This window comes from Lotus japonicus, chromosome 2 (genome assembly GCF_012489685.1).
Source record: "Lotus japonicus ecotype B-129 chromosome 2, LjGifu_v1.2".
NCBI lineage: Eukaryota > Viridiplantae > Streptophyta > Magnoliopsida > Fabales > Fabaceae > Lotus > Lotus japonicus.
In genome coordinates this window covers 40,412,521-40,484,609 of record NC_080042.1, presented here as the reverse complement: position 1 = coordinate 40,484,609, position 72,089 = coordinate 40,412,521, and the positions used below count along the sequence as shown (strand labels likewise).

Genomic DNA, 72,089 nt, shown 5'->3' with positions numbered 1-72,089 from the left:
GCATATATCAGACAATCAATTCAATCAACACATAATCCAACCAAACACATAACCAAAGTATGCACTAAAGCCACACTCAAGCCCTTATAATGATGGTAAACTCAGTCCTCTGCTGACCTGGATATCCAATGCATTTTAAACATAAGTTAGGAAATTCCTCGTCCTTGCGTCATTTCCTTCATGATACCTAGTGACGATCTCTTTGATTAAGTTCTCAGACAATCATTCATTCTGCAACGATTTATGATGTTATAGCGCTACTCCTAGAGTGTCATATAGGTTACTTGATTTATGTCTTGCTCCTACTTGTTCTATATGCATATGCACTTATTAAGTGATTTCTCATTAATCATCTACTTTAGTTGATTATTCTAAGGTTCCTTTAACTACTTCACATAGATACCTTATTAAGTCCACTTATTATTCTTAGTCATCTAAGTTGAATTATGTTCTTAATGACTTTAGCAAACTTCTAATTAGCATAGTTAACTACACTTAAGTTACCGTTTCCCTAATTACTTTCTTACTTACTTCATTATTTAACCACAACTTCACTAATACTTAGCTTAACCAATTAATCCCACAATAACATTAGTCATTCACCTTATTTAATCACCTTAACTAATTCATTACTTAATTCATTTTCTACTATCATCTAATCTGATTTAGTCCTTACATTATTAGGTTTTACCAGCAATTATCATCTGTTAACTTAATTAAGTCTAATCAACCACAATTAGCTATATTAGTCCTAATTAATCAAGATTAGCTACACTTAACATTAGTCATTTTCCTTAATTAATCCTCTAATGATCCTAATTAAGCATGTTACTAATCTCAACTTAATTATTTTCTACCAAAACCTCATATTAATCTAGTTTAGCCTCACCTAATCATGTTCTATTATACTAATTACTACCATTAACTTAATTAAGTCTAATTAGTCACTAATTAACCATATTAACCCTAACAAGTTATGAACAGCAACAATTAACACTTTTCTTTTTCATTATAAATCTGGTTATGGTCTTAGTAACATTAAAACTATTCTAATCTATTAACTAACAATTTTCTCAATTAATAAACCTTTACTAGTGTTTCTTATGACTTAAGAATGCAATTTCATGACAAAAGCTTAGGCCTAATTTATTCTTTCCTACTTTCAGACTTATATTACTATCATTCAACAAGTCTATAGTGAGGTTGATGCCAGAACCGTGTAGATCATCATCCTTGTGATGAACACCATGAACATCAAGGAAGTGAAAATCAATTTTTCCTTCCCCTGACTCCTAACTCCATTTCTGTACCCAGAAGGCTTATAAAGCTACCCAAGAATGATTCTAATAGTTCAGAACCGAGCTTATGCTGTACTCGTGCTTAGAATTGTCAAAATGCGCAGGTTTGAACTTTACTTTATCCAATTCGAAATTAGCTTACCCAGTGCCTAAAACTATGCTTTTCATGTCCTAAATGGTAAAATAGAGCTTAAAAATACGTCGGGGAAGGTCAGAACGAATCAGAATGGAGTTTCACGATTTTCCGGCGAGAAGGCTCGCCGGAGAAGGTGACCGGAGCAGCATGTTTCTCCGATTTTGAGGAATAAAATGGCAGGGGCAGATGCGTCTCGTTTCCAGGAAGATAATGGTGGTGATTTCGTGGCGTAGGTCGATCGGAGGAGGAAGAAAAGAGCATTTACAGGTCGCTAACCCTCGCCGGAATCTGGGCAGGTTCGCCGGAGGAATCGCAGCTTCTTGTTCTTCGCGATTTCTTGACCAAAACTTCTCGAATTTTGCCCAGAATCAATCTATGATCTTCCAGAAACAGAATGGGAAAGGTTTGGAGTGATTTGGATGAGAGGAAAGGGAGATTCGAAGATTTGAAGTTTGGAGCTTGAATCTTGAGCTAGAGAGGGGCTGAGAGCTTCTCATTGATTCTCTCTTGCTTCTGAGCTTAAGTTTAATGTCATAGGACCCCTGGAGCTTCAGAATTCACGAATATATAGGGCTGGAGTGATTAGGGAAGAAATCATGGTTATTTCCTTAAGCATGTTGCTTCACCAATGGAGTTACATGCAAGATCATTAGCATTAAGTTCTTGGGAATGGTGAATTCAGGTGGTGGAGAGGTGATATGCGTGACACAAGCTTCAGAAGAGAATTTTAAATGATTTTCATGATGTATGGTCATGCACTTTGCATCATGATGCATGGATGTGGTGATGTCATCTTTTGTTGGTTTGTGAAACTAATGATGAGGAGAATTAAATGCATGTTCAGAATTTTATGGTGAGAAAGAGGGGCTGGGCGTGTGGCATAAGGCTTGGAGAAGGCTTGAATGAGTATTTTGGGGTATTAGACTACACACATGTGATACCAAGTCCCAAGAGTGTACAAATGAGGTTGGATGGTGATGTCATGGTCTTTTGGCTTTATTTGCATGTCAAAATGGTAATTAAATAGATGGTCACATGCATTGAGGAAGTTTGAATAAATATGCTATTGAAAAGTGGTGGAAGTGATGATGGGATATCACTTAAGTAGTAACATTTTTGGCCATATGTGTTCTCCATTAGGTTATAAGGTAGAATTTGGAAGGGAAAGATTCGTGCATGGGCTGCACTTAGTGAGAAGTCAAGGTAAAAGTCTATATAGGGGCTAGTTTCGACGATATAGAATTCCGCTCGCTCGATCGACACCAAAATTTCCATGAGGATACCATATCGTAGTAGGGATTATTTTAAGGTCGATGAGGTAGTTGGAGAGGACATTGGATCACTTAAAATCAATTTAAGCGATCAAAGAACAAGGTACTTCATTGATATCGAGTCCTATAACTATCGGTTTGGCTTGTCCGCTCGTCTATTACCTAAGTACGCACTTGTCGTGCATATTTTCTAAGTAGGTTAAAGTGAGGGATGCTACACTCTATCCCCCTGAAATAAAATCTTGTCCTCGAGATTCCATTCTGAGGTTGAGAGCATCGGAGAGGGCATGACTAGCTCACATTGTCCTCGGATCTTACACTTAGACTAAGTTCAAGATCTCTAACCTAATTGTTAGAAGTTCTATACTCTTCCTTGCAATACCTTCCTTCTTACTTACGCTTCCGCTGCGAACTCTAGTACTTTAGTCCTACAATTTCCTCCCCACGACTTTCCCAAAGTTGGGTGGTTCTTCTACGCCTTATTCTCTACTCCAAGTGGCATGAGGCTGCCCTCAATCCTTCCTACATTCTATCCTTCTATTCCAAGGTTCCAGTTCTGGTCGGTACATATCTCTAATCTAAGTCTAAAGGCTTTCCAATCTGTTCCAGGTCTCTATGGTCCTCTCTAGGGTAGGTTAATCATCCGGGTTGTCGTCTGTGACTTTGTCGAAGAGTCACTAGAAGCGCTTAACGAATCGTTTTCTCGGGATTTTAGAGACAAGAACATCATAAGGATGAGATAATGGTTAAATTGAGTTAGATCATGAGACTTAGATTCAAAATAGCACGATTAAGATTAAGGACATCGTCATTCATCCTTAACGGGGAATTCTTGAGATATCAAGCTTACATAACCACGAGTAGACAAAAGAGTAAGAGGTACACCTAAAACATACTATGGTTCAAACACTACTTTTGAAGATCTTTGGGGTCATAAGCTAGATGGCTTAAACCTCTTGGATTTCCCTCATCATCTATAAAGCCTAACATCCAATTTATGAACCTTCTTAATCGATAAGTAAGATATATGACCGTAGGCATGCCGAGAAAAATGCCAAGGCGTTCCAACTTATACTCCATGTCGACATCATAGAGCATCTTGAGGAAAACCATTACAAGTATGAGAATTATATAGGTGCGCCGGCGATTTATCCACATGGGAAGACGCCTATTTCCCCTTCGCTCTTCTTCTCTTTGAACTTCTTCAATCTCCCGTTGGGGTTCAGCAATTCGCTCAAAAGGTGAACTCATGATGACTCTCTCTACTTCAAAATTTTATGCTCGAACTATCTAAATCACTCTGGCTTCCTACTTGCCTCACTTGTGATATTCCTACTAAGACTCTACGCCCATTTATACTCAAAATCCACTAAGAATGCTTGATGGTGATTGGTCGAGACATTGGAGCACGGATCAAGACAAGGAATGGTTGGGATTTCTCACAAAAAGTGATTTGAAAGGCTAGGATTTGGCCGAATACTACACAATGATCAAGAAAAATTTTGAATTTTCCCTCCTACTTTTCCTCTTTTCCTTTCGCGGCATTCCCTTTTCCACTTTTGGTGTATTGCGTGTATGATAAGCTTCCTATGACGCCAGCTTCTGAGTTTCCTTGAACTTTACGTTTACTGCGTAAGTCCATATCTTGTTTCAGAAGTGTCGGGATTAATAAAGAAAGAGTTTTTTTTGGGATTTTGGGCTCCTAGAATAGATCTAAAACGTGAATGAGGGTCGTCTATCTACGCATCCTATTCAGATTTTCTATTCTACCTAACTATATAACGTGCAAAAGATTGTTGCCATAGGGTTGGAAACTCAGAGTCCTAGTTCTACAAAAGATTAGGGTAGATTAAAGCTAACTAAATGGCAGTCTAACACCGCACATTACTCATTATCCTATCATAAGTCGTCTGCCTAGGGTGATATAAAGCATCAACAATCCAGAAATGCACACAAAAATTCACATCAAATTCATATAACACATAATCATATTGCAATTCAACACTCATAATCACTTCAAGTGTTAGTATTGATACCTAAAGGTATCTTCAACAGATTGGGGAAAAATCTGTTGAGTGTTAGAGTGTTAGTTGTTAGTCATTGTTCCTGTTGGGTTTTGCTACTCCCGTGGTATAACTATCTTAAAACTCAATTCCCTTTAGACCAATTCCCTTAATTGTGAACTCGAATGACCACTTAACTAGTAGTAAGTTAAGTAGGTGAAAATGTTTCCTACCAATCCGCCCACTACTTACTGAGACTACTACAAGTTCCTTTGGAAGTGATAAGAAACCTTAAGGATCATAACTTATCCTCAGAGACTCATGATTCATTATCCTATAAACTTTCAGCACCAAGTATAGATCTTTCTTGTCCTAGCAACCTTTTATCCACCAAATAACTGAAAGTTTAACTATCCTCAGAGTATTCAAAAGAAACACACTAAACCCATTTCCCTTGACCCAAAACTTACCTATACTATCCGCAACCTAGGATATTTGGGACTTCATTTTGTCGAATGAGTTACCAGGTTGGCCAGGCCTGCAACCCATACCAGAACAATCAGAAGTTACAAATTCCTACTAGTGGTCACAAAATCCTAAGCCATGTACACTAGACTCAACTCTCTCTATATACGGGTCACTGTCCGATTTGAACCGACCGCTCTGATACCACCAATTGTGACACCCCCTTCCCCCTTCCTGAGTAACGTCAACTCAGAGAGTGGAAAGAAGACGTCACGATTTTTTTTTTTGACTATTAACACTCTTGACTAACTTCCTTAAGTACATCAATCTTTCAAATCTCAACTCAACTTGTTCTCGGGATTAAGGCGGAATATCATAATCCCTTTTTAAACTTCAAATCAAAGTAGACAACGTCTATGCCTAAACAACCTGAAACCTAATTCTACATCCTTACACTTAACTTTGCTTCTTCACTAGGTCCTATCCTCCTAACCACCGACAGCTACCATGGCTTAATAGCTTCGGCAAACAGCAACCAACTCGATCTAAGCCCATCTCAATCCTTTACCTGAAAATGTTAACCACTGGTGGGAGTGAGCTACCAACAATATAAGAACATGAATGTGTCAGTAGCACCGACTCGAGTCACATGCCGTTCGACCAAACACAATTCATATTCTAGATATATCAATATTTTTATATCATAATATCATCACAAACCAATCATCAAACACATACAATATGATGTAGCGTGAGAGTTTACCACCTTATTACCCTTTCCTTCAGTCAGACTTCTCCCTCGTTGATGATGGGAGAAGAGGGTTCCTCGCCTGACCTTTTTAAATTATTTAGGTTGCATATGTGTGTTTTAAGGCCCGAAGCTTTTAGCTTCAAAATCTTCGGAAGGTCGTCCCGGGAACATGGACACTCCTTACAGTCCACTCTTTACCGGACAATGATCGCTCAGTAGCTTTTCCGACAGAAATACACGACTCAACTCTTTGCCTTAAACTTCTTGCTAGCCCGACCTCAGGGATCCACGTCGTAACCGACAACAGAGGTGTACTGCCGTGTAAGTCCCGGGCGTATTCATCTCTGCACAAGGCCACCTTTGGCGTCTCTGTATTCCCACTCTCTCTAGTGGTAGTGACAATACCTTCCTACTCCTTATTGCTTCTTGTGTTTTCATATGCCATACATACGCCCCCTTATTTCTTCTATATCATTCAAGGATATTCATAACTAAGATGAATTCCACAAGGCACACCTTTTGGTGCTAGTCCCCGACTTTATTGTGGCTCATGATGCGTCCCATTCCGCATCATGTCCCACTCACGCCGACAACTAGTCCCTGGTACGTGGTAACTTGAGCACTATCCTTGGGGGTCCATCTATGCATCCACTTTTACCTTTATTGAAACCTTTTTGAACCAAAAACGATAACCAAAAGGAGTAAACCTAATCTTCATGGTTTTATCAAATCTACCTAACATTTCAAATGAGAATCATCTGAAGATGACGACTACTATTTCAAAAGAAACCTTTTTGGATTGCATAGGCGTCCATTCTCGTGAGCTCAAACTATAATAATTCCCTCGGCTCAGGTTATCACTATGCCACACTCTTTCAATGTCCAAGCGAAAGGCTTTATCACCTAAAGTACCACTATATCCCATAGTGTACTTATAATCCCTTTCTAAACAGTGCAACATTACAATCATGCACATCCAGTCCAAACAAGTCCGACATTTGTTCATCACAATCAGCGTTATCATATGGCATATTAGACACACATTCAATAAGCATGTTATTCAAACAATCATTCATTCAAGTTATGCATATATCAGACAATCAATTCAATCAACACATAATCCAACCAAACACATAACCAAAGTATGCACTAAAGCCACACTCAAGCCCTTATAATGAAGGTAAACTCAGTCCTCCGCTGACGTGGATATCCAATGCATTTTAAACATAAGTTAGGAGATTCCTCGTCCTGGCGTCATTTCCTTCATGATACCTAGTGACGATCTCTTTGATTAAGTTCTCGCACAATCATTCATTCTGCAACGATTTATGATGTTATAGCGCTACTCCTAGAGTGTCATATAAGTTACTTGATTTATGTCTTGCTCCTACTTGTTCTATATGCATATGCACTTATTAAGTGATTTCTCATTAATCATCTACTTTAGTTGATTATTCTAAGGTTCCTTTAACTACTTCACATAGATACCTTATTAAGTCCACTTATTATTCTTAGTCATCTAAGTTGAATTATGTTCTTAAAGACTTTAGCAAACTTCTAATTAGCATAGTTAACTACACTTAGGTTAACTAGTTATTATATCCTAGTTCATTTATCTTGTACTAAACTATTTTATCTCTATTATTGATAATGGCCTACTTAAGTTACCGTTTCCCTAATTACTTTCTTACTTACTTCATTATTTAACCACAACTTCACTAATACTTAGCTTAACCAATTAATCCCACAATAACATTAGTCATTCACCTTATTTAATCACCTTAACTAATTCATTACTTAATTCCTTTTCTACTATCATCTAATCTGATTTAGTCCTTACATTATTAGGTTTTACCAGCAATTATCATCCGTTAACTTAATTAAGTCTAATCAACCAGAATTAGCTATATTAGTCCTAATTAATCAAGATTAGCTACACTTAACATTAGTCATTTTCCTTAATTAATCCTCTAATGATCCTAATTAAGCATGTTACTAATCTCAACTTAATTATTTTCCACCAAAACCTCATATTAATCTAGTTTAGCCTCACCTAATCATGTTCTATTATACTAATTACTACCATTAACTTAATTAAGTCTAATTAGTCACTAATTAACCATATTAACCCTAACAAGTTATGAACAGCAACAACTAACACTTTTCTTTTTCATTATAAATCTGGTTATGGTCTTAGTAACATTAAAACTATTCTAATCTATTAACTAACAATTTTCTCAATTAATATACCATTACTAGTGTTTCTTATGACTTAAGAATGCAATTTCATGACAAAACCTTAGGCCTAATTTATTCTTTCCTACTTTCAGACTTATATTACTATCATTCAACAAGTCTATAGTGAGGTTGATGCCAGAACCGGGTAGATCATAATCCTTGTGATGAACACCATGAACATCAAGAAAGTGAAAATCAATTTTTCCTTCCCCTGACTCCTAACTCCATTTCTGTACCCAGAAGGCTTATAAAGCTACCCAAGAATGATTCTAATAGTTCAGAACCGAGCTTATGCTGTACTCGTGCCTTAGAATTGTCAAAATGTGCAGGTTTGAACTTTACTTTATCCAATTCGAAATTAGCTTACCCAGTGCCTAAAACTATGCTTTGCATGTCCTAAATGGTAAAATAGAGCTTAAAAATACGTCGGGGAAGGTCAGAACGAACCAGAATGGAGTTTCACGATTTTCCGGCGAGAAGGCTCGCCGGAGAAGGTGACCGGAGCAGCATGTTTCTCCGATGTTGAGGAATAAAATGGCAGGGGCAGGTGCGTCTCGTTTCCAGGAAGAGAATGGTGGTGGTTTCATGGCGTGGGTCGATCGGAGGAGGAAGAAAAGAGCATTTACAGGTCGCTAACCCTCGCCAGTATCTGGGCAGGTTCGCCGGAGGAATCGCAGCTTCTTGTTCTTCGCGATTTCTTGACCAAAACTTCTCGAATTTTGCCCAGAATCAATCTATGATCTTCCAGAAACAGAATGGGACAGGTTTGGAGTGATTTGGATGAGAGGAAAGGGAGATTCGAAGATTTGAAGTTTGGAGCTTGAATCTTGAGCTAGAGAGGGGCTGAGAGCTTCTCATTGATTCTCTCTTGCTTCTGAGCTTAAGTTTAATGTCCTAGGACCCCTGGAGCTTCAGAATTCACGAATATATAGGGCTGGAGTGATTAGGGAAGAAATCATGGTTATTTCCTTAAGCATGTTGCTTCACCAATGGAGTTACAAGCAAGATCATTAGCATTAAGTTCTTGGGAATGGTGAATTCAAGTGGTGGAGAGGTGATATGCGTGGCACAAGCTTCAGAAGAGAATTTTAAATGATTTTCATGATGTATGGTCATGCACTTTGCATCATGATGCATGGATGTGGTGATGTCATCTTTTGTTGGTTTGTGAAACTAATGATGAGGAGAATTAAATGCATGTTCAGAATTTTATGGTGAGAAAGAGGGGCTGGGCGTGTGGCATAAGGCTTGGAGAAGGCTTGAATGAGTATTTTGGGGTTTTAGACTCACACATGTGATACCAAGTCCCAAGAGTGTACAAATGAGGTTGGATGGTGATGTCATGGTCTTTTGGCCTTATTTGCATGTCAAAATGGTAATTAAATAGATGGTCACATGCATTGAGGAAGTTTGAATAAATATGCTATTGAAAAGTGGTGGAACTGATGATGGGTTATCACTTAAGTAGTAACATTTTTGGCCATATGTGTTCTCCATTGGGTTATAAGGTAGAATGAGTCTATAATAGTGAATTTGGAAGGGAAAGATTCGTGCATGGGCTGCACTTAGTGAGAAGTCAAGGTAAAAGTCTATATTGGCGCTAGTTTCGACGATATAGAATTCCGCTCGCTCGATCGACACCAAAATTTCCATGAGGATACCATATCGTAGTAGGGATTTTTTTAAGGTCGATGAGGTAGTTGGAGAGGATATTGGATCACTTAAAATCAATTTAAGCGATCAAAGAACAAGGTACTTCATTGATATCGAGTCCTATAACTATCGGTTTGGCTTGTCCGCTCGTCGATTACCTAAGTACGCACTTGTCGTGCATATTTTCTAAGTAGGTTAAAGTGAGGGATGTTACATTAAGTATCTTTAAGGGTTCGCAATGTGCATGGTCGCTCTGACCTAAGTGAGCATCCAGACATGGTTGTTGAGGACTGGGATCGTCTGTGTTCTTGGATGGTTGACCAAGTTCCAGTGATGGTTGAGTTTTTAAATGCTGAAAAAGATAAGTGTGTTGAAGCTGCAACTCAACGCCTCAGAAGACGATACACTTTAAATGAATAGCTGATGAGAGAACAACTCTATACTGTTATTGAAGAAACCAGAAGGAAGGAAGAAAGAAAAAGCAGAAGAAGCTGCACGGATTGAGGCAGAACAACGTGAAGCTGCAAGGTTGCAAGCTCTGGAACAAGCAACAATACTACAAGCTGAAGCTGAGGCACTCAGAAATGAAGCACTTAGAATTGTTCCAGTTACTGATGTTGCTTCCACATCTGCTCAAGTTCCTCACTCTGATGAAGCTACAATGTCTGCTCAACTTCAGTCAGATTCAAGGATTGATATCATTGAACAAAGGCTTAACTCTCATGAAGTTCTTCTTCAGAGTTTGAAAGAAATGTGCCCAGAACTGCTTCGGAGGACACCTAAACCCTAGTTTTAGGAACTCTCTTCTCTTCTGTTCTTATCTGTGTTGATTTATTTTCTTCCTGAATTATGTTTTTCTTTTCCACGTTTATTTGTTTTGAACTATGTTTCTTTATCTAATTTCGTGTTATTCTATTATCATTCTCATTATGTGTTGCATATTACTTGTTCATCATTAAATTTATTTCTTGCATACTCATTAATCAACAACCAAACTCTTTTATTCATTAATAAGATATTGAATACAAAGCATTGCTACATTAAAAGGCAGGATTTTTCCTCATTTCTCTACATTGCCTACGCATCTCTGCTTTCTCAAGCTCCAGACGATGCTGCCTGTACTCCAAGAGGACTAAGCTCTGGCGCAGCTCCTGCCTCTGAGGACCCTCCGCCACCGTCTCCAATGCCGCCTATGTTGCTCTGATTTCCTCATACAGCTCCAGCTCCTTCTGGAAGCAGACTTGCATTTCCTCCACGAATCTGAGGAAGCTCCTAAGGATTTTGTCCATTTCTGGACTTAGGCCCATGCCTAATAGCCGGTTTGTAAGGGTATAGACGCTCGGTTCTTCAGGATGGCGTACATTGATGAAGAGATCTTCATCAAAGGCTTTCTTCCTCAACTGCTCGATGCTTGCAATGAAGGATGCCATTGAAATTCTAAGATCAAGAGAAAATGGGATGTGAAGACTGATATGGTTTAACCACTATTTATAAGCTCAGTTTAGTCTACAGAAGTTAATGCTGAAGCAGTTTCTCGAGGATTACTTATTGGTAACAGAAGTTTACTTTAACTCCTTGGCCGGTGGTAAACGTTCAACCTTTTTCATTTAATCTTCTGCATATGCATTAATCAGAAACATTTTTCTTTCAAAATTTTCTTTAATTTCTTCTTCTTTTCTCCATCTTTTTACACTTAGACCTTTTCTAAGGGGGAGTACCCTGTACTTAAAGCTAAGTTTTTTCACACCCCGTGCTTTTTGCTTATGACAAAAAGGGGGAGTATAACCCAGTTTTTGATATAACCCAGTTTTTTATGTGTAAGCTGTGCTAGTGTGATTTCTTTTTCCTTTAGAGAATTTAAGAGTTCCATTCTTATGACCATAGATATGTCACTGGGCAAATACAAGGAATACATTTTCACTTCCTCTGAAGTGATACTAGTTGACTCTGATACCTGTACTCTGCCATGACTCTGAATACTTATGCGCTCTGATTATTTCACTTTGTCTATGTCATATATTCTCACTCTGAACTCTTTTATTATTTAGCTCAGAATCTAGATACTACTAATATTTTCATTAAGTCCTAGATTCAGGGGGAGCTAAGCTCAGAATCAAGCTGTGACTTGGATTCAGAATGAGCAACATAAACCATTCACCTCAGGATAAGTTTATCTCTACTCTCTAAACTCTGAGTGAATTTAGTTTATTGTTTAAGAATTGTTCATCAAAATTCTTGGTTTTGTCATCATCAAAAAGGGGGAGATTGTAAGATCAAGTTTTGATCTAGTAGTACAACTCTATGTTTTGATGATTACAAGTTAACTATTGAGTATGAGCAATTATGGTACTCTAACGTTGTTTTTTGTGCGTTCAAATGACAGGCCAAGACTCTGGACCTATCTCACATGATTCAGAAGCACAATGCTCAAAGAGTAACCTCTGAAAATCATAAAGCTCTGATATGGATTCAGCTCACTAGAAGCTCTGAAGGATCAGAAGCTCTGAAGGTTCAGACGCTCTGAAGGATCAGAAGCTCTGAAGCATCAGAAGCTGAGTAATGAAGACTCTGAAGTCCAAGAGTAAGCTGGCTCTGAAGACCAAGTACTTCTCCTCTGAGTCCAGAAGCAGAAGGTACAAAGGTCAGAGGATCCAAGCTTCCCTCTGACTCTGATCATCAAGCTTCATAAGTTCCAAGATGAAGCATCACTCTGATCAGAAGTCAACAACGTTGAATGTAAGACCCATGTTTTTAAGCTTATGCTAAGTGAATAAACTTCTTATTCACGATTAGGGTTGATGTATCGTGAAGGGAAACCTGAACTAGAGTTTTTCGAATGAAATAAATTTATGAAGGAGAAAGTTCAGGAAAAGTCTCAGGATTGTACTAAAATCGATAAAAGGTATAGCACGACCGATTCGCTTAAACCTAGGACAAGAACCTTAGGAAAAGACTAAGTTCCACCCTTGGAACACTGTAGGAATTTAGTCCAAAAATCTTCAGAGAAATGTTAGAACTTCTCTTATTACATATATAACAATCGTATCGAGGCGAAACCCTAGGATCTACGAACGTCCGATTCCAATCATCGGAAGTTTGCCGAAACCGAAACCCTGGTATTTCAAAACCCTAGAATCAACCGACAATGAAGACTTTTTCTATTCGGAGCTTCAAATGAAGATTCTACACACGTACCCATTTCTCTTGATGATTTCAATCTTTCTTCAGAAGGAAGTTTTCCATTCCGACATTCGATGCAAAAAGTAACTTATCGGGTAAAATAGTTTTACACCGACTTTGCATTAGTCGCCAAAAATACAAGGAGACCTCTTTTTAGTTTTGGAATTCTTTCGCCAAAACATATCTTAGAATTCACGGAGAATGAAGCCGGAAAAATCAGATTCGCGAAACTTTCATTTTACCGCGTTTTGCCAACCTCTATATATAGCCAAGAAATGAGAAAATATCAAAAAAACTCCACCATTTTCTCTCCAAGGCCGCGAGCTCCATTGAAGGAAGAGGAAGAAGAGATTTTCTTCATTTCTTGCTTGATCGTCGATTAAACAGTTGCTACTTCAATGTTTCGAGGTATAGTCGCTAATCCTTACCTCTGATCGTCTTTTCCATAGCTTTTCTTTATGTCTTTCTGTGCTCATAGTTTTGAGGTTTGTGCAAAACTATCCTGAATACTTCATTTTTGATTCTAAACATCTTCCCTACGTTCTCCTGAGTATGTTTAGCTAATAATATCTCGCCGATTCTCGAAAAACTACCGTCGAGTTTCAATTCTGGTGAAAATACCCATTTTGGGGCAAAGCTTCGTCCTTTGGGCTGAAAACTATTGCCTTAGCTTAGTGCTAGTAGGATTAGTTGTCATAAACGTCGTTGGTGACGTCCCCATCCAATTTGTTTTTCGAAATTTCAGTTTTGAATTTCTGAGCTAAAAATATTGACCAAAATACCCCTGCGACAGTTTTCGATTCGATAATTTTTCCGAGTTTAGAATACCCTTAGTTACGGCTAATGATAGCATAGGAACCAAGTTTGATCGAAGAAAAATCGAACCCCACAATTACCAATAGTGGCCGAGCACCTTAAGGGGGAGGGAGGAAAAATTCCTTTTTCAAAAACTTGTCCTTTCGCGCTAGATTATCGTACCTCGGAGTATGTACTACTTCGTGTAACCTTAGTGAGTATTGATTACTGAGTTTCTGATAGATGTTGATGGAATTCTGTGGTTTTTGCTCTAAGGTTTATTTGAGGAGTTTCAAGGAGAAGAAGGCATAGAGTGTGAAGGAACGTTTGAGGAGAACGCTGGAGTAACTATAGGTAAGGGCAACTTACCTTATTAGTTAATGCTTAGGGTCGATGCTTTCGACATTGATTTACTGTTTATGCACTTGTGTGTGGTTGATTGGAAAAATGTTTTCTGAGGCTTCGGCTGACAATGTAGATGATTCATCTACTGAATGTTTTTGGAGATTGACTTACACGCTATGTGCTATGTGGGTAATCTAGGATGTGTGGTGCATGCTTTATATGCTAAGTGCTACGTGTTTATTCTGAGTTGTATTGATATATGACATGTTTGTTGGCTGTGATGATTTAACTATGCTTTCACTCATATCTGTGATTCTGAGTAGTGAGAATAGCGGGCAGGTCATGCCGATTTTATTTTGAGAGTTCGGGGAAAGTTTGATAGGACGAATGAGATTCGGGCCTTGTTATGGTTTTTCATGGATCGAGACATTCTCTGGAGTCATTTGGGATTAGGAGATCCCGAGAACTTATAAGTTTTGCGGTAAGATAAAATGGAAATCTATTTTGTAAGGAAAACTCATAAGACAGTAAACAACCTTTAGACCTTTTAATAATGATAATAATCTCGAAGGAAAGCTTAGGAGTCAAATCTTAGTTTTTGGAAAACGAGAAGTGTCGTCGGATCCAAGTGTTGAGATATTGAGAGGTTTTGAGTATGTTGATACTCTTGTGCTCTGGGAGCAGTTGTGTTGTTGGGCTATCTGAGAGATAAGCCGGGAAACGGGTAGTTTCCGAGTAGGTTGATGCTCTTTGCTCGTTGAGCAGTGTTGACCATCGGATAGAGATGAGTCGGATGATTTGGAGATCATCATGAGATACAGTTTATGCCTTCGGGTACAGTTTATACCTTCGGGTACAGTTTATGCCTTCGGGTACATTTTATGCCTTCGGGTACAGTTTATGCCTTCGGGTAGAGTTTATACCTTCGGGTACAGTTTATGCCTTCGGGTACAGTTTATGCCTTCGGGTACAGTTTATACCTTCGGGTAATTCGGACATCGACGGGGGATATGATCGACCGTGAGGTTAGGATCGACCTGTTGATTGTCGGGCATAGCGGAGGGAAAAGTCGACCCGCAGGGTTAGGACTGATCCGACTATGTCAAGGTTGTAAGTGACACTCGAGGGTTATGGTCGACACAATGCCAGTGTTAGGACCGACTCGATCGTGCCCAGCCTACTTCTTCCGGAGTCGTCGAGATTGACGTTGCATTTAGATATCATGCGCTCTAATTGTATTCGCTGAGATTTGGATGAGTTGATGTTGATAAACATCGTTATGCGTTTTTGATGATTTGATGTTGATAAACATCGTTATGTGCTTTGATGATTGAATTGTACTAGAGATTTGATAACATGCTATGTTTAAACCTTAGGGTAGACAATGCAGAACTTATATGTATATATACAACATATATATATACCCCTTATACCTTACTTGTTTGTCTTGTATTCTCTATACTATATTCCGTAAGTTGACCCTTGCGCGTGCTACCAGTGTTTGGGGGGCTATGTATGCCTTTTTTGTCAGATGCCGTTGATGGATTGTTTCGAGATGCTTCGTCGTTCGGGGAAGGCCCGGAGCGAAATGACTACTACTGAGCCTCCGACGTGGAACCAGACTGAATGCATGACCAGATGAGGGTCGATGATGGAAGTATTGGGTATGGGTGTTTAGAGCCTACTAAGGTTGGGTGTTAGTGTCATAGCTCTGACTTATTCTCATTTTTTGAGGGCTTGTGTTGCTGACACTTGACCTACCCTTTTGGGATTGTACATATTGCCTACGGGCGTTACTCTTATCTACTTTCCGTCACTGGAGGTTACTCGTGACGAGGTTGCTACTTACAGCGGGGGCTGTAATACATATTGTATATTAGTTCTGTTGCCTTTCGCATTTGCGTTATATTTATTTCAGTCTTGTTTATATTATTATCAAAAAAAAAATATTCACGTTTTTCCGCTTAAGTTTCTTTTTGGTTACTAAAGTGACGCCACCGAAATCGGGGTGTTACATTGTGGTATCAGAGCTTGTCGAGTCTTTCGGGAGTCTTTGGGGAATAGGTCTTCTGTGCTAGGTTGTGTGACTCTGCAAAGAGTGAAAATTGATTGTCTGCAAGCGATTTTTCGCTTAGAATTGATTGAAGTTATTGCTTAATCATATTGTATAGTCATGCTAAATGCTATCTTATGATTAGTACTAACTGTTTGTTTAACTATAGAACATGGTGAACTCTAACCAACTTGCTGAGATGGTGGCCACTTTGGTCCAAGCAATGACTGTACAGACGAATGACAATGCACATACGCGTGCTACTGAAGATACACGCGAGCTACACCAGCTTCAGAGAGAAGCAGCCCTGGACCAGAACAGGGGACTGAATGATTTCAGAAGGCAGGATCCACCCAAGTTCACGGGTGGGACTGACCCGGACAATGCGGATCTATGGATCCAAGAAATTGAGAAGATTTTCGAAGTACTGCAGACTGCTGAAGGGGCTAAGGTGGGCCTGGCAACTTATCTGCTGCTGGGCGATGCTGAGTACTGGTGGAAGGGTACCAGAGGAATTATGGGAGCTAACCACGAAGAGGTGAATTGGAACTCTTTCCGTGCTGCATTTCTAGAGAAGTACTTTCCAACTAGCGCTCGAGACGAGCGGGAGGCACAATTTCTGACCCTTTGTCAAGGGAGCATGACCGTACCTGAGTATGCTTCCAAGCTGGAATCATTGGCTAAACACTTCCAGTTTTTCAACAACCATGTTGATGAACGCTACATGTGTAAGCGGTTTCTGAATGGGCTGAGAGCAGACATCGAGGATTCAGTGACGCCGTTGGGTATTATGCGATTTCAGGCTTTGGTGGAGAAGGCCACAGAGGTGAAGCTGATGAAAAATAGAAGGATGAATAGAGCAGGATCTGGGGGACCGATGAGGTCGAGCTCCCAAGACAATCTTGGAAAAGGAAGGTTTCAGATGAAGAAGCCTTATCAGCGCCCTATTGGAGAAGGTTATACCCTAGGACAGTACAAGCCGATGGCCATTGCTACTGGAGGTGCAGGGAATCAAGTCAAAAACACGGATGTGACATGTTTCAGGTGTGGGAAGACTGGACATTTCGCTAACAGGTGCTCAGCGACTGGACCAAGATGCTTTAATTGCAACCGAGTGGGACATCTAGCCGTGGACTGTAAGGCGCCCAAGAGGGAGCCATCTGTTAACACTGCAAGGGGAAAGCGCCTCACTACTAGGGGAAGAGTTTATATCATGGACGGAGAAGGATCAGAGAAGTTAGCCAGAGGAGAGCGCAAGAACGACGGTAACCTTCTAACCATTCTTTCTCATTCTAGTATAATATGTTCCATGACTCTCGTAGCGCATGCAACATACCTATCTTACTTATACTGTTTGAGCGTTGACCTTATAGTTATTACACCTATTAAGACTTTATTTGACTGTTGCTCGTGTTTAAACTATAGAAGTACACGAGGTTTAGAATAACACGCTAAGCCTAGAAAGTAGTCATGCACCGATGAGTTTAAAAGGAAGCTAGAAGCTGAAGAATGAATCTCAGAGAGATTCCTTATGGATAGTATACGTATGATGTTGAGGGGGTGTAGTTCCGTAGCGGAATCGTTGAGGATTTAATATCAGGGTATTGTGACTACTGGATGATAGGAACTCATTGACTGTTCCAGTGGGTTTTTCTAAATTTCTACCTTCGATGTATTAGGCCTGATCAACTTAATATTGAGGGGGTGATATTCGGAATCACAGCTGGCTATGGACTTTGATAGAAGGATTGGTAGGATTAACTTGATTTGATCGAGGATTAGTCGGGTTTGGGAGGAAAATTTGTGTTAAGTATTTGCTTTCCTTGCAAAGGAGTTGTAGTTTTAAGAGATGAATATTCTTTTAGGAAATGTTGAAGAGTTACAGAGCATCAGAGATCCAAACTTAGCGAAGGTTTAGATTTTAAAGACGATCGATGTAATCACGAATGCGTGAGACATGAAGTCTTGTCTGGTTTTGATCGAGAGACTAAGTATTGGATTGTTTGGAGGATGATCAAGTTACAGAAGGGAAAGTGTAAATTGGTTTGAGTGAGGAAGGTTTTGAGGACGAAGACGACAATAATGGATTTTTAGATATTAAGATGAAGATTAGCTTATAAGTTGTTGATAAGTTAATGTTAGAGGGAATGGGTTTTGTGATGCACAAGGTATTAAGACTCAAGTTGAGTCTTAATTTGAATGGCGACTAAGTAGAAGATTGATTTCATGTTGCGAATGAGGATGGTTACGAAGTTGGAAGTGACGTTAATGGACTAGTAGATTCCAAGGCAATAGTTTGTCTAGGAGTTATCAAGCGATTGAGTTGAGTTTTGGACCTTAAGTGAACATCGCGAGGACAAGTTGAGCATTCACTCCGGAACATAGAGAAGTACCGAGCTTCTAATCAGCATTTTGGACGAACAAAAGCAAAGGAGCAAGTGGTTAAGGTTGTGCGATTGCACGAATGCCAACAAATATTATTTCCAACGGAGACCCGACGCAAGTGGTCGAACCGGACAACATAGAGTTGGAAGATGATATGTCTTTTGAGACGCCGTCGGTCAGCATTGGGGCTAGAAGAGCGAAACAGTCAAGGAGAAAGCATAGTGTTTTAGTGAAAGTTATTTGGAACAAAGACATGGACGGTGCTATATGGGAGTTAGAGGAAAAGATCAAGGAGTAACATCCGGAGCTTTTTACTGACCCTTAAGTTTCGAGGACGAAACTTTCTTTTTGGAGGGTAGTAATGTAAGACCCAAGTTTTTAAGCTTATGCTAAGTGAATAAACTTCTTATTCACGATTAGGGTTGATGTATCGTGAAGGGAAACCTGAACTAGAGTTTGTCGAATGAAATAAATTTATGAAGGAGAAAGTTCAGGAAAAGTCTCAGGATTGTACTAAAATCGATAAAAGGTATAGCACGACCGATTCGCTTAAACCTAGGACAAGAACCTTAGGAAAAGACTAAGTTCCACCCTTGGAACACTGTAGGAATTTAGTCCAAAAATCTTCAGAGAAATGTTAGAACTTCTCTTATTCCATATATAACAATCGTATCGAGGCGAAACCCTAGGATCTACGAACGTCCGATTCCAATCATCGGAAGTTTGCCGAAACCGAAACCCTGGTATTTCAAAACCCTAGAATCAACCGACAATGAAGACTTTTTCTATTCGGAGCTTCAAATGAAGATTCTACACGCGTACACCCATTTCTCTTGATGATTTCAATCTTTCTTCAGAAGGAAGTTTTCCATTCCGACATTCGATGCAAAAAGTAACTTATCGGGTAAAATAGTTTTACACCGACTTTGCATTAGTCGCCAAAAATACAAGGAGACCTCTTTTTAGTTTTGGAATTCTTTCGCCAAAACATATCTTAGAATTCACGGAGAATGAAGCCGGAAAAATCAGATTCGCGAAACTTTCATTTTACCGCGTTTTGCCAACCTCTATATATAGCCAAGAAATGAGAAAATATCTAAAAAACTCCACCATTTTCTCTCCAAGGCCGCGAGCTCCATTGAAGGAAGAGGAAGAAGAGATTTTCTTCATTTCTTGCTTGATCGTCGATTAAACAGTTGCTACTTCAATGTTTCGAGGTATAGTCGCTAATCCTTACCTCTGATCGTCTTTTCCATAGCTTTTTTTTATGTCTTTCTGTGCTCATAGTCTTGAGGTTTTTGCAAAACTATCCTGAATACTTCATTTTTGATTCTAAACATCTTCCCTACGTTCTCCTGAGTATGTTTAGCTAATGATATCTCGCCGATTCTTGAAAAACTACCGTCGAGTTTCAATTCTGGTGAAAATACCCATTTTGGGGCAAAGTGTAACACCCCGATTTCGGTGGCGTCACTTTCGTAACCAAAAGAAATACTTAATGCGGAAAAACGTGAATATTTTTTTTTCTCGATAATACAAAATTAAAACTGAAAGAAATAGAGCTTGACAACAGAAGATAACAAAACTAATATACAATAATAGTTACAGCCCCCGCTGTAAGTAGTAAACCACGTCACGAGTAACCTGATATGTAAATAAGTAACACAAGAAAGGGGGGGTTTGAATTGTGTTCTTAAAAATTACTTGTCAAAACTTTAGTTTATGAAAAGAAGATAAGTTCTTAAGAAAATTGTTCTGGTGACTTTTTTAGTGCAGCGGAAGTAAGTAAATGAAGCAGAACGATCAGCACACAGGAATTTATACTGGTTCACCCTAAACGATTGGGCTACGTCCAGTACTTGGCCACCACCAAGATTTTCACTAGCAAGTATCAAGGACTTCTCCAATACAAGTATTAGACAGGACTTCTCCAAGTATTATCACGGACTTCTCCAAGTATTGTACAGGACTCCTCCTAGTATTATCACGGACTTCTCCAAGTATTGTACAGGACTCCTCCTACAATCAACAAGATTGTTTGGCTCTACAAGAAATCTCTTCTCAAAAGAGTTGGTGTAGACAATTTATGGCACTGGAACTCTCAAGTGTTTTGGGTTATGAGAGGACGTTGGAACACACAGGAGTTCAGAATCTAAGAGAGAAGTAAGAGAAGAGGTTTGACTCTTTTAAGGTTTGGTATTCTCTCTTGATTTAGCAGAGGTATGAGATCGGATTTGACTCTTAGGAAATCTGCTGTGAGCTTTTAATGCTTTGAAGAATGTTTTGATTAACTGCTCTGAGTTCTTTCTTTTCTTGCAATAAATTTTTCTTTTCTTGTCTTCTTCAATCTTCAGATATGTCCTTTATATATGATCTTGCTAGTTGTGTAGCCGTTGAGACACAAAATCTGGCCGTTGTTTGTAGCCGTTGTGAGTGTCATCTAACCATTGATTCAAATCTCCGGTTGGTAGCTTCATTAAATGCATGCTGCTGTTCAAAACTATCCTTTAGCCAAAAAGGTGTACTTTGTCAGCTAGTAGGTGGTGATAGCTTTGGGCTACTTTGCAGAAGAGAGACATTTTGGAAAAGTGATGTTGACGTGTTGTCCTTTTTCCTCTTCATTGGTCATCGAGACTTCTCTCTTCAAAAGTAAATCAGTTTGCACGTGACCAGATTAGTTTCCTTCTGACTAAAGCATGGGGCAAATAGTTGAGATACAATTTTGACTTTCCCGCTCAAAGGCATCTTCTGAAATTCTGAGGTATGACGTGGCATGAAACGATACAGAACAAGTGTCTTCCTTGTTTACTGGACGATGCGGTCATATCTTGCGTAAACTTCTTTTTCCTTATAAGGCTTAGACATATTCGTTGAAGCATGCGACCTTATAATATATATTTCCTAAAAAATGTTATTAACATCTGGAATTAGATTTTAGTAGAGAAAAGTATTTATAAAAATTGTTAGGATCAAAATAAGATTGAAACACGTTGTAACACGTTTGAACTTAACAATCTCCCCCTTTTTGATAATGACAATTTTTATTGAAAAGGATAATGATCAAGAGTAAAAAGAATTTATGCTCCCCCTAAATTGGGTAAGATAAAAGTTTTAAAAAAAACTTATTCAAATCATATTACTCCCCCTGAGTTGTATAAAACTTTGGTGTTAGGTTAAGGAAACAACCTTGAACTTGATCTTAACTTTTCTATAATTCCTAATTCCTATTTTCTCCCCCTTTGGCATTATTAAAAAGAAAGGGAAAAGAATGTAGTAGAGAGGTATAATATGCATAGTAAACATGGCAACCGTTAGTTATAAAACGATAAGCATGATGGAACGATAAAATATGCATAATCAGTGAACAATTGTCTGAAAACATAAAAGTAAATGCGAATTGTTCAGGATAGAGAGTTGGCCATTAGCCAAAGCGTGTCAGCAGCTGATCGATTTTCTGGGCAAGAGTCATGAACTGCTGGTTGATGTGGTCACGGTGGTCTTCAAAGTCTTCTCTGGTGACAAATTGAGTCGCCAAGACTTGAGCACTTGAGCTTCCACCTTCAGTCTTGAAATCAGCTTGAAGTCCCTCAGATTCATCTTCTTCTTTTCCATCAGCAGAACTGTTCAGTTGTGACTCTGTATCATCTGCTTCTTCAAGCATCTTCTCCTTTCCTTTGTCAGTGTTGGCTTTCTTAGAATGAGAAACAACTTCAGGAATGTGAGTGGGTAGGAGTACAAACACCCAAGTTCCAAATTTCAGTGAGAGCGCGGAGGTCCGATTCATGAGAGAATATGGCAGAGTACCAACATATCCCTCAGAGACACTCAATTTCCAGAACTCTGGATCAGGAACTTTGCAAGCGTGAAGTTGGAACAAGTAGTTGTCACCCTCTTGTCGTTTCCATGTGGCGGTGAGCTGATTGCTTGAAGACTTGTCAATCTTTCTTGCCAAAAGGTTCAGGTAGCTTTTGAACGATCCCTTGGTAGTCCTCAAGGTGCGTCTGCGTTGGATAGCAGAGGACACTAGCGTCTGAAGGCGCCTCTTTCTTGCTTGAGAAAAATAGAGAACAGTACCGGATCTGCTTGCCTTCTTAGTGCTTGCTTCCGTGAACGGTTTGAGAGTAGAAGTCATATGCTCATCGGCAATCAATGACTTAGGCAAAGATTGAACAAGTTGGAATGCAGAGGCATTCTCTTGTGCAACGACAGTTTGGTCAGTGATGAAAGCAGTGTTCATGGTAGAGTTTGGTTGAGATGTGAGTGGTTCATTTGTTGTTTCAGTCAAGGGTTCATTGAGGTTTGTGTTTGGTGGGAGTTTTGGCAATGGTTCAGTGTGGTGTTGTGAATGTGTTGGAGAGGAGTGTGGTGTTTGAGTATTGTCAACAAACAGTGAATCCAGAAATTCTTTGTTGGACATTTCAGAAGGAATTTCTTGATAAGGTAAGAGAGAGTTTGCTAACCTTGTGTGAAGGACAATGTCCTCATCAAAGAAGGGCTCCTCAGGTTCAGCAGAGAGAATCTTCCTTTTCTGATATGCAGGTTGTGGTTCAACAGTAACTGGAGATTCTTCAAATTGCTTCCTCAATCTCTTTAGCTTTTTGGGTTCAGCATTCTTGACAGGCGGAGAACCTTTTCCTGATCTGGTTCTTGAAGCGATGGGGTTGGATTGAGACTGCAATGGTTCACCACTCTTCACAATCTTGATTCGAACAGACTGTTCTTCCTCGTCCTCAGGGAACGGTGCGATGCGGAGAGATGCAGGAACAGTTCTCTTGGACGGTTCCTTCTTTGACACATCGGACAGTTCTGTCAGATTTTTCTTCCTTGTCTGGACAGTCTGTTCATCAGATACCTTTTCTTTTCTTCTGGTGTTTTTCCTTGTTCTGGGCAAGTACTCTTCAGGAACTTCAGAGGCATCAAAGGGAATGTTCATTTTGCTCACATCTCCCAGTCTGATCGGTGAAGGAAAGATCACATCTTCATTCAAGCGATCCTCTGATTCCAGAAACTCTTTGATAACACCTTTCTCTTCTAAAATGACGGTCAGCAACGAGCCAAAAGGAAGATATCCTTGGCTTTTCTCCAGATAGTTGATCAAGTAGTTCCACATCAAGTGTGCAGGGTTAATTTTCACTCTTTTCAAGATCTTGTACAGTGCGTACCTTGCATGCGCATTTACATAATTTCTTGCACCATCCTTTGGTAAGACAACCTTGCTAATCACAGCATTGTTGAACTTTACATCATCAATGAGATTGCCCACTTCCACAGTCAGTGGTTCCTCTTGGTTCTTCCAAATGCACTTCCAGTCATCAACTTTCGCAAACCAATTTGGGGAATATTTTTCACCAACTTCCAACTTCACATTCAGTGCTTCAGCCATGTCGTTGAGAGTCACTAAGATGATCTTGTCATTTACTTTGGACTTAATGACTTGTCTGTGATTTATCACAACGGCACAATCATAAAATTCCTTTACCAAAGGCACATACACTTCGCGCTGAGCCATGGTGTACACCGTCTCCCAGTCCTGATGAAGTAAGTCTACAAGCCCAGCCATCTTCACGAAGGCAAACACCTTCAGATCGAAGTACCTTGGGGACACAAGAGAGTTGTCACCCAGTTTCTCAGTTTTCACGGCTCCAACCTCCTTGAGTTGAACAGAGCGTTGGCGGTTGATCCTCTCTGATCTCCTCTGGATGATCTCCATTTCTTCAGCAGAGTAAGGTGTTTTACCACCTTTCTTGGATGGGGCCTTAGATTTGGAAGGGGCTTTGGAAGAGGTAGCAAGAGCTCCGGCCATTTGGGAATGAGAGGAAGTTTCAGAGAAGGCTTAGGGTTTCTTTACTTGGAAGAGAGAGAGAGAGTAAGTGTCAAATGAAGTGAGGTGAAAGAGAGAGAAGGAAATCTCTTGGATATATTTGATTTGGAATAAGGAATGGCAGTTTTGGATGGTGTGCAGATGGCGGTTTTCTTTTCATGAGAGAGAAACTATTAAACAATTGAGCAGTTGAGACCACGCGCGTTAAAAGTAAGAGAGATAACTGCTTCGCATTTAATGTGATGAGACCTTTCAAAGTTCACTGTTGTAGCACGTGCAAGAGTAATGATGCATTGAACTAAACAATGTCTTTGCCAGCTGTTAACCAAACGATAAAGATTTCCTGAGAGCAACTTCATTGAACAGAGAGTTGTTGAACGATTTGATCTACTGGTTGAACAGTGAGGAGACAGAACAGTGCGGATGTTCTTCGAAGAACGAAACCTGCAAAATAGAAACCTTTGTTTCCATACCTTTTATTGAGTAGAGTGCATATTTATCCTTGTTCTTAGATCTGAGAATCTGCCTTCTAAAAGAGGTTTCGTGAGTATGTCAGCAAGTTGATCTTCTGTGTGTATATGAGATATATCAATGTTTCCCTTTGCCACAAGGTCTCTAATGAAATGATGTTTGATCTCAATGTGCTTTGTTCTTGAATGCTGAACTGGATTCTTGGCAATATTGATCGCACTTGTGTTATCACATAAAAGAGGTATCTTGTTTTCATGAATGTTGTAATCCTCAAGTTGATGCTTTATCCATAGGAGTTGTGTACAACAAGAACTTGCTGCCACATATTCAGCTTCAGCAGTGGATAAGGAAATAGTGCTTTGATGTTTACTTGTCCAGGATACTAAACAGTTTCCCAGAAAGTGACATCCTCCACTAGTGCTTTTCCGTTCAACTCGATCACCAGCATAATCCGCATCACAAAATCCTTTCAACCTGAAATCTTCACCTTTCTCATATAATAGACCAAGATTAGCAGTACCAATTAAATATCTAAAGATTCGCTTAACAGCACTAAGATGAGATTGCTGTGGGTTTACCTGAAACCTTGCACATAGACAAACACTAAACATTATGTCTGGTCTGCTGGACGTTAAATAAAGAAGTGAACCAATCATCCCTCTGTACGATGTTGGGTCAACTGGTGAGCTTTCATCACTTTTGTCCAGAACAGTGTTGGGATACATGGGAGTACTCATCTCATTTGACTTGTGCATGTTATATTTCTTGAGCATATCCTTTATGTACTTGGACTGATGTATGAAGATCTTGTCTTTCTCTTGCTTGATTTGAAGTCCCAGAAAGAATTTCAGTTCTCCCATCATACTCATTTCAAATTCACTTTGCATGAGAGTAGAAAATTCTTTACACAGTTTATCGCTAGTTGCACCGAAGATGATATCATCAACATACAATTGTACAAGGATGTAGTCGTCCTTCAATTGCTTCCTGAAGAGGGTGTTGTCAATCTTTCCTCTTGAAAAACCATTCTTCATGAGAAAGTTGCTTAGACGATCATACCAAGCCCTTGGGGCTTGTTTTAAACCGTACAGAGCTTTCTTCAACCTGTACACGTAGTCTGGAGTGGATGGTTCTTCAAAGCCTGGAGGTTGCTTCACATAGACTTCCTCTTCAATTACTCCGTTCAGAAAGGCGCTTTTGACATCCATTTGATATAGCTTGATGGAATGTTGACATGCAAAAGCTAGGAGTATCCTTATTGCTTCAATTCTTGCAACTGGTGCGAACGTTTCAGTGTAGTCAATTCCTTCTTGTTGGTTGTAACCTTGTGCTACTAGTCTCGCTTTGTTTCTAGTGACTTTCCCATTTTCATCCATCTTGTTTCTGAAGACCCATTTAGTACCAATGATAGATTTTCCAGTTGGTCTTGGAACTAGGGTCCATACTTGACTTCTTTCAAATTGATTTAGTTCTTCTTGCATAGCCAGAATCCATCCTTCATCTTGTAGAGCCTCTTCAACGTTCTTTGGTTCAATCTCTGAGATGAATGCGCTGTTTGATTCTTCTCTGAATGCTGATCTGGTCTTTACTCTTTCTGATACACTTCCAATGATTTGCTCTGGTGGATGATCACTTCTGTACTTCCACTCCTTTGGAAGTGAGATTCCGCTTGAAGTCATGACTTGGTCAGACTGTTCAGGAATAGTACCAAGAGGTGACGGAGATTGATCTTCATGAACTGATTCTGATGGTTGAGCTCTTGTTGTGTCGTCATCTGCTTCATCATGATCTGATAGGTCTAGATTGAGAAAATCTCTTTCTAAACGATCAACGGCCTTGATTGGACTATCATCGAACTTGACATTGATAGATTCTTCAACAACTTTTGTTCTTGAGTTGTAAACTCTATAGGCTTTGGAGTGAGAAGAATATCCAAGGAGAATTCCTTGATCAGACTTATTGTCAAATTTTCCGATGTTGTCCTTGGTGTTGAGAATGTAACACTTGCATCCAAATGGATGAAAGTACGATACAGTTGGCTTTCTATCTTTCCATAGTTCATATGGAGTCTTTTTCAACATGGGTCGCATAGATATTCTATTCTGAATGTAGCATGCAGTTTCAATAGCTTCAGCCCAGAAATACTTTGGTAGGGAAGTTTCACTGAGCATTGTCCTTGCCATTTCTTGAAGTGATCTGTTCTTCCGTTCAGCTACACCGTTTTGCTGTGGTGTCCTTGGAGCTGAGAACTGATGGCTGATACCTTCTTGTGCACAGAATTTTTCAAAATCTACATTCACAAACTCTCCTCCTCTGTCACTGCGAATGGCTGTGATGCAGTAGCCCTTTTCATTTTAAACTCTTTTGCTGAAGATCTTGAATGCTTGGAATGTTTCATCCTTGCTTCTTAGGAAGTAGACCCAACAGAATCTTGTGTAGTCATCGATAATGACAAAACAAAATCTTTTTCCAGAAACACTAGCTACCCTAGTGGGACCAAACAAATCCATATGTAAGAGGTCCAGAGGTTTGCTAGTACTGACAAAGTTTTTAGCACGACAGGAGGTACGATGCTGTTTGCTTTGAGTACATGCAGAACATGTAGCATCAGATTTAATAGATAGTTTTGGCAAACCACGTACTAAGTCATTACTTATGATTTTAGTAATGGTCCTTAAGGATGCATGCCCTAGCTTCCTATGCCAAAGCCATGTATTATCCTCTGATGATACTAGACAAGTTACATTTTGATTTGCTAGGTTTTCCAAGTTCGTCTTATATAGATTCCCTTGTCTATGAGCTTCAAAGATGATTTTGTCATCGGAATCAGTAACACTACACTTCACTTTATTAAAGGAAACAGTGAACCCACTATCACATAATTGACTTATGCTAAGTAGATTATGTTTTAACCCTTCAACTAATAAGACATTATTAATTACTGGAAGAGGTTCCTTACCAACAGTACCTTCTCCAACAATGAATCCTTTTTGATTTCCACCAAAGGTTACAAATCCACCATCAGATCTAACTTGAATCTTGGGGAACATAGACTTTTCTCCCGTCATATGACGCGAGCATCCACTGTCCAGGTACCATTGTTGGCGTTTCCTTCGTTCTGTTAAGTAAATCTGCAACAGGAATTATTGATTTCTTAGGTACCCAGATTTTCTTGGGTCCTATAGGGTTAGTTGCACGCTTGGGAGGAATCTTCTTCTCATAGAAGATTTTCTTTCCTTCCCTTTCTATTGAACAGTTCACAACAAATTTAGATTCACTATCAATAGAAGAAGTAAACGATATATCAGACATAGTTTCATTAGACGGTTCACTGCTGTAAGGCCCTAAGTTCAATTTGGAACAATTTTATGGAAGTTCGAATAAAATTGAAGTTTTAGTTAATGTTTGATAACTGGCAGATTAGAACTGTCAACTTGTGTGAATTTTTAGAGGGTCTTAACGACTTCATTTGGGAAAACTTCCTTCATGAGAGTTGTAGACCTTCAAGTCTAGAAAATTCTCCAAGTGGTTTCGTGTCGATCCGATATCTGTAGCTCCAGATATCCCCGTTTTAGTGAACGTAGTTCCGGCTGTACAGTGCCAGCGGGATTATTACATTGTTTTTCTTCTAAGTCCGAATTTAATTATGAATTTACCTTTGAGGGCTTAGGTTTTAGTAAGTTTCAGGTCTGATTAGGTAATTAGACTGGTGGGTTAAGGTTGGACTTGGGTCGGGCTTGTGGAAAAACAAAACCCTAGCCCACTTGTGGGTTGCATGTGATTTTAGCCAAGGGGGGAAACCCTATTCTTCCACAATCAGAAAACAGAGATACACTACAGCACCTTCACGTGAAAAACAAAGAGAGAACGTGTGAGAGAAGAGAAGGGAGCCGCCGCCCAAGCCACCACCATTGTCGCCGGTCACGCGCGCGAGCAAGGGAGAGAGCGCGAATAGAGAGAGTTTCGCGAAGGAGAAGGAAGGTGAAGGAGACTTGGACAGCAAGAGATTGTTCTTCCAAACTTCATTCTCTTCTCTTTTCAGATCAAGAATCAAGGTAAGGGCTGGTTCTAGGAATGGGTAGGTTCTTTAGGGAATATGCCATGAATTGCCATGAGAAACAACTTGAGTTTTGGACTGTTTTTGCATGATTTCCTGTACATGCTTGCTTGCTGGAATTTTTCTCTTGAAAAGCCATGAATATGATCCTCAAACGTTGTTTATGATCTGAATCTATGATTTTATGCGAGTTGCCATGGTATTTGTTAAGTTTTGTGCTATTTTACACTTGTTATAACATGATCCTTGCTAAATGTTTGGTTCTGAAATTTTGAGTAGATATTTGGGTTGTTGGGGCTGTACCAAGATTGCCATGATCAAAGGGAAAGAAAGGAAAATTAGTTTTGAAAACCATAGAGCCATGGGAGTTTCGCTGCCAGTTTCCTGTACTGGGCAGCGGACTTCAGAGCCCCTTTTTACCTGTTTATGGTCATCAAATGAAAAAGTGATTAAAATGAAAGTTGTAGATTTTCGAAATATCTTTCCAGACATATAAAAATCATAATTTTTGGTTTAGTAATGTGATCTGGGGGTCGTGTTTAGTAACTGTCACACCTGCTGTCTTCCTGTTCCGGACAGTTAGCTTTAAGGCCTAATATCACCTAATTCTGGGACTCAAATGAACAAGTGTGTAACTAGAGAGTTGTAGATATTTAAAATAGCTTTCTAGAAAGGTATCATACGTGATTTTTGGTTGAAAGATGCATTCTGTGGCTCTATTTTTGTGAAAGTTGTTTCTGCTGTCAATATGTTGAAGTTGCGATGATATATTATGCATGAGTGAATGTTCTTGCGTTCCTTTACGTGGATTATATTTATTTTCTGAGTTAATGGTTCAAGGGTCGCTCACCTAGCCGTAATTCCCTTGTAACACGTGAATGTTGTGTTGTGAAGGTTGTTGTATAAAGAGTATGATAAGACTCTAGGATTGATTTTAGAGACTTAACAAAGAGAAAAGTGTAATAAACTCGCTTGCAAGTAAATGTGAATAATTGGACATAGGTCTGGTGAGGACTATGGACCATGAGAACGATGGTACCTTGCACGCGAGGGTGTTTTGTGGGTTGTACGGTGAGTCCCCACGTGATTGGCTGACTGCGGTCGCCTTGTGATTCTGTGGACGGACGGTGAGTCTGGCGGACGGTGAGTCCCCCCACATGATTGAGGGTTATACGGTGAGTCCCCTCCGAGATTTGTTCATCTGCGGATGATCGTGATTATGGCCATGGAAGTTTTGGTGGGTTGTGTGAAGTGAGATTCCGTTAGTAACTGACTCTTTCCCATAAAAGACATATAATGTACTTATATTATATATGTTGTTGTTGATTTTGTCATTATCATTCTTTTGTTGGACCTGACCCTGCTTGTTTGCTATGTGTTTATTTGGGGGGGTAGATGGTCGTGAAGATAATGGCGATGACTCATTCTTGGGAGTTGATGCTACGTGACGTGCCAATACTGGAGGACGACTACACTTCAGAGGAAGAGGAAGAGGCTAAGGAATAGGGTTTGGGTTGAGAGTCTTTTGTTTTCTGTTGGGGTTGAGAGTTTCCGAAGTGTTGGTATCGAACAATTTTATTGCTTAAATTCGAATGAACAAGTTTTGATGTAATCTTTATTTTCATTCAGGCCCTTGTTTCGTACTCTTTACAGTTGGTTATTTAAAAAGTTTTACGAAGTTGGTTACTTCCGCGTGTTTTTTGGAAAGGTTATGTTTCAAGAGTTTTTGTAAAATGAAAGGTTTGTCATTAATTGAAGATTAATAAGTGAATCGACGAAAACTCTTTACGAAAATTGGTTAATTAGTTACTGTGTAACACTCGAGAAATCGGGGCGTTACATTGTGGTATCAGAGCTGCGGTTGAGAAACCAGAGCACTAAGGGTTTTGGGCTTACGAGTTTCCGAACTCGTTGATGTTTTGTTTTTTTTTTGATAAAGATGTTTTTGGAGCTTCGCGGTGAGATTGGGTAGACTTGTGTGCTAAGATGTATGCGTGGCTGTGATTGTCTGAATAGTATCATTGCCGTGATACTTGGGATAGATTACTTATTGTATACTTAGATATTTTTTTTTTTTGTTAATTTGAGTGCACTGACATTGAGTTGTGGTTCTATTTCAAAGCAGGATTTCCATCATGCCTCCGAGACAGGACCCAACCAATGCTCAGCTTGCTCAAGCAATGGCCCAGCTGGCTCAGGTGATGACCCAGCAGGCTGCCACTGCTGCTGCTCAGGCCACGGCACAGCTTCAACGGGAAGCTGAAGAGAACACCCGGAGAGCTGAGGAGGATGCCAGAAGGGCACAACGGGCTGAGAGGGAGCTGGCACAGGACCGGATCCGCATGAGAACTGATTTCAATCGTCATGGACCACCTAAGTTCCAAGGCGAAGTGGAGCCCGAGAAAGCTGATCTTTGGATTCAGGAAATGGAGAAAATCTTTGAGGCTCTCCATACACCTGACGTTGAGAAGGTAAATCTGGCGACCTTTATGCTGAAGGGTGACGCTGAGTACTGGTGGCGGAGCGCCAAACAGCTGATGACTGCCAACAATGTGGCCATCACATGGGAGTCCTTCAAAAGGGCTTTCATGGAGAAGTACTTTCCGGAGACTGCCAGGGAAGACATGGAGAATCAATTCCTCAACCTGAGACAGGGGCTAATGACCGTGGGGGAATATGCTGCAAGACTGGAGACCCTGTCCAAACACTTTCGCTTTTTCCAAGTACGAGTGGATGAAGCGTACCTATGCAACCGATTCATGAGGGGTTTGAGGAATGACATTGAGGAGTCTGTGAGGCCATTGGGAATCAGAGTCTTCCAACAATTGGTGGAGAAAGCTCGTGAAGTGGAGTCGATGAAGAATCGTCAGAGGGGCAAGTATGACAGTGGAGGTCCGATCCGTTCTGGTCAGAGGCCGACCGGACGGTTTGAGGGACAGAGACAAGCTGGTAGGTTTGACAGGGGCAAGGCTCCGATGAGGAAACCTTACCAACGCCCTACTGATAGGGTGCCTTTTGCTGGAAGGAATGTGGTACGTGCTCCTAAGGACGATGTCGTCTGTTACAAGTGCAACCAGAAGGGACACTATTCAAATGAATGTGGGAAGGAGTATGTGTGCTGGAAGTGCCAGAAACCAGGGCATGTTGAGAGAGACTGTCCTGATGCTGCTAAGGCCGAGCCAGTGCTGAATGCTGCCAGGGGAAAGCGACCTTCTGCTCCAGGTCGTGTGTTTGCAATGTCTGGGGAACAAGCTGCTGTGACTGATGACCTTATCCAGGGTACGTGTGTTATCGCTGAAACTTCTTTAATGGTGTTATTTGACTCTGGTGCTACACACTCATTCATTGCTGAGGAGTGTGTGAAAAAGTTAGGATTGCTAACTGCTGATTTACCATTCGATTTGGTGGTGACGACCCCTGCCGCAGATCGATTAGTTACGCGCACGGCATGCTTGCAATGCCCGTTGATTTATGAGGATCGGAAGTTCTTTGCGAACCTCGTCTGTTTGGGGCTTAAAGAGCTCGATGTGATTCTGGGGATGGACTGGTTGGCACAATATTACGTTCTGTTGGATTGTGCTAATAAGGCCGTAGTATTTCCGGATTCTGGCGTTACGGATTACTTGAATTCGTACAACTTGGGAAATGGTTCACCAGCATTCGTAAACTCTATCGTAGCTGAGGCGAAGAACGACGGCGACGTACGCAACATTTTGGTGGTGTAAGATTTTGTGGATGTATTTCCGGAGGATGTACCTGGATTACCGCCAGTGAGAGAGACAGAGTTCTCCATTGATATTATACCGGGTACAGGACCAATATCAATGGCGCCTTATCGGATGGCACCAGCAGAGTTGACGGAGTTAGCAAAACAGTTGGAGGATCTCTCTTCCAAGGGATTTATCCGACCAAGTGTGTCGCCATGGGGAGCACCGGTGTTGTTGGTGAAGAAGAAAGACGGAAGGTCCAGATTGTGTGTGGATTACCGACAACTCAACAAGGTGACAGTGAAGAATCGTTACCCGATGCCTCGGATAGATGATTTGATGGATCAACTTCGGGGAGCTGTTGTTTTCTCGAAGATAGATCTGAAGTCAGGATATCACCAAATCCGTGTCAAGGAGGCTGACATACAGAAAACCGCATTCAGAACTCGTTATGGGCATTATGAGTATCTCGTGATGCCATTTGGAGTTACAAATGCACCCGCAGTATTTATGGACTACATGAACAGAGTGTTCAGGCCATTCCTGGACAAGTTCGTGGTGGTGTTCATTGACGATATTTTGATTTACTCGAAGAGTAAAGAAGAACCCGAAGAGCATTTGCGTCAAGTGCTAGGAGTATTGCGGGAGAAGGAGCTATATGCTAATGGCTCGAAGTGTGAATTCTGGATGGAAGAGGTGAAGTTCCTAGGTCATGTCATATCAAGTCAGGGTGTGGCTGTTGACCCCAGCAAGATTGAATCGATCATGTCATGGGAACAACCTAAGACAGCAAGCGACATCAGAAGTTTTGTTGGACTTGCTGGCTACTATAGACGCTTCGTGAAGGATTATGCAAAGTTGACTTCACCGTTGACTCAGTTGACAAAGAAGAACCAACCTTTTGCATGGACGGAGAAATGTGAAGAGAGTTTCCAGGAAATGAAGAAGCGACTGACTACTGCACCGATACTAGCTTTACCCAAGGAAGGAGAACCATATGACGTTTATTGTGACGCTTCACACAATGGTTTGGGTTGTGTAATGATGCAGGAGAAGAAAGTGATTGCTTATGCCTCGCGACAGCTGAAGATTCATGAGAAGAATTATCCTACGCATGATTTGGAGTTGGCTGCTATAGTATACGCTCTCAAGATTTGGAGACATTACCTGTATGGCAGTACGTTCACGATCTACAGTGATCACAAGAGTCTGAAGTATTTGTTTGATCAGAAGGATCTGAACATGAGGCAACGAAGGTGGATGGAATTTCTTCAGGATTACGAGTTTGACCTACAGTATCATCCGGGGAAAACTAATGTGGTAGCTGACGCTCTTAGTCGAAAGGTTATACATGTATCCTCGTTGATGGTCAAGGAGTTAGGATTATTGGAGGCGTTCCGAGATCTGAGTTTGGATGTGAAGATAGCTCCAGGGAAACTTAGTTTCGGGATGGTGACGGTGTCGAGTGGGCTCTTGGATGAGATCAAATCGAAGCAAGAGACTGATGAAGGATTACTTGAGTGGCGCAAACTAGTTACTCAAGGGAAGGCACCGGAGTTCGCTATCGGAAACGATAACATACTACGTTGCAAGGGACGGGTTTGTGTACCCAATGACGCAGCTATGCGAAGATTAATCTTGGATGAAGGTCACAAGAGCAGGTTGAGCATTCACCCGGGGATGAACAAGATGTATCAAGACCTGAAAGTTCATTTCTGGTGGCCTGGAATGAAGAAACAAGTAGCTGAGTATGTGTCGACATGCTTGACTTGTCAGAAGGCTAAGGTGGAACATCAGAAGCCAGCAGGAAAACTACAGTCGTTGGATGTTCCGGAGTGGAAATGGGATAGCATCTCTATGGACTTCGTGACGGCGTTACCCCTAACACGAAGAAGATTTGATGCAATTTGGGTAGTGGTTGATCGACTGACGAAGACCGCTCACTTCGTGCCGATCAATCTGAACTACAAGGTGGAGAGACTAGCAGAAATCTACATCGTGGAGATTGTTCGTCTGCATGGTGTACCGTCTAGCATTGTGTCGGACAGAGACCCGAGGTTTACCTCACGTTTCTGGGGGGCTTTGCAACAAGCTTTGGGAACCAAGCTGAGATTGAGTTCCGCTTATCACCCACAGACGGATGGGCAAACTGAAAGGACTATTCAATCCTTGGAGGATTTGCTAAGAGCTTGTGTGCTAGATAATAAAGGAAGCTGGGATGAGTTGTTGCCGCTGATTGAGTTCACCTACAACAACAGCTTTCATGCGAGCATCGGGATGGCACCTTATGAAGCTTTGTATGGTCGGAGGTGTCGGACGCCTTTGTGCTGGCATCAAGATGGGGAGAACTTAGTGATTGGACCCGAGCTGGTTCAGCAAACCACCGAAGAAGTAAAGCGAATTCAAGAAAAGATGAGGATCTCGCAGAGTCGTCAGAAGAGTTACGCTGACAATCGAAGGAAAGAGCTGGAATTCCAAGCTGGAGATCATGTCTTCTTACGGGTTACCCCGATGACAGGTGTCGGAAGGGCGATCAAGTCTAAGAAGCTTACTCCAAAATTCATTGGACCGTACCAGATAACAGAACGAGTTGGGCCAGTGGCGTATAGGATTGCGTTGCCGCCTTTTCTATCCAACATCCATGACGTTCTTCATGTGTCGCAGTTGCGGAAGTACATGGCAGATGATTCGCATGTGATTACGCCAGACGATATACAGTTGAAGGATGATCTAACGATGGTGATGCCACCCATCAAGATCGTCGATCGAAGTGTAAAGCGCTTAAGAAACAAGGAGGTACCTTTAGTGAAGGTCGTGTGGAACCAAGAGACTGGCGACGCGACCTGGGAGTTAGAAGATAAGATGCGGGAGTCACACCCCGATTTATTTGTAAACCCTTAAGTTTCGAGGGCGAAACTATTTTAAGGGGGGTGGTATTGTAAGGCCCTAAGTTCAATTTGGAACAATTTTATGGAAGTTCGAATAAAATTGAAGTTTTAGTTAATGTTTGATAACTGGCAGATTAGAACTGTCAACTTGTGTGAATTTTTAGAGGGTCTTAACGACTTCATTTGGGAAAACTTCCTTCATGAGAGTTGTAGACCTTCAAGTCTAGAAATTCTCCAAGTGGTTTCGTGTCGATCCGATATCTGTAGCTCCAGATATCCGCGTTTTAGTGAACGTAGTTCCGGCTGTACAGTGCCAGCGGGATTATTACATTGTTTTTCTTCTAAGTCCGAATTTAATTATGAATTTACCTTTGAGGGCTTAGGTTTTAGTAAGTTTCAGGTCTGATTAGGTAATTAGACTGGTGGGTTAAGGTTGGACTTGGGTCGGGCTTGTGGAAAAACAAAACCCTAGCCCACTTGTGGGTTGCATGTGATTTTAGCCAAGGGGGGAAACCCTATTCTTCCACAATCAGAAAACAGAGATACACTACAGCACCTTCACATGAAAAACAAAGAGAGAACGTGTGAGAGAAGAGAAGGGAGCCGCCGCCCAAGCCACCACCATTGTCGCCGGTCACGCGCGCGAGCAAGGGAGAGAGCGCGAATAGAGAGAGTTTCGCGAAGGAGAAGGAAGGTGAAGGAGACTTGGACAGCAAGAGATTGTTCTTCCAAACTTCATTCTCTTCTCTTTTCAGATCAAGAATCAAGGTAAGGGCTGGTTCTAGGAATGGGTAGGTTCTTTAGGGAATATGCCATGAATTGCCATGAGAAACAACTTGAGTTTTGGACTGTTTTTGCATGATTTCCTGTACATGCTTGCTTGCTGGAATTTTTCTCTTGAAAAGCCATGAATATGATCCTCAAACGTTGTTTATGATCTGAATCTATGATTTTATGCGAGTTGCCATGGTATTTGTTAAGTTTTGTGCTATTTTACACTTGTTATAACATGATCCTTGCTAAATGTTTGGTTCTGAAATTTTGAGTAGATATTTGGGTTGTTGGGGCTGTACCAAGATTGCCATGATCAAAGGGAAAGAAAGGAAAATTAGTTTTGAAAACCATAGAGCCATGGGAGTTTCGCTGCCAGTTTCCTGTACTGGACAGCGGACTTCAGAGCCCCTTTTTACCTGTTTATGGTCATCAAATGAAAAAGTGATTAAACTGAAAGTTGTAGATTTTCGAAATATCTTTCCAGACATATAAAAATCATAATTTTTGGTTTAGTAATGTGATCTGGGGGTCGTGTTTAGTAACTGTCACACCTGCTGTCTTCCTGTTCCGGACAGTTAGCTTTAAGGCCTAATATCACCTAATTCTGGGACTCAAATGAACAAGTGTGTAACTAGAGAGTTGTAGATATTTAAAATAGCTTTCTAGAAAGGTATCATACGTGATTTTTGGTTGAAAGATGCATTCTGTGGCTCTATTTTTGTGAAAGTTGTTTCTGCTGTCAATATGTTGAAGTTGCGATGATATATTATGCATGAGTGAATGTTCTTGCGTTCCTTTACGTGGATTATATTTATTTTCTGAGTTAATGGTTCAAGGGTCGCTCACCTAGCCGTAATTCCCTTGTAACACGTGAATGTTGTGTTGTGAAGGTTGTTGTATAAAGAGTATGATAAGACTCTAGGATTGATTTTAGAGACTTAACAAAGAGAAAAGTGTAATAAACTCGCTTGCAAGTAAATGTGAATAATTGGACATAGGTCTGGTGAGGACTATGGACCATGAGAACGATGGTACCTTGCACGCGAGGGTGTTTTGTGGGTTGTACGGTGAGTCCCCACGTGATTGGCTGACTGCGGTCGCCTTGTGATTCTGTGGACGGACGGTGAGTCTGGCGGACGGTGAGTCCCCCCACATGATTGAGGGTTGTACGGTGAGTCCCCTCCGAGATTTGTTCATCTGCGGATGATCGTGATTATGGCCATGGAAGTTTTGGTGGGTTGTGTGAAGTGAGATTCCGTTAGTAACTGACTCTTTCCCATAAAAGACATATAATGTACTTATATTATATATGTTGTTGTTGATTTTGTCATTATCATTCTTTTGTTGGACCTGACCCTGCTTGTTTGCTATGTGTTTATTTGGGGGGGTAGATGGTCGTGAAGATAATGGCGATGACTCATTCTTGGGAGTTGATGCTACGTGACGTGCCAATACTGGAGGACGACTACACTTCAGAGGAAGAGGAAGAGGCTAAGGAATAGGGTTTGGGTTGAGAGTCTTTTGTTTTCTGTTGGGGTTGAGAGTTTCCGAAGTGTTGGTATCGAACAATTTTATTGCTTAAATTCGAATGAACAAGTTTTGATGTAATCTTTATTTTCATTCAGGCCTTTGTTTCGTACTCTTTACAGTTGGTTATTTAAAAAGTTTTACGAAGTTGGTTACTTCCGCGTGTTTTTTGGAAAGGTTATGTTTCAAGAGTTTTTGTAAAATGAAAGGTTTGTCATTAATTGAAGATTAATAAGTGAATCGACGAAAACTCTTTACGAAAATTGGTTAATTAGTTACTGTGTAACACTCGAGAAATCGGGGCGTTACAACTGCTGTCAAAACCCAGACCACTTTTATCATATAAGTCTCTACTATTTCCACATAGTTTAACTAAGTTGTCATGCCCTATTGTGAAAGTAGATAAATCATCAATCAAAACTTTGATTCTTTTCTTTAAAACAGATACTTCCATTGTGGAGTCTTGTTTCTTTAAAAACTCATTTTCATGAATAATGGAATCTTTTTCTTTTAAAACTTTCTCATGTTCTTTTTGCAACTTGGAAAACTGTTTCTTCAGGTTCTTGTATTTTTCAGATAAAGTGTAAGAATGTTCAAGCAGTTCATTAAACTCTTCTTCAAGGTTTTCAGATCTTACCTCATCATCTTCATCATCATCTGATCCATCTACTGAAGCCATGAGAGCGAATAGAGATTCTTCATCTTCTTCTTCCTCGTCATCTTCAGAGTTGTTTTCAGAATCATCCCAGCCAGTTACTAGAGCTTTCTTCTTCTTGTAGAATGGTTTCCTGACAGGCTTTTTAGCTAGTCTAGGACAGTCTGGTTTGATGTGACCTGGCTTTTTGCATTCGAAACATGTAATGTTGCTTTTGTCTGCAGTTGAGGTGCTTTCACCTTTGTGTGGAAAGGATTTCTTTTTCTGACTTGATTCTCTTTTGTTGTCCTTCTTCAGGCCTTTTCCTCTTTGTTGTTTGATCCACATCTTTTTGAACTTTCTGTTGAACAGTGCTTGCTCATCATCGGACAGTTCTTCTGAGGAATCTTCTTCATCAGACATTTCTTTCGTCTGACTGTTTTTGGAGATGTTAGCTTTGAAGGCGATGCTTTTCTGCTTCTTTAGGCTTTCATCTTGAGAAAGTTCAATCTCATGAACCTTCAGAGATCCCAGGAGATCTTCAAGTTTTAGTGTGCTAAGATCTCTTGCTTCTTGGATAGCAGTAACTTTGGGTCTCCATCTTTTAGGAAGGCACCTCAGTATTTTTGTGATTTGATCAATGTGTGCGTATGTGCGATCGAGATTTCGAAGACCATTGATAATGGTTTGAAATCTTGCGAACATTTCATCAATGGTTTCATTTTCCTTCATTTTGAAGGTTTCATATTCAGCCACTAGTAAACTTACTTTGGCTTGACGTATATTTGCTGTACCTTCATAGGCAAGCCCTAGAGCTTCCCATACTTCTTTGGCAGTTGCGAGTCCATCAACTTTGTCCAACTGAGCTTTGCTTAAGGCACATAAGAGAAATAGTTTTGCCTTTGAATTGAGTTGATAGTCTTTGCGTTGAGCTTCTGTCAGCTGATCTTTCTTGATGGGTTCACCAGCGTCATCTTTATAGACGATGTTGCCATTTTCAATGATATCCCACAACTTGTAGCTTGAGGATTCTATGAAAAGTTGCATGTGCGTCTTCCAGTAGGGATATTCGGTTCCATCAAAGAAAGGAGGCTTGTTGGTGGATGAGCCCGTAGCGATAGCTTGATCTTCTGCCATGGATCTTTACTCTACACCTGTTAAGATGTTAGTTCTAGAGCCTAAGCTCTGATGCCAATTGATATGTAAATAAGTAACACAAGAAAGGGGGGGTTTGAATTGTGTTCTTAAAAATTACTTGTCAAAACTTTAGTTTATGAAAAGAAGATAAGTTCTTAAGAAAATTGTTCTGGTGACTTTTCAAAAACTGTTTAGTGCAGCGGAAGTAAGTAAATGAAGCAGAACGATCAGCACACAGGAATTTATACTGGTTCACCCTAAACGATTGGGCTACGTCCAGTACTTGGCCACCACCAAGATTTTCACTAGCAAGTATCAAGGACTTCTCCAATACAAGTATTAGACAGGACTTCTCCAAGTATTATCACAGACTTCTCCAAGTATTGTACAGGACTCCTCCTAGTATTATCACGGACTTCTCCAAGTATTGTACAGGACTCCTCCTACAATCAACAAGATTGTTTGGCTCTACAAGAAATCTCTTCTCAAAAGAGTTGGTGTAGACAATTTATGGCACTGGAACTCTCAAGTGTTTTGGGTTATGAGAGGACGTTGGAACACACAGGAGTTCAGAATCTAAGAGAGAAGTAAGAGAAGAGGTTTGACTCTTTTAAGGTTTGGTATTCTCTCTTGATTTAGCAGAGGTATGAGATCGGATTTGACTCTTAGGAAATCTACTGTGAGCTTTTAATGCTTTGAAGAATGTTTTGATTAACTGCTCTGAGTTCTTTCTTTTCTTGCAATAAATTTTTCTATTCTTGTCTTCTTCAATCTTCAGATATGTCCTTTATATATGATCTTGCTAGTTGTGTAGCCGTTGAGACACAAAATCTGGCCGTTGTTTGTAGCCGTTGTGAGTGTCATCTAACCATTGATTCAAATCTCCGGTTGGTAGCTTCATTAAATGCATGCTGCTGTTCAAAACTATCCTTTAGCCAAAAAGGTGTACTTTGTCAGCTAGTAGGTGGTGATAGCTTTGGGCTACTTTGCAGAAGAGAGACATTTTGGAAAAGTGATGTTGACGTGTTGTCCTTTTTCCTCTTCATTGGTCATCGAGACTTCTCTCTTCAAAAGTAAATCAGTTTGCACGTGACCAGATTAGTTTCCTTCTGACTAAAGCATGGGGCAAATAGTTGAGATACAATTTTGACTTTCCCGCTCAAAGGCATCTTCTGAAATTCTGAGGTATGACGTGGCATGAAACGATACAGAACAAGTGTCTTCCTTGTTTACTGGACGATGCGGTCATATCTTGCGTAAACTTCTTTTTCCTTATAAGGCTTAGACATATTCGTTGAAGCATGTGACCTTATAATATATATTTCCTAAAAAATGTTATTAACATCTGGAATTAGATTTTAGTAGAGAAAAGTATTTATAAAAATTGTTAGGATCAAAATAAGATTGAAACACGTTGTAACACGTTTGAACTTAACATAACCCTCCAGTGACGGACAGCAAAATAGAGTAACTCCGGAAGGCAAAAGGTACAATCCAAAAGAAAAGGTTAAGTGTCTGCAACACAAACCCTCAAAATGAGAATAAGTCAGCCTAGATGGCCTAAAACAAGACCCCCTAGTCCAACCAACTCTCTGTGATTTCCGTAAAGAGAACCACAAGAAAAGCTAAAGGTCGGGGACCTACCCTGCCCAAAACAAAAGACTGAACATCAGAGCCAAGACGCTACTCCTACACTAATCCCAACTATGCATCCCCAAGATCGTCGTCTGAATCTAAATCCAAGACGACTATGTCGATGACTGCATCGGTCTCCACAGCTGGTCGAGCGGGTTCTGCACCCGATCCCAAGTCTATAGCAGCCGCGACAGTGGGTGAACTAGTGCCTGAAGAAGTCCCTCCCACAGGCACCTCCTCCGAGGGGTACTCGTCGTCCGAAGGCGACGGTGGTGGTGGCACTCCCAGTCCAGGTCCGCAGTGTACACCCGGTGGCAAGTTGAAGCTGATAGTGTAGTGCCTCCAGACTCCGTGCGTCAGGCTTGGCATCCGGTCAATGCGATCCTCCATTATTCGCCCTGAATAGATAGCTCGGTGGCCGGCGGGGTCGACCACCCATGAGCTTGGGGTGTCTTGGTCCAACATCTCAAACCTGGTCCCCCCCGAAGGGACGACCGTCTCGTACCAGTCCGCCATACTCAACTGACAATGGCGTAGTCCGCCCAAACACACACAGAAGACGCGAGGGTCAACTCCAAAGAATTATATAAATAATAAAACCAGATATATAGGGTAATAATTATTTAGCCTCTCAGGCTTATACGTTTAGGGATAACATCCTAGGGTTGCATATATCACAATGAATATAAAGATCATAATAACAATTAGCATGCCTCAAGTAGGATAAACAGGTACCAATCACACTCAGCAACTAAGTCAGCATGTATGTTGCATGAAATGCAATGCTGGGTAACAAAATGCATTCCGGAAGAAGGATAGACACCATCGAGTCAGCCCTAACACCGGCCAAAGTGGGACCATTCCGCTCGGGCGCCTCTTACACCACACAAAAGTAGTCAGATCAGCAGTGAACCCGTAGGTCTGCCATTCCGTCTGCTACTAAGGACCACCGTAGTGTCCTAAATATGGAAATCCGGGTCTTATGACCATTTTGGAATCCACCGAGGTCCGGTATCCGCCGTGTATTAAAATCAAAATGAGTGCATGAATGCAAGTGATTAGCCAAACAACGTCTCCGACCTCACTCGACACGTCGTCACGTGTTCTAGCTAACTTATTGTCTCTAAAAAGCCTACCCTAAGGCAAATGTCGATTCTGCGACAAAATGAATTAATCAAAAAGAAGAAGAATGTACTTTGGAACTCATGGTTCCCGGCTAAACTTTAGATAGCCAATCAATAAACTGCTCATCGAGCGAAAAGGTACCGAAGTACTTGGAAACTTATAGTCTCTGGCTAAACTTTAGATAGCCAAACATTAAACTGCTCATCGAGCGAAAGAGTATAAGCATATTCGGAAACTTGTAAGTTTCCTCAAGACTTGGACTCGACGACACTTCTCATTTTTCAAAACTAATATTCGAGCCCTAAACTTTCGTCTGAGTCTTTTATCATTATATTAAGGGTTTTGAGGTTGTTTAATACATTATGGAGGTTCATTATGAAATTGTTTAAGTTTCGTCTCTAATCCTATTAGTTTCAAAGATCCCATAATTCCAATGATTCCCTGGAGATGGTCTCAAAACAAAAGGTCCATCATCACCCAAGTAATGGCCCGAGAAGTTCCCAGGTAAGCTGGCCGGGCACAATGCCTCATTAAAAGCCCTTCTTGCCTTAGACAGAACAACCCAAGTTCTTACGTGAATTCAAATGGGGTTTTTCCAATATCATTTTCAAACTCATTTTCCTTTGAGAAGGTCTCGATCCATAAAGCAATAATAGGGTACGAACCTTGGTCCGTCCCATCAAACTTTCCCAAAATCTCAAAAATAAAATCGGCATGACATGCCCGTTATCCTCACTCTAAAGCATAACAGATATAAGTGGAGTAACATAAATAAATCAGCTCAATCAATAAACATAAACAGCATATTCCAACACATCCTAGATTAACCATTTAGCACATAACATGTGAATCATTTAGCACACAATATCATGGCATCAAGTACTCAACAAGATCGGCCGAAGCCTCAGAAATCATTTCAGGCAATTAGCAATTAAGTGCATAACACATAAATCAAGTCGAATTCGTCGACACCTAAAGCATTATCTAGTAATTCAGAGAGTAGCCCTCACCTGTTGATTTTCCAGCTCGCTCCTTGGACTTTCCTTCACGATCTTCCTCCTCAAGTCCCCCGAATTCCTCAAACGAACCTTAAAGCAATTTCACATAAATCAATCACAATGAGTCAGAAACTCAGCAAACAATAAGTCCTAGGGTCACACGGAAACACTACAACTCCGTGGTACGACAATCTAACGCGTTAGGACAAATTTTCGAAAAAGTCGGATTTCCTCCCCCCCTTGAGGGTGCTCTCGGCCATTCCCCTTAATTGTGTGGGTCGATTTTTCTTCGATCAAACTTGGTTCCTAGGTTATCATAAGTCGTAACTAAGGCGGATCTAAGCTCGGAAAAATTTTCGAATCGAAAACTGACATAGGGGTAGTTTGGTCATTATTTTAACTCAGAATTTCAAAACTGGATTTTTGAAAAACAAATTGGATGGGGACGTCAACAACGACGTTTATGACAACTAATCCTACTAGCACTAAGCCAAGTCGAGAGTTCTAAGCTAAAAGATTGAGACTTTGCCCCAAAATGGGTATTTGAGGTAAAATTGATTCCGGCGGAATTACGGAAAAACTAATCCGACAGAAGTGCTCCTGAGCACGTAGGGAAGATGTTTAGACAAAGAAATCAAGCTATTTGGACAATTTTCCAAAAACCTCAAAACTTTGGACACATAAAGACTTAGGAGAAGTCGACAGAAACGACGATCAGAAGAGAGATATAGTTTACCTACCTCAAGGTCTTCGATTAGCAACGATCGGTGAAGCAAACGGGCAAGAATTCGCGAAGATCAACTTCCTCCTCTTCTCCTCTCTTGGCCGCGGTTTTGGGGAAAGAAATGGGTGAGTTTTGCAAAATTTTCATTTTCTAGCTTATAACCTATATATAGTGAAGGAAATGGAGATATTTTGCAAAGTTTGGATAAGGATGCATTGGTGGATGGATAAGGATGGATAGATATTTTTGAGAAGATATTTTGGTAAAGATATTTTGTAAAGATATTTTGTAGAGATTAGATAAGGATGAGTAGATATTTATCAAGGATCGGATAAGGTTGAATAGATATTTATCAGAAATTGGATAAGAACTAATAGATATTTATCAAAGATTGGATAAGAACGAATAGATATTTATCAAAGATTGGATGAGAACAAATAGATATTTATCAAAGATTGGATAAGAATGAATAGATATTTATCAAAGACTGGATAAGAACGAATAGATATTTTAGGGAGATATTTTGAGAAGATATTTTGTAAACCAGTACAGATTAGTTTAGATACCGGAGGATTTAACTCATAGAGTTAAAATAAAAATATAAGAATGATTCCTATTTTTCCGGCTTCATTCTCCGTGAGTTCTAAGATAGGTTTTGGCGACAGAATTCCAAAACTCAACAGAGGTTTCCTTGTATTTTAGGTGACTAACGCAAAGTCGGTGTAAAACTATTTTACCCGATAAGTTACTTTTTGCAGTGGATGTCGGATGAGAAAACTTCCTTCTGAAGAAAGATTAGAAATAACGAGAGAAAGAGGCGAACGCGGGTGGAATCTTCATTTGAAGCTCCGAATAGAAAAAGTCTTCATCGTCCGTCGATCTTAGGTTTCTCGAACTATCAGGGATTCCGTTTCGGCAAACTTCCGAGAATTGGAATTTGACGTTCGTACGTTCCAGGGTTTCGCGTCGAAATACTTGTTTATAGACAAATAAGAGAAATTCTAATATTTCTCTGAGGTTTTTTTGGAATTAATTTCCATCGTGTCCTAAAGTATAAATTAACTATTCACTAGGGTCTTCGACCTAAGATTAGGCGAACGTTAGTCGTGCTATAACTTTTATCGGTTTTGATATAATCCTTGGACTTTTCCTGAACCTTCTCTTTCATAAATTTATTTCATCCAATAAACTCTTGTATTTTATTCCCTTATCCAAAACTTAAAAACTTGGGTCTTACACAAAGCTTCGTCCTTTGGGCTGAAAACTATCGCCTTAGCTTAGTGCTAGTAGGATTAGTTGTCATAAACGTCGTTGGTGACGTCCCCATCCAATTTGTTTTTCGAAATTTCAGTTTTGAATTTCTGAGCTAAAAATATTGACCAAAATACCCCTACGACAGTTGTAACACCCCGATTTCGGTGGCGTCACTTTAGTAACCAAAAGAAAATACTTTAAGCGGAAAAACGTGAATTATTTTTTTTTCGACAATATAACTAAAGACAGAAAGCAATAAAACTTCCCAACAAAAGATAAAAGGAACTACTATACAACTATATATACATGCCTCGCTAAACACTACCACGTCACGAGTAACCTCCAGTGACGGGTGACAGAAAAGAGTAACGCCCGAAGGCAATATGTACAGTCCAAGATAAAGATACTGTGTCCGCAACACTAAACTACAAAATCTGAGAGCAAGTTGGCCCAGCGGCCTAAGAAAATACCCCCTAAATCCAACCAGCTCTCTGTGATCTCCATAGGAAACCACACAAAAGCTACCGGTAGGAAAACTACCCTGTCCCCAAAAACGGAAGCATGACGGTCAGAGCATCGACACTACTCCTACACTATCCCTACCCGAGGAGCCCACACTAGCACTCGATCCTACACGCTAGCGCGGTCGTCATCCGAATCTGCATCCAGGACGACTAGGTCGACGTACTCAACACTGCCCTCTCTGTCCACCCTAATGCGCTCCTGCACTGGACTCTCGGGCTCGGGGCCCGGAACGAGATCCGCGACGACAGCAGCAGCAGTAGACGGACTAGACTCCGTCGAAGCCCCACCTACTGGCACCTCCTCAGAAGGGTCCTCATCATCTGAAGGGGATGGTGGCGGTGGAGGTACTCCCAAGCCGGGTCCACAGTGTACTCCTGGAGGCAGGTTGAAGCTCACTATGTGCCTCCTCATCACTCCCTCCGTCAAGCGTCCAAATCGGTCGACACGGTCCTCCATGATCCGACCGGTGTAGGTCGCACGGTGGCCCTCGGAATCGACCACCCATGCACCTGGGTCGTCTTGGTCAAGCATCTCGTACCTGGTCCCCCCCGACGGGCTGACCATGGTAAACCAATCCCCCATACTCATCTGACAAATGGCGTAGTCCGCCCAAACACACACAGCAGACGCGAGGGTCAACTCCAAAGAATTATATAATTAATAAAACCAGATATATTTATAGGATAATAAATACTCGCCTCTCAGGCTTATGAGTTTTGGGATAGCTTCCTAGGGTTGCATGTATCACAATGAATATAAAGAGCCATAAAAACAAGTAGCATGCCTCAAAAATAGGATAAACAGTTACCAATCACACTCAGCAACTAAGTCAGCATGTATGTTGCATGAAATGCAATGCTGGGTAACAAAATGCATTCCGGAAGAAGGATGGACATCAACGAGGCGGCCCTAACACCAGCCACGGTGGGTACCTTCCTGCTCGCGTGTCTCTTACACCAGACAAAAGTAGTCAGATCAGCAGTGAACCCGTAGGTCTGCCATTCCGTCTGCTACTGAGGACCACCGTAGTGTCCTAAATATGGAAATCCGGGTCTTATGACCATTTTGGAATCCACCGAGGTCCGGTATCACGCCGTGTATTAACCTCAAAATGAGTGCATGAATGCAAGTGATTAGCCAAACAACGTCTCCGACCTCACCCGACACGTCGCCACGTGTTCTAGATAACTTAAAGTCTCTAAAAGAATACCCTAAGGTAAATGTCGATTCTGCGACAAAATACAATTAATCATAAACAAAAGAGTGCAACCACTCACGACAACTCTTCGAGTCATCAATGCTCTCACGAAGTCTCTCGCTTCTGTGGAGTCTCACACATTCACAAAGTCTCACGCTTCAGTGAAGTTTTATGCTTTCACAAGGTCTCACGCCTCAGTGAATTTACACACTTGCACGAAGTCTCACGCTTCAATGAAGTTTCATGCTGTTCACGAGGTCTCACGCCTCAGTGAAGATCCATGCTTTCCACAAGGTCTCACGCCTCAGTGGAGTATCACGCATTCACAAGGTCTCACACCTCCGTGAAGCTTCTCGGCTCATCCCTTGGATGGCTAAACAAACTGCTCCCAGAGCGAATGAGTATCAACATACCCAGAACTCGAAATCTTCTCAACACTTGGATCCGACGACACTTCTCGTTTTCCAAAACTAAACTTCAATCCAAAGCTTGCATCCGAGATTGTTATCTTTATTTAAAGGTTTAGAGGTTGTTTAATATCTTATGAATTTTCTTTATAAAAATAGCTCTTTTTAGTCTTATCGTATTTCCTATGAGTTTCAAAGTTCCCATAAACCCAAGTAATTCCCTGAGAAGGTCTCGATCCATTGGAGCATGACAAGGTCCGAACTCCGTTCGTCCTTTTAAAACTCTCTCAAAATCTCATAAAAATTCGGCATGACCTGCCCGTAAACCTCACTCTTCAGAATCTCAGGTACAAGTGGAATAGCATAAATAAAACAGCTCAGTCAAAAGCATAAACAGCATATTCCAACACATCCTAAGTTAACCATGTAGCACATAGCATGTGAATCATTTAGCACACAATATCATGGCCTCAAATACTCAACAAGGTCGGCCGAAGCCTCAGAGAACAATTCAGACATTTAGCAATTAAGTGCATAACACATAGATCAAGTCGAACTTGTCGACACCTAAAGCATTATCTAGTAATTCAGAGAGTAGCCCTCACCGGTGGGTCTTCCAGCTTCTTCCTCAATATGTTCTCCAAACTCTTCTCCTTGATTTCTTGGAATCTCCTCAAACGAACCTTAAGCAAAAATCACAGAAATCAACACCAAGAGTCAGAAACTCAGCAATCAAAGAGTCCTAGGGTTACACAGTACACTACTACCTCCTTGGTACGACAATCTAACGCGTTAAGACAAGTTTTTCGAAAAATCGGATTCTCCTCCCCCCTTGATATAGCTCTCGACCACTTTCCTTAATTGGGAGGGTCGATTTTTCTTCGATCAAACTTGGTTCCTAGGTTAACATAAGCCGTAACTAAGACGGTTCTAGGCTCGGAAAAATTTTCGGATCGAAAACTGATATAGGGGCAGTTTGGTCATTATTTTTAGCTCAGAATTTCAAAATTGGATTTTTGAAAAACAAATTGGATGGGGACGTCCACAACGACGTTTATGACGACAAATCCTACTAGCACTAAGCCAAGTCGATAGATTAGAGCGTAAAGGTTGCGACTTTGCCGAAAAATGGGTATTTAGGGTAGAAATTGATCCCGGCGGCATTTCGTCGACATTTGACAAAATCTAATCCGCAGAACACGCTCAGGAGCATGCAGGGAAGAAGTTTAGACGCTGAAATCAGCTGATTTGAACAGTTTTTCAAAAACCTCAAAATTTTGAACTCAGAAAGTCGCAGGAGAAATGGACAGAAACGACGATTCGAAGGAGAGTATAGATTACCTACCTCGAGGTCTTCGATTAGTGACGATCGGTGAAGCAAACGGGCAAGAAACGACGAAGATCCGAATCTCTCTCTCTCTCTAGGAACTCGCGGTTTTGGGGGTGGGGGAAAATGGGTTTTTTCTCAAAAAATCAAATTTTCAAGCTATTTATAGGTTTTGGAAAAAAACGGAAAAATGATTTTTTTGCGATTCCGATTTTTCCTGCGCGTTCCTCTGCGCATTCTAAGATAGGTTCTGGCGACAGAATTCCAGAACTCAAAATAGAATTCTTGGAATTAAACCAAAAGATTAGGAATGATGAGAAAACTACTTTTTGCAGTGATCGTCGGATGAGAAAACTTCCTTCTGAAGAAAGATTAGGAATGATGAGAGAAGTAGGAGAACGCGGGTGGAATCTTCATTTGAGTTTCCGGATAGAAAAAGTCTTCATCGTCTGTCGATCTTAGGTTTTTCGAACTATCAGGGATTCCGTTTCGGCAAACTTCCGAGAATTGGAATTTGACGTTCGTACTTTCCAGGATTTCGCATCGAAATGGTTGTTTAAGGACGGAAAAGAGAAGTTCTAACATTTCTCTGAGGATTTTTGGAATTAGTTTCCATCGTGTCCTAAAGCGTAAATTAATTATTCACTAATACCTTCGACCTAGGATTAAGCGTATGTTAGTCGTGCTATAACTCTTTCGGTTTTTCGATACATTCTTGGACTTTTCCTGAACCTCTTTCCTTCCCAAATTTATCTTAATCAAATAACTCTTTTATTTTATTCACTTATCCAAAGCGTTAAAACTTGGGCCTTACAACAGTTTTCGATCCGATAATTTTTCCGAGTTTAGAATACCCTTAGTTACGGCTAATGATAGCATAGGAACCAAGTTTGATCGAAGAAAAATCGAACCCCACAATTACCAATAGTGGCCGAGCACCCTAAGGGGGAGGGAGGAAAAATTCCTTTTTCAAAAACTTGTCCTTTCGCGCTAGATTATCGTACCTCGGAGTATGTACTACTTCGTGTAACCTTAGTGAGTATTGATTACTGAGTTTCTGATAGATGTTGATGGAATTCTGTGGTTTTTGCTCTAAGGTTTATTTGAGGAGTTTCAAGGAGAAGAAGGCATAGAGTGTGAAGGAACGTTTGAGGAGAACGCTGGAGTAACTATAGGTAAGGGCAACTTACCTTATTAGTTAATGCTTAGGGTCGATGCTTTCGACATTGATTTTCTGTTTATGCACTTGTGTGAGGTTGATTGGAAAAATGTTTTCTGAGGCTTCGGTTGACAATGTAGATGATTCATCTACTGAATGTTTTTGGAGATTGACTTACACGCTATGTGCTATGTGGGTAATCTAGGATGTGTGGTGCATGCTTTATATGCTAAGTGCTACGTGTTTATTCTGAGTTGTATTGATATATGACATGTTTGTTGGCTGTGATGACTTAACTATGCTTTCACTCATATCTGTGATTCTGAGTAGTGAGAATAGCGGGCAGGTCATGCCGATTTTATTTTGAGAGTTCGAGGAAAGTTTGATAGGACGAATGAGATTCGGGCCTTGTTATGGTTTTTCATGGATCGAGACATTCTCTGGAGTCATTTGGGATTAGGAGATCCCGAGAACTTATAAGTTTTGCGGTAAGATAAAATGGAAATCTATTTTGTAAGGAAAACTCATAAGACAGTAAACAACCTTTAGACCTTTTAATAATGATAATAATCTCGAAGGAAAGCTTAGGAGTCAAATCTTAGTTTTTGGAAAACGAGAAGTGTCGTCGGATCCAAGTGTTGAGATATTGAGAGGTTTTGAGTATGTGCTCTTGTGCTCTGGGAGCAGTTGTGTTGTTGGGCTATCTGAGAGATAAGCCGGGAAACGGGTAGTTTCCGAGTAGGTTGATGCTCTTTGCTCGTTGAGCAGTGTTGACCATCGGATAGAGATGAGTCGGATGATTTGGAGATCATCATGAGATACAGTTTATGCCTTCGGGTACAGTTTGTACCTTCGGGTACAGTTTATGCCTTCGGGTACATTTTATGCCTTCGGGTACAGTTTATGCCTTCAGGTACAGTTTATACCTTCGGGTACAGTTTATGCCTTCGGGTACAGTTTATGCCTTCGGGTACAGTTTATACCTTCGGGTAATTCGGACATCGACGGGGGATATGATCGACCGTGAGGTTAGGATCGACCTGTTGATTGTCGGGCATAGCGGAGGGAAAAGTCGACCCGCAGGGTTAGGACTGATCCGGCTATGTCAAGGTTGTAAGTGACACTCGAGGGTTATGGTCGACACAATGCCAGTGTTAGGACCGACTCGATCGTGCCCAGCCTACTTCTTCCGGAGTCGTCGAGATTGACGTTGCATTGACATATCATGCGCTCTAATTGTATTCGCTGAGATTTGGATGAGTTGATGTTGATAAACATCGTTATGCGTTTTTGATGATTTGATGTTGATAAACATCGTTATGTGCTTTGATGATTGAATTGTACTAGAGATTTGATAACATGCTATGTTTAAACCTTAGGGTAGACAATGCAGAACTTATATGTATATATACAACATATATATATACCCCTTATACCTTACTTGTTGTCTTGTATTCTCTATACTATATTCCGTAAGTTGACCCTTGCGCGTGCTACCAGTGTTGGGGGGCTATGTATGCCTTTTTTGTCAGATGCCGTTGATGGATTGTTTCGAGATGCTTCGTCGTTCGGGGAAGGCCCGGAGCGAAATGACTACTACTGAGCCTCCGACGTGGAACCAGACTGAATGCATGACCAGATGAGGGTCGATGATGGAAGTATAGGGTATAGGTGTTTAGAGCCTACTAAGGTTGGGTGTTAGTGTCATAGCTCTGACTTATTCTCATTTTTTGAGGGCTTGTGTTGCTGACACTTGACCTACCCTTTTGGGATTGTACATATTGCCTACGAGCGTTACTCTTATCTACTTTCCGTCACTGGAGGTTACTCGTGACGAGGTTGCTACTTACAGCGGGGGCTGTAATACATATTGTATATTAGTTCTGTTGCCTTTCGCATTTGCGTTATATTTATTTCAGTCTTGTTTATATTATTATCAAAAAAAAATATTCACGTTTTTCCGCTTAAGTTTCTTTTTGGTTACTAAAGTGACGCCACCGAAATCGGGGTGTTACATTGAAGGTCATGTCGCTATTCAAAGTGCAAAAGCAATTGTACCATTCCTGACGACCTTACCTAACTGATTCAGCCACAGCAGAACCTGGAAATTCCAGATCTGCCCTCCAACGGTAGCATCTCCATGCAACGTTCAAAAACTAATCCTTGGAGTATATAAAGAGGCTGAAGATTGAAAGATGCCGCCTAAGAAACTTATTCACGCGCCAGAAATATTTCAAAATCTTCTTAGCAAACTTTCTTCAAATAGAACTAAGAGTGTTTACTATTAGCTTTTGAAGAAGCACTTATTTGTAAACCCAAAACATTCAAACTGTTGTTTGATTTACCTTCAGGAGATCAAGGTTGATCGGATCCTAGAGAAGACTAAGAGAGTGAATCTTAGTGATAGGTAAGTCAGTGTATTGTTAGTCACTTTGCACATAGCAAGTGCAGTTGTAACAAAACTCTGATTAGTGGATTGCCTTCATTCTAAGAAGGAAGAAATCACCTTAACGGGTGGACTGGATTAGCTTGAGGGATTTATCAAGTGAACCAGGATAAAATCATCTGTGTGCTTTCTTTATCTCTTATTTCTGCACTTTTATCATTGGTGATTGAAGAGATTTATTTAAATCTCAAGTGGGTCAAATTTTTAGTTACAAAACGCTATTCAAACCCCCCTTTCTATCGTTTTTCATACCTTCACTAGTTTCGAGCCTCGAATCACCATGAATTAGCAGAACCAATATATGAATTTTCAAACTCGAGCATGCTATCGGGTTGAGCTTCAGGCCTTGAATCGGAGTGCCAAATTGATTAATTTATGCTTCTGGAACATGGTAGAGCCTTTTGGGATAGGTAGAATCGATGATAAAGCTCTGAGGTGAAAAACCCAAACTTCACCTCATGGCCGATTCAAAAACTAGCAAATTGAGTTAGTAACAGTGCTCAAATGTTTCTAAAAATGGTCTAGATGGATTCAGAAGGTACTATAGGAATAGAGTATCAGAAGTTAGTTTTAGCCTAGTTTGTGAATTTCTTAATTTGCAAGTAAACTTAGGATTAATTTGAACTTAAGCTAGGTTAATCAACTTAATTAAGTTATTCTGAACTTGATTATGAGTTAGGAAAACCAGGAATAGAGTAATGAAAGACCAAGAAGTCAGAAGTCAGTAGGCTAGCATGATGAATTAGGAAGTTAAGTTAGTAAACTAAAGAATAAGTGATTTTGATAAAATGGCTTAAAAAATAAGTTAAATAATCTAGAAGTGATTATGAGCTTAAGGACTGAGTTTAGAAACAGAATTAGGTCAGTGGAGAAAATTAGAGTAGAAGGGTAGTAAAAAGAAAATAAAATTAGTACATGAAGTAGTTATATTTTAAGCTTCATGGATCTATAACCCGACCATAATCCATGACGCAGAGCGTGAAGGATCAAGCTCTCGAGATTCAAAAGAAATCATTGAGTCACAGGTAAGGGGAGTTAGACAAGACCTTGTCTTGGTACATGACAATTAAGTAATCGTTAAAGCAAAAGTAGACATATTATTATTTACTCGCTTGTTTACAATAATTGTGCATTTTATGAAGTGATGCTGAATGTTTGCTTGTGATTCATATGTGAATTGCTTGTGGATGTTGTATTGCTGCATTTGTAGAAAGGGAGTAAAGTATACCATGGGATATGGTGATACTTAGGAAATCAGCTTAAAAGCACGGATAAGAGAATTTGTCTTATGACAAAAATATAAATCTAAAAACATCTGAGGTAGGAGGGTACAGGGAAATAATTCACCGGCTTAATGTGTTATTGATACTTGGATTTGGAAACTTGACCTACCCGTCACATGTTAGGAATCACCTTAGGAAGATAGATGTTAATAATCATAAAATGGAATTAGTAAACGAATAGGTGATACCCTTTTATTTAAAAATGATTAAGGAAATTACATAACCATTATCGGGCCGAATAACTATTTCCTGCCCTAAAACTCGACTACTTGATCCCTTCGGATCTCGCCTTCAAATACAATGAGGCGTACTTACTTGAAGAGTAAGGTACGGATGTTTGTTTCTAGTTCGCTAGAAATTCGAGGGAAGAATAAGGGGGCGATGGATGATGTTTGTAAACAACCTTTCGGAGTAACAAGGAGTAGGAAAGTGCTGTCACTACCACTAAAGAGAGTGGGAATACAGAGACGCCAATGGTGGTCTTGTTCAGAGATGAATAGACCCGGGACTTACACAACGGTACACCTCTCATGTTCGTCCCGGCAGGACCCCTGAGGTCGGGGTTGGCATGTAGTTTAAGGTGTAAGACCAAGATTTGGTCATGTAGTACAACTCTATGTTATGATGATTACATGTTAACTATTGTGTATGAACAATTGTGGTACTCTAACATTGTTTTCTGAGTGTTTATATGACAGGCTCTTACTCTGGTCAATACTCACAACTATCAGAAGCATTTAGCCCAAAGAGTAACCAACGCAACGCTTTCGCACTCACTATGTTCTGATTGAACAGTAGTATATACTTCAGAAGTTCTGAAGATGATAAGCTCTGATATGGATTCAGATCACTTAAAGTCTTGAAGACCAGAAGCTTTGAAGGTCCAGAGGCTCTAAAGGTCCAGATGTTCTGAAGCTCCAAAAGCTGAGTAGTGAAGATTCTGAAGTCCAAGAGTAAGCTGGCTCTGAAGACCAAGTACTTCCGACTCTGATGTCCAGAAGCAGAAGATGCGTAGGTCAAAGGATCCAAGCTTCCCTCTGACTCTGATCACCAAAGTGATTGGAACTCCACGAGACATAGCCACTTCATCAGCCCTAAGAATCTGAGGATGTTGCTTGAGAATGATCTCAGTAAGAAGTGATGGAAATGAAACAGGCAGCTTCACAGCACAAGTATCAGCATGCTTCAATGTCTGCTCAAACACAAATGTTCCAAAATCAAAAGCAATAGACTTGCCAATCCTATAGATTAATTTGGCAAGAGTTGCAGAAACACCAGAGGTATGTTGGATAGGAATCCTGTTAAGGATTGCATACTTCACAGTAAGATTTCCAGTGGACAACAGCTTCTTGCTGGGCCACTTCTTCACATAACCAGAAGTAAGTTCCTTGGCAACATGAAGCGTCGCCTGATCAGATGTCAATTAGGATAAGGCCCACGTTGCTATCCAAGTACAAAAGCAATTGTACTATCGTAACGACCTTACCTAAGATGTTCAGCCACAGCAGAATCTGGAAATTATAGATCTGCCCTCCAACGGTAGCATTTCAAACAATGGATACAACCCTAATCCTTGGAGTATATATAGAGGCTGAAGTTGGAAGAAGACACTAAGAAACATTGTGCAAGCTCAAGCAACCATTCAAATATTCTCTTAGCAATCTTTCTTCAGACGTTCTTATTGTGTTTACCTTAGCTTTCTCAGAAGCACTCTTTGTAAACCCAGAACCTTCAAACAGTTAATTTGTTTTCCTTAAGGGACCAAGTTTGGTCTGCTCCTTGAGAAGACTAAGTAAGTGAATCTTAGTGTTTGCTAGTTCATTGTATTGTTAGTCACTGAGCAGGTTGCTAGTGCAGTTGTAACAAACATTGAATAGTGAATTGCCTTCATTCTAAGAAGGAAGAAATCACCTTAACGGGTGGACTGGATTAGCTTGAACGATTAATAAGTGAACCAGGATAAAATACTTGCGTGCTTCTCTTCATCTCTTATCTTTTCACCTTGTGTTATTTATTCGAGAGATTTGTCCAAATCTCAAGAGGAAAAAGTTTTTAGTTTAAAACGCTATTTAAACCCCCCATTTCTATCGTTTTTCATACCTTCATAAGGCAAAGAGTTGAGTTGTGTATTTCTTTTGGAGAGCTATTAAGCGATCATGTCCGGTAAAGAGTGGACTGTAAGGAGTGTCCATGTTCCCGAGACAACTTTCCGAAGATTAAGAGAAGCTAAGGCTTCGGGCCCCATAAAATATACTCATCACATGATAAATATAATTACAAAAAAAAGGTTGGCAATGAACTCACCATTTCGCAAAGAAGTAGTGAGAGAAATCAATTCGAAGGACGAAGGTATAAGGCGGTGAAACCTCATCCTATGTGTTATTTGTATGTGCTTGTTAACATGCTTGTTTTTAATAGTATGTTATCTTGAACTTTATCGTTTATCTTATTTGACATGTGGCTTGTGCAAAGTCGCGTTTGACTCACCCTTGCATTATTTTTAACATAAAGCAGATCACAGGTTAGAAGATGAGCCTCCCTCCAGTACTCGCCATTCATGCTAACTTCCCGTCCCGTACTGGCTGGCACCTTGACCCTGCTACCGGTTTCTGTTTTTATTCTGGACTGACCATGTTGTGGTGGAGGGTTCCCAGATCAGATGAGCTTGGATACCCAGTGACCATACCCCTCATGTTCTCATTCTATATGCCGAGACATGCCCGGAGGTTCCGTCCGCCTGTTCCTGATCCGCCACCACAGCTTCAGCCGGAGGTGGATCCAGCGCCCCTGGTCAGATTGTGTCCCGATCCGCAGGTTGGTGCGGACCCTATGCCCCAAGAGGAGCCATTCCGACCCGTATCGATCCGATTCAGGAGCCCACAGGAGCTCTTCACGACTAATCAAGCACCTACGAAGCCATTAGGTTCTTCGCCCCGGAGGAATGCGCCTCGTCTCAGGTCGACAGCAAGGAATAGGGTGCGGTCACCAAACTTTTCCAGAGACTCCCTAACCTACAGACAGCGGTTCATGAAACCCGATGGATTGGGAGAGAGAGTACCTATGCCAGTGCCGGAGGAGGGGAGCAGTGGTGACATGGAGGAGGATCCGGAAGAGGAGGAGGTTGGGTAGTGAAGTCGTATGGTCCGATGATGTTTCTCACCAGTTTTCTTAATTGATTAAGTTTATGTTTGATGATGCCTTGTGGGGGATGTCTTTACCCTTACTTGAACACTCTCTTGTTTCTGGCATTCGAACTTATAGTGGCCTTGGCCACGTATGCTACGTGTTTATGTTTCATTGTGTGCTAACTTGCTTGCTTATATGTATACGGTCATCCATCTGAAAAGGTAAGAGGGGAACTCTGAGACTGTGAGAAGTCGTAAGTGGTCTCTGAATCGATGCATCATTAGAAGGGTAACACTAACCTTAATACTAATGCGATATAAAGAAGAAAAAAAAAACGGCTCACTCGTTCATAAGTGATAGGAGTTGGGTGAATATGCCACTTGTGGAAGAGGGATGCCACAGGAGTGGGTATCAGAGCAATGATTCTTTGGCCTATGGAAGGAGCCTACTAGAGGAAATGTAAGTTGAGAATCTTTGGGAAGGAACTAATCACTCTGTGAATTTCAGAAAGAGATGGCTGCCATGGCGCGAGCACTTAAGCAACTCACTACTTTCTTGACCGAACAAGCGGAAAGAGCAGGGCAAGGAACAGGACAAGGGGCTGCCAATAACCAGGAAGAGATTTACCACGGATTGGACAAGTTCCTGAAGCGAAGTCCGCCTAAGTTTGAAGGAGGATATAATCCGGATGGAGCTTATGAGTGGGTGCAAGAACTGGAAAGGATTTTCGAGACCCTGGTATGTGCTGAACCTAGAAAAGTGGCTTTCACTAGCTATTTACTTTCAGGTAAAGCAAGGACATGGTGGACGAGTGTGAGGGGAAGAATCACCTCGGAAGAAGGGGAGTTGACTTGGGAAATCTTCAAGAATTCTTTTCTGGAGAAGTATTTTCCGGCAGACGCCAAAGGTAGGAAGGAAATGGAATTTTTGGAATTGAAGCAGGAAGCGATGTCGGTAGGTGAGTATGCCGCAAAGTTTGAAGAGTTGTGCTGATTCCATCCGCACTACAGTACGGCTAATGATGAAAAATCAAAGTGCATCAAGTTTGAGTATGGATTAAGGCCTGACATTAGGACTGCCGTAGGGCATGACCAAATTCAAAATTTTGCTACTTTAGTGGAAAAGTGCAGGATTTTCGAAGAAAATGAAAAGACACAGAAGGAGTACTTGAAAGGGATAGGTGTGAATAAGGCACCAAAGAAGAAGGAAGAAGAGAGGAAACCCTATTTGCGACCACAAGATCAGGGAAGGAATCAATTCAGAAGGACTTGGAACCCAACAGGAGGATCTGGATTCCAAGGGAGACCGGGAGGATTCAATAATACCCCATTCTGCGTGAGATGTCGCCGGAATGGACACCGTGCGCAAGAATGCATAGTGGTATTGGGAGGACAATCGGGAGTGCAACTCGGAGGAAGCGGGAACCCGAATCCCACCACCGCAGTTGGCGAAGAGAGCAATAGGAATGCAAACGTGCCACTCAGAGACAATAGGAGGGTTGGACGCCCACCCAACAAAGGGAAAGTGTTCGCCATGACAATGGAAGAAGCGCCAAAATCACCGGAGCTCATTGAAGGTATGTGTTATGTTAATGGTTTTCTTTTAAAAGTTTTATATGATTCAGGTGCAACGCATTTGTTTATATCACACGAGAGGGTCAAGCAATTTGGATTGCCAGTGACAAGTTTGGCATGGGACTTAGAAATTAGTACCCCAACTAAGAATACCAGTAAAACCTCTGAGGTATGTGAGGGATGTTGCGTAGTTACTCTAGGGAGGACATTCGAACAAGACCTAGTATGTTTACCCTTGGTAGGATTAGACGTGATCCTAGGGATGGATTGGCTATCGGCCAATGACGCAACGCTAAACTGTAGACATAAAACAGTTACCTTTGGAATGGAGGGACATCCCAAATGACTCAAACAAACTCGTGAGGATAAGTCGGAACGCGAAGTAGAGGTACTTTTAGGATCGCTAGAAGTAGGGAACGAAGGTCCAAACATGGAACGGACGCTCGTAGTCAGGGAATTTCCCGACGTATTTCCAGAAGAAGTCACTGAACTGCCACCGGAGAGGGAGATAGAATTCTCTATCGACCTGATTCCCGGAACAGGACTGATCTCTATCGCTCCATATCGAATGTCGCCGTTGGATTTGACGGAGTTAAAGAAGCAAGTGGAAGAGCTATTGGAGAAGCAATTCGTTCGACCAAGCGTATCTCCTTGGGGAGCACCCGTTTTGTTGGTAAAAAAGAAGGATGGTAGCATGAGACTATGCGTCGACTATCGACAGTAGAACAAGGTAACCATAAAAAAAAAGTACCCGCTACCACGAATCGACGATCTAATGGATCAACTGAAGGGAGCCGAAGTATTTTCCAAGATCGATTTGCGGTCCGGATACCACCAAATTCGAGTGAAGAAGGAAGACGTGGTAAAAACTGCTTTTCGGACGCGGTATGGGTATTACGAGTTTCTAGTCATGCCATTTGGGGTGACTAATGCCCCCGCGATTTTCATGGATTACATGAATAGAATCTTCAACCCATACTTGGACAAGTTTGTAGTGGTCTTCATCGACGATATCTTGATCTACTCGAAGAGCAAAGAAGAACACGAGGAGCATCTCCGAATAGTGCTAGGAATCTTGCGAGAGCGAAAATTGTACGCCAAGCTGACTTAGTGCGAGTTCTGGCTGGAGTCCGTACAATTCCTAGGACATGTAGTGAGCAAGCCTGGCATAGAAGTAAATCCAGCAAAGGTAGAAGCTGTGAACTCATGGGGAACACCAAGGACGGTCACGGAAATCCGAAGTTTTCTTGGATTGGCTGGATACTATAGGAGGTTCATCGAAGGATTCTCCAAGATTGCCACACCCTTGACAAGGCTTACAAGGAAGGACCAACCTTACCCGTGGAAACCCGAATGCGAGGAGAGTTTCAGAGAGCTCAAGAGGAGGTTGACTACGTCACCAATTTTAGTCCTACCCGATCCCAAGAAGGACTTCGAAGTGTATTGCGATGCATCGAAGATGGGATTAGGATGCGTGTTGATGCAGGAGCGCAAAGTAGTGGCTTATGCTTCTAGGCAATTGAGGCCGCACGAAGCTAATTACCCTACACACGACCTAGAATTAGCAGCAGTCGTGTTTGCTCTAAAGATATGGAGACACCACTTATACAGAGCAAATTTCACCGTATTCAGTGACCACAAAAGTATCAAGTATCTATTCGACCAGAAAGAGCTAAACATGAGGCAAAGAAGATGGGTCGAGTTCCTGAAGGATTACGATTTCAAGCTACAATACCACCCAGGAAAGGCAAATGTCGTAGCAGACGCTCTTAGTAGGAAAAGCTTACATATCTCCGCACTAATGATCGAGGAAATGAAGCTACTTGAAGCGTTCAGGGATCTAAGCTTAGCAGTGGAGCTAAAGCCTAGACAGATAAGATTTGGGATGGTCGTAGTGACTAGTGAGTTTCTGGAAGATATAAAGCGTTGTCAGGAGGACGACCATGAATTCCCAGAACAGATGCGGAAGAATGAAATGGAGAAGAAGGGCGAATTCACGAAAGGAAGAGACGGACTGTGGAGATTCAGAGAACGGATACATATCCCAACAGACAAGGAGTTGAGGGAAAGAATTTTGGAGGAAACACAGAGAAGTACTTTGAGCATACAGCAAAGATTTACCAAGATGTATCGAGACCTAAAAGAAAGGTTTTGGTGATCAGGAATGAAGAAGGACATCCTGAGGAAGGTAATGACTTGTATGGTGTGTCAGAAGGCAAAGGCGGAACACCAGAAGCCTTCTGGAGAACTGAAACCCTTAGAGATTCCCGAATGGAAATGGGAAGGTATCTCAATGGACTTTGTGTCAGGTTTACCTAAGACGCAAACCAAGAATGACGCGATCTGGGTAATTGTGGACCGACTTACAAAATGTGCACATTTCATCGCAATCAACATGACCTATTCACAGGAAAAGTTAGCTAGGATTCACATCAAAGAAGTTGTGAGACTGCATGGAATACCAACAAGCATAGTGTCGGACTGAGATCCGCGATTTACTTCATAATTATGGAAGAGTCTACACAAGGCCTTGGGCACGAATTTAAGATTTAGCTCTGCTTATCATCCCCAAACCGATGGACAGACCGAAAGGACGATCCAAACGCTCGAGGACATGTTAAGAGCTTGCATTTTGGAAGAGCGAGGAAACTAAAAAGATTGCCTACCATTGGTAGAATTCTCCTACAATAATAGTTTCTACTCAAGTTTAGGAATGACACCTTTCGAGGCGCTATACGGAAGGAAGTGCAAGATGCCACTATGTTGGTTTCACGAATGGGACAGGATAGTCTTACGACCCGAAGTGGTACAAGAGATGTCCGAAAAAGTAATAAGGATTAGGGAGAAGCTGAGGATAGCACAGGACCGACAAAAGCCTTACTATGACCGCAGAAGGAAGCCTTTATAATTCGAGGAGGGAGATCATGTTTTCCTCCAAATTAGTCCGGTCACAGGGATAGGAAGATCTATAAGGTCGAGGAAACTCACACCTAAATTTTTAGGACCTTATCAAATCCTTAGGAGAGTGGGGGCATCAGCTTATCAGATAGCCCTACCACCCTCATTGTCGAACTTGCACGATATTTTTCATGTGTCCCAGATGAAAAGATACATACTTGACCCCTCTCATGTGATGAAACCTGAACATATACAAATTAGAGAAAACCTAACATACACAGCAAAACCTAAACAGATATTGGATAAGAGGATGAAGAAACTTAGGAAGAAAGAGATCCCATTAGTAAAGGTAGCTTAGGGAGAAGGGGAAGACCCGGAAGCTACGTGGGAATTAGAAGAGGATATGCGGGAGACATACCCTTATCTATTTGAGGGAACAAGTGATGAATTTTGAGGACGAAATTCTCAAAAAGGAGGGGAGAATGTAACATCCCACACTCTAACCAAACAGGTGATGACCGTTAGATGACGAACTAACCCTAGAACTAGGAATGGACTAGGATTAGGACTCTAACAAAGCCTGAGGTAGTATGAATAACTATATATATATATATATATATATATATATATATATATATATATACACGTGTATGTGTGTGCTTGTGTGTATATATATATATATGCCTATTTTATGCCCGATTTACGATGCGACGATAGAACGTCGGTGTGACGATTAGATCAAACTGACAATCAAAGGTACCAAAGACATGATCGTCATGACTCCCATTTAAATGAATGACTCGAGTAGATAAGGATAGGAAGCTAATCTAATCGAATCTCTTGACGGTAGTAACACACTGTCTCAGATCGATCGATAGTCGAACCGACGAGCCAAACCCTAACATACAATATGTGTTTGTATTAGGCATTCAGAGGGGAAATACACTATTAGAAATCCCTTAGTATTCAGAAATGATGAAGCATAGTAGCCAAATTGTCCCGACTTGAAGGTAGAATAAAATAATCGCCAACCGGTGCCCTAGGTTACTATTCACCCATGATGACACACTACTATTCATCAATAGTAAGCACCATGATGGTTTCTAGTTCCCATAAACCCGTCCTGAATGATGCCTGGACGAGCACAGACCTGCAACAGCACCTGGAGCCTTGTGATAATCAGCTTGCATGCAATTCCATAGGTGGTGCAACTTGGTTAAGCTCTTAATCTTGATTTGCTTAATTTAGCCACTTACAGCCTATAAAATGTTACCATTCGAACCCCTTGAGCCTCAGACATTCCATTCCAACACTTAGCCTCTAAGATAGTGCTCAGAGAGCTCATAGAGAGTGAAAGACCGAGAAGAGCGTCACAAGCTTCTTCTCTTCGATTCTCTCAAATTATTGAGAGTTAGAGAGCATTTTTCGTTCCATTGAGATCCTGAGAGGGTAAGGATTCGATCTGGGTCAATTTCATGAATGTTTGAGCCTAGAAAACCCAAACCCGCAAGCACCCTGCAACTCCGACGAGCAATTTCAGAATCCGACGAGTTCTTCAACCTGTAACTCGACTTTTCTCACGTTCCAGACCTCCATAGCAACACCCATTGGCACCACATTCATCCCCATAATCTGTAGAACAAGTCTCAGTACCCAGAACAGCACGGCGGTGACGATTTCAGCACCTCCGATCATCTTCTCCGGCGAACCTCGTCTTCTCCGGCGAGTGTGTTTCTGCAACTCTCTCATTTGCGCGTTGTTTACGATCCAAAACTTATCCTTAAGCATGTTAGGACATTTTTAGGAAGCTTTAGACTAGGTTCGAGCCTCAAATCACCATGAATTAGCAGTACCAATATATGAATTTTCAAACTCGAGCATGCTATCGGGTTGAGCTTCAGGCCTCGAATTGGAGTGCCAAATTGATTAATTTATGCTTCTGGAACATGCTAGAGCCTTTTGGGATAGGTAGAATCGATGATAAAGCTCTGAGGTGAAAAACCCCAACTTCACCTCACGGCCGTTTCAAAAACTGGCAAATTGAGGTAGTAACAGTACTCAAATGTTTCTAAAAATGGTGTAGATGAATTCAGAAGGTTGGAAACTATAGGAATAGAGTATCATAAGTTAGTTTTAGCCTAGTTTGTGAATTTCTTAATTTGCAAGTAAACTTAGGATTAATTTGAACTTAAGTTAGGTTAATCAGCTTAATTAAGTGATTCTGAGCTTGATTATGAGTTAGGAAAACCAGGAATAGAGTAATGAAATACCAAGAAGTCAGAAGTCAGAAGTCAGTAGGCTAGCATGATGAATTAGGAAGTTAAGTTAGTAAGCTAAAGAATAAGAGATTTAGATAAAATGGCTTGAAGAATAAGTTAAATAATCTAGAAGTGATTATGAGCTTAAGGACTGAGTTTAGAAAAAGAATTAGGTCCGTGGAGAAAATTAGAGTAGAAGGGTAGTAAAAAGAAAATAAAATTAGTACATGAAGTAGTTATATTTTTAGCTTCATGGATCTATAACCCGACCATAATCCATGATGCAGAGCGTGAAGGATCAAGCTCTCGAGATTCAAAAGAAATCATTGAGTCACATGTAAGGGGAGTTAGACAAGACCTTGTCTTGGTACATGACAATTAAGTAATCGTTAAAGCGATAGTAGACATATTATTATTTACTCGCTTGTTTACAATAATTGTGGATTTTATGAAGGGATGCTGAATGTTTGCTTGTGATTCATATGTGAATTGCTTGTGGATGTTGTATTGCTGCATTGGTAGAAAGGGAGTGAAGTGTAATTCAGGTTCCCTCTGATACGATTGTCCTGCACGATGCTGAGACAAGAGGTTTGACAACCACTTAACAGTAAAACAGAACTTAACAACAGAAACAATAACACACAGTAATTATTAACCCAGTTCAGTGAAAAACTTTCACCTACGTCTGGAGGGTTTGCACCCAAAGAAAGAAAATCCACTATCTCAAGATTCAGGAATTACAGACACTCATGAACAACTCAGTTCATAGTTCACTTCCTAATCTACCCAGTGTATTTCTACTTAGAATCTCAACCAAAGTATGAGAGTTCCTCTAACTTGCTCTCAATCACTGCCACAGTGATTGGTGAACACAATGAACAATAAGAGTTTGAACGCAATCAAACAACACAGAACCCTTCTTTGCTTTATTGCACAAGTAAAGATAGAAACCAATCTTTTAACAAAGATTGTTTCAACAAATAACAACCCATAATTAAGACCCTTATGGAAAAACTACTTGCTCCTCAAGTAACTCAAAAACATATCTTCAGTAAATCTTCAGAGGGTCCACACCAGAAACTCTAGCTAAGGACTGATGCCCTAGCTTCACGAGGTCAGATGCCACAGCATCTGCTTCGACAATCAGTTGTTTTGACAAAATGGAAGGCAACATGTACCAACAATCTCCCCCTTTGTCAAATTTTGTCTAAAACAACACATAACCCATAGAGGATAAAAAACTAGAGAATTAGAGAATCAATTCTCCCCCTTAGTCAGAGCTCCCCCTCAACTGATGCATCTATACAACCAACTACCATACTTCAAAAGGCATAGTTGGAACAAAACACTTTGCAGCACAAACACACAACCAGAAGTACAATCAGGCCTTAGCATATGATGACACCAAAATAGATCAGCTTGAACATCAACGAATCAGAAATACTACTATCAGAAGCTAGCAGCACATAAGCTATCCACTCAACACCAGAAAATGCCACTTGAAACAAACATAGCCATGGTCTTGAACTTGTCTTCAAATTAAACAGACCAAAGCTAACACTAGCAAAACACACATTGGCTGCACAGAAGCAACTTCACAGTAGGATCATAGGTCTTCATAGCAGTAGCATAAAATACTACAGACCATAGAGCAGATAGAATCTTCAAACAAACTTCTTCAAACTAGATAAAACCTTCAAACAAACTTCTCCCCCTTTTTAGCACAAATTTGCAAAGGGTGCACGAAGACATCCAAAAATAAAAGAAAATAGTAAAATAACATAGCAAACTAGTCTTCAGAACTGGACTCCTCCCCAAATACTTCTGCACTTTCCTCTGCACTCTCTTCAGATCCTTCCTCCTCTTCATTGCTCTCATTTTGAGCAGCTGTAGCAGCAACACTTTGCTCACCACCGTGACGTTCTTCTTCTTGTAGCTTGAGTAGCAAAGCATCAACTTTGAGCTTCCTAGAAGTGCTCACCCTGATTGTCTCCTGCAAAGCCTTGGAGACTTCTAGTAATTCAGCAATTATGGCCTTAGTGCCAGATTCAGTCACTGAAGGAGCAGATGTTCTGCTGGTTGGCATGGCAATGTCTAGGACATGTGGCTCCATGAACAAACGTTGATCCAAAGTGATTGGAACTCCACGAGACATAGCCACTTCATCAGCCCTAAGAATCTGAGGATGTTCTTTGAGAATGATCTCAGTAATAAGTGATGGAAATGATACAGGCAGCTTCACAGCACAAGTATCAGCATGCTTCAATGTCTGCTCAAACACAAATGTTCCAAAATCAAAAGCAATAGACTTGCCAATCCTATAGATTAATTTGACAAGAGTTGCAGAAACACCAGAGGTATGTTGGGTAGGAACCCAATTCTCAGCACCAATCCTGTTAAGGATTGCATACTTCATAGTAAGATTTCCAGTGGACAACAGCTTCTTGCTGGGCCACTTCTTCACATAACCAGCAGTAAGTTCCTTGGCAACATCATCCATAGACACTTCTTCATCAGCAAACTCAATAGCACTCCTTCCAAGTGCTTGATTGATCACAACAGGTGAGAACACAACACATTCAGCCCTCACAAACACTTTCCTGAATTCATCACTATCAGGAAGACCAACATCCACAGAGAGATTCACCAAGAACTCTCTCACAAGCTTCTCATAGCACCTTCCAACATTCTGAATTGTCTTCATCAGACCAGTCTTCTCAATAAGAGCAATAACATCCTTACACTCAAGAACATCAGGACCAACTTCTATTTCCTTGGCCATTCTCCTCTTGCAAACAAACTTCCACTTCTGAACATTCTCTTCCAAATGAAAAGACACTCTATCAATAGGAACAGCAGGAACATTTTGAGGAATACCCTTACCAGAAAACTTCTTTTTCTCAGAGGGTCGAATGTCCTGGACATCGGCTTCAACATCTGACTCAGAGTCTTCAACATCAATTGGAATTTTCTTTTTCTTCTTCTCACTTGGAGTCTTGACATCCTTCTGCTTTCCCTTATCCTTCACACTTGCTTGACTAGATTTGTAGGTCACAAGAGATGACTTGGATCTCTTTGGTGGAGAGGGAGTGGCTTCTGGAGTAGAGACCCTTCTTTTTCTTTTCATCCTGGCAGCAATGCTATCAGGAATGGATTTAACCAGGGGCTCATCATCAGAATCATCATCAGAGATGTCCTGAACAGGGGCTGGAGCCTGGGTTGGTTCTGCAGAATTGGTATCCTCAGAATTGCCATTCTTTGGATCAACATCCTTTGAAGAGGATGATACAGAGATATCAGGCTGGGTAGCATCGCCTGAATCTTCATGAGAGGTGGAATCCTTTCAAGAATTTTCTTTGGCAGAAATCTCCTTAGACCCAGATGTCTCAACATCAGGCACAACATCAGGAGGCGATTTCACAGGAGAGTCTTCAGCATGGATTTCCTCTTCATCAGTAACATCCTCACAGAGAGGAACATTGGAGAGTTCTTTGTTTTGAGCCTTGGACATGTAGGTTTTTCTTGCTGGGTATATTGTCTTCGGCTTCCTATGAGCTTTCTTTGACACAGTAGATGGTTGGGAAGAACCACTCTTCAAACCCATGCATTTTACTCCTTTAGCAGTTCTTTCAATCTTTGCCTTGACAGAGTCATTCTTTCCTGAACTTTGAGACATGATGAAATGAGATGAAATGCAAACAGAGCACAGACCAGTGAAGAAAAATTGCAAACGAGAGAGAATGAGTCTTGAAGAAGATAGATGTACAAGTGGTTGAGAGAACACAATTTGCCCGTTGGAGGTAGTTATAGGATGAGTGAACCATAAGTCAACCTTTTCTCTGCTGATGTCACAACGGCAGTTAATGATGACCAAGAATAAACTAGTCGTTAACACACTGGGGCACGCTAATTGCTATGCATCAAAAAGACAAATCCCTAGACTTCCTCTTAATTTTTCAAAAGTGATTGCATCAAGGGGTTTTGTGAAAATATCAGCCAATTGCTTGTCAGTTGTAACATGATCCAAATTGACAATTTTATCCTCCACCAAGTCTCTAATAAAATGATGTCTAATGTCAATATGCTTGGTCCTGCTATGCTGTTTGAGATTCTTAGAAGTATTAATTGCACTGAGATTGTCGCAGTACAATGTCATGACATCCTGTTCAACATCTGCTCCTTCAGCATTTGCTTCATCCACATGAGTTGTGTACAACTACTTCCTGCTGCAATATATTCTGCTTCAGCTGTAGAGAATGAGACACAATTCTGCTTTTTGCTAAACCATGAAATCAAATTATTCCCTAGGAAGAAACATCCACCAGATGTGCTTTTTCTATCATCTGCACTTCCTGCCCAATCTGCATCACAGAATCCAACTAAAGAAGAATTTGTATCATGAGTATAGAGAATACCATAGTCACTTGTGCCATTGATGTACTTGATAATTCTCTTGACCTGTAGCAGATGACTAGCCTTAGGTGCTGCTTGATATCTTGCACATACACCAACTGCAAAGGTGATATCTGGTCTGCTAGCAGTAAGATACAACAAGCTTCCAATCATGCTTCTATAGAGACTTTGATCAACATCTTCTCCTTGCTCATCCTTGGACAGTTTGATGTGTGTAGCAGCAGGAGTTCTCTTGTGACCAGCCTTTTCAAGACCAAACTTTTTGACTAAGCCTTTAGCATACTTACTCTGTGATATGAACATAGAATCCTCCATTTGCTTGACTTGTAGCCCTAGAAAATAATTCAATTCACCAACTAAGCTCATCTCAAATTCAGATTTCATTTGTCGGATGAAATTCTCCACCATTGAGTTCGACATTCCTCCAAAAACAATGTCATCCACATAAATCTGTGCTATCATGAGCTTACCTTTGTCATTCTTCACAAACAGAGTTTTATCAATTCCACCCTTACTGTAACCATTGCTTACAAGGAATTCAGTTAACCTTTCATACAAAGCCCTAGGTGTTTACTTCAAGCCATACAAGGCTTTCCTCAACTTGTACACATGATCTGGATGATGTGGATTTGTAAATCCTTTAGGTTGTTCAACATAAACTTCTTCACTCAAATAGCCATTCAGAAAAGCACTCTTCACATCCATCTGATAAAGTCTGAACTTCAAGAGACAAGCAACACCTAACAAGAGTCTTATAGATTCCAGTCTAGCTACTGGAGCAAAGGTCTCATCAAAATCAACTCCTTCTATCTGAGTGTATCCTTGAGCAACTAGCCTTGCTTTATTCCTTGTGACTGTTCCAGTTTCATCTGATTTGTTCTTGAAGATCCACTTAGTGCCAATGATGTTTACTTCTTCAGGTCTAGGAACTAACTCCCATACTTCATTTCTCCTGAACTGCTAAAGCTCCTCTTGCATAGCATTTATCCAGTATTCATCAGTGAGAGCTTCATTGACATTCTTGGGTTCTATCTTAGAGATGAAACAACCATGAACAATAAGACTTCTAGATCTGGTAGTCACCCCTTCTTGAAGATTACCAATGATGTTTTCTTGAGGGTGATTCTTCTGAACCCTAATTGATGGAGTTTTATTTGATGGGATATCTTTGTCTTCTTTTTCATCAGCACTTGTCTCTGAATCATTGTCGGGGGCGGTTGTTGGAGCATCGGCTGGAACATCTGCACCATCATCATCTACATTCAAATTTTCTTCATCCTTCTTGATTGGTTCATCATCCACAGTCACATTCACAGATTCCATCATGGTCCTTGTGCGAGAGTTAAAAACTCTATAAGCTTTGCTGTTCATATAATACCCCATGAAAATTCCTTCATCACTTCTAGGATCAAGCTTCCTCTTAGGATCACGATCTGCAAGGATATAACATTTACTTCCAAATATGTGAAAGTATTTTACAGACGGCTTTCTACCTTTCCATAGCTCATACTGTGTAGAGGATGTCCCTGCCCTGATGGTGACTCTGTTATGTATGTAACAGGCAGTACTCATAGCTTCAGCCCAGAACTGTTGTGGAATCTTCTTAGCATGTAACATTACTCTAGCTGATTCCTGGAGAGTTCTATTTTTTCTTTCAACAATTCCATTCTGCTGTGGAGTGATGGGGGCAGAAAATTCATGGCTAATACCTTCTGTTCCACAGAACTCCAAGAATTTTGAATTCTCAAACTCCCTTCCATGATCACTTCTGATTCTTACAATCACACAATCCTTCTCATTCTGAAGTCTCCAACATAGATTCTTGAATATTTCAAAGGTCTCTGATTTTTCTCTCATAAATTCAACTCATTTATACCTTGAAAAATCATCTACACAGACAAACACATACCTTTTTCCTCCCAAGCTTTCAACCTGCATGGGACCCATGAGATCCATGTGAAACAATTCCAGAACCTTTGTCGTGGTCTGATGCTGGAGCATCTTGTGTGGCACCTACCAATCTGACATTCTCCACATAGCTTTCCTTCTCCCAAGCTCAAATTGGGCAATCCCCTTATTGCTTCATCAGCAATAATCTTTTGCATGCTCCTGTAGTTGAGATGTCCTAGTCTTTGATGCCATACATTCACCTCATCTTCTTTAGTTAACAAACATCTAGAAACATGAGCTTTTTCTTCTGATGTCCACATATAACAGTTGTCTTTTGATCTGACTCCTTTCATCACAACTCTCTCATCATCAGTGGTCACAACACATTCTATCTTATTGAACTTCACATCATACCCTTGATCACACAGTTGACTTATGCTGATTAGGTTGGCAGTTAAACCATTTACAAGTAACACATTGTTCAAGTTAGGAGATTATGTGCTAACAAGCTTTCCTACTCCCTTGATCTTTCCTTTAGCTCCATCTCCAAAAGTAACATAGTTGGTGGAGTGACTTCTGATGTCTTGCAAGAAGCTCTTGTTTCCTGTCATGTGCTTTGAGCAGCCACTATCAAAATACCAATCTTCCTTTGATGATGCTCTGAAAGACGTGTAGGCTACCTGACATCTGACTTCACCCTTGGCCTTCCATTGCTTCCTCATCTGAATAGGCTTTTTATCGAGCATCTGAGGATAACCATATAACCTGTAACAATAGGGCTTTATATGACCATTCTTACCACAGTAGTGACACTTCCAAGGTACAGTTTTGTCAAGCTTAAGCTGGGGTTTCACATGCTGATCGAGGCAATGGATCTGGCAACTGATAATTCCTTGGCTTCTTGAATTCAGTTTGTTTAGCAGCAGACACGATTTTCTTTGAACCTTTCTGATTTTCTTTGTTTGCTGTTCTATAGTCAAAGCCCCTTCAAACTCCCTCCTTGCTTGCTAGTTTCTTTCAGAATTTCATCAAGCATATCAGAACCACTGTTTAACATTCTAACAGATTTATGAGTGGCTTCAAGTTTTCTTGTCAGAGCTGTCACTTCCTCTTGAAGTCCTGCATTAATCAACATTAGGTTAGAATTTTCCATAACATCAGCATTATTAAACTTACTTTGCCATTCCTCCAGATCTTCCTTCAGCTTAGTGCTGAGCTCTTTCAACCTTTCATTCTGAGAAACAAGTTGTTCTATCTCACTTTGCTTTTCTCTTACAAGTTTGAATGCTTCTTCCCACTTGTTGTGTAGCAGCTTGTAAGTTTCAGCCAATTCCTCATCAGAGATGTCCTCATCACTTGTCTTAGACTCACAGAGAAAGCATTGACTTTGTTTGCAGATATCTCCTCCTCATCTTCAGTGTCTTGATCTGACCAAGTTACCATCATACCTTTCTTTTGCTTCTTTAGATAAGTTGCACATTCAGACCTGATGTGACAATATCCTTCACATTCATGACATTGCACTCCTTTGTTCTGAACAGGTATTTTTTCTTCCTTGGTCTTCCTTTGTGAATTTAAAAACTTGGGTTTGTTGTCGAACTTCATGTCCTGGACATTAGGTCTGGTTCTTTTGTCAATCTTCCTCAAAGCTCTGTTGAATTTTTTTTGCTAGCATAGCCAGAGCCTCAGAAAGGTTTTCACCTTCACAGTCTTCATCATCACCTTCATCAGTGTTAGACACAAAAGCAATACTCTTATTCTTCTTCTCAGATTTTCCACTCAGTTTCAACTCAAATGTCTGCAAAGAGCCAATAAGTTCATCAACCTTCATGTTCTCAATGTCTTGAGCCTCCTCAATTGCAGTGACTTTCATAGCAAACTTCTGAGGAAGAGATCTCAAGATCTTCCTTACAAGCTTCTCATCTGACATAGGTTCTCCCAAAGAAAATGAAGCATTAGACAAGTCACGGACACGCATGTGGAATTCTGAAATAGTCTCCTCTTCAGTCATCATCAAATTTTCAAATTGAGTAGTAAGCATCTGAAGCCATGACATCCTCACTCGAGTAGTTCCTTCATGTGCAGTTTTCAGAATTTCCCAAGCATCCTTTGCCACAGTACACGTATTGATCAGCCTAAACATATTCTTGTCAACTCCATTAAAGATAGCATTTAGAGCCTTTGAATTTCCAAGAGCAGCTTCATCTTCAACACTGGTCCATTCCTCTTCAGGTTTCTCCACAACAGTGGTAGAGGTGCC

The 72,089-nt window shown here is 40.8% G+C and overlaps 2 protein-coding genes and 1 long non-coding RNA gene across 3 annotated transcripts; all 3 read left to right on the top strand.

Moving 5' to 3' along the window:
• Positions 1-28,285: 28,285 nt before the first annotated feature.
• On the top strand, positions 28,286-32,647 carry LOC130736426 (uncharacterized). Its single transcript, XM_057588262.1, has 2 exons — positions 28,286-28,920; positions 30,318-32,647. The coding sequence occupies exon 2, from the start codon at positions 31,058-31,060 to the stop codon at positions 32,645-32,647; it is 1,590 nt and encodes a 529-aa protein (XP_057444245.1). The 5' UTR covers positions 28,286-28,920; positions 30,318-31,057.
• A 3,223-nt stretch (positions 32,648-35,870) lies between these two features.
• On the top strand, positions 35,871-37,932 carry LOC130735386 (uncharacterized). Its single transcript, XR_009018429.1, has 2 exons — positions 35,871-36,285; positions 37,683-37,932. It is a non-coding gene; the product is annotated as an uncharacterized LOC130735386 (long non-coding RNA).
• A 19,386-nt stretch (positions 37,933-57,318) lies between these two features.
• LOC130736425 (uncharacterized) lies at positions 57,319-58,618 on the top strand. The gene is made up of 4 exons (XM_057588261.1): positions 57,319-57,746; positions 57,807-58,372; positions 58,421-58,539; positions 58,613-58,618. The coding sequence occupies exons 1-4, from the start codon at positions 57,319-57,321 to the stop codon at positions 58,616-58,618; spliced, it is 1,119 nt and encodes a 372-aa protein (XP_057444244.1).
• The last annotated feature ends 13,471 nt before the right edge of the window (positions 58,619-72,089 follow it).

Excerpts from the sequence above, each read along its gene's own strand:
- LOC130736426 (XM_057588262.1), top strand. The coding sequence starts at position 31,058 with ATGCCTCCGAGACAGGACCCAACCAATGCTCAGCTTGCTCAAGCAATG.
- LOC130736425 (XM_057588261.1), top strand. The coding sequence starts at position 57,319 with ATGGCGCGAGCACTTAAGCAACTCACTACTTTCTTGACCGAACAAGCG. Across the intron at positions 57,747-57,806 it reads GAATTGAAGCAGGAAGCGAT|TACGGCTAATGATGAAAAAT; the intron begins GTCGGTAGGTGA and ends TCCGCACTACAG. Across the intron at positions 58,373-58,420 it reads ATCACCGGAGCTCATTGAAG|GTGCAACGCATTTGTTTATA; the intron begins GTATGTGTTATG and ends TATATGATTCAG.